Genomic DNA, 72,089 nt, shown 5'->3' on the forward strand with positions numbered 1-72,089 from the left:
TTTTAATGACGTATGTGGTGAAATTCGGTGACAAATGTCGAGCTGTCTGGACTGCCATTCTATGAGGGAGTCCAAAATGGAGGAAGCTGTGTTGCACCATCCATTTTTAACCTCTTTTGGAGTGCGTTATTTTTTCCCCACCTGAGGTAGGCGAAGACTCGCCCCTACCACTGTTGCGGTCCAGCCAATAAATGCTCAAAAAAACAGAAGTAAATTTTAGACATTTTTCCACTATACTGCATACTTGTTACATCATATGTTTAGTGTCAGTTCAAAGGAACAATCCTTATTCTTTTTCAACCAGGAAGGAGTGCAGAAAGGTGAAAATGTCCAAGAAAAGTTCTGCAAGATGCAGAAGAGACACTTTCAGCACAAGACAGCTAGCACACAGCGAAATCGCACATTTAGATTGTGACTTGGTGGTTAGGGGCTTTGCTGTTCTGCTCTGATTGCCTATCTGTGTTTCTGTCATGATTTTCATTCATTCAGTCCAGTTGTTTGTGCATACGTGTTATAACTCTGCTGTCATCTCAGACCTAGCCTTTCCCGCCAGTAGAATCAGCTGAGCTGCTCCTCCTCCCCAGTCACCTGCTCACCTGTTCCCCATTTTGCTCTGCTTCTGATTGCTCAGTGCCAGGTTGCCTGTGTGCCATGTGCCTCAGCTTTCCACCGCTCATTATTTGCCTGTTTTGGTGCTGATCATATTTTGGACATTGGCTAATTTTTTATTTATTTTATTTTGATTTTGCCTCAGCCTGGCCCTTTGTACTTTTTTTTTTTTTTCCTTAGTGAAGACTTTTACATCTGCCTCCTGAGTTGTGCTCTTTGGCCCCTTTTCTATGGACCTTGACATTTTCTATTAAAATCAAGATAAAGTGAATGCCAGGCTGTTTTTTCTGATAATCTTGATATCATGTTCTGGGGTCTGCAACCTTTTAACCATGAGAGCTACAGTACTGAAGAACATGAGAACATGAACTACATGTATATTTAACTTTTTTTTTCTTTTTTTTTCTAATTTTTCTCTTCATTTTTTCCAAACAAAACATGCTCAAAGATGGCAATTACAGCTCGGCATATAAATAACAAGAGGAGAGGTAAACTCCAGCAAAGATGTCTCTTAGTACATAACCAGTGGTTAAAGCGAAGACAGGGTCAGGGTGGGGGATGAGAAGTATTGAGGCTGGCTTGTTTAAGCTCTATTTGCAGCACTGAATGCTGATTCGGGCCAGAATGAAGACAAACATGTACTCTTATTTTTTAACTTTTGTGATGCATGCGTCTACAGGCTGTGATTTGGGAGATTGGAATGCTATATAGAATTGATATCATGAATCTGAATCTTTTTCCCATCATCTTTGGTGTTAAGGCAAGACGTGGAGTATGTTCAGTAGGACGTACATTGTTTCTTGCACAAACATTTCAAAATAAGATACAAAAGCATTTCTATCCAATTAAAGGTTCCATATTTTACACTTTTCCTGCGTTTTATTTGAAGTGATGATCCATAAGAAGATATACTTGTGGTTTCCTCTCTCAGGCTTCTCTCTGGAGCTCCAGCAACAACAGAGATGCTCAGAGCCTCTCTTCTGATTGGCTGACTGTTTTCTGAGTGACTGAATAAAAATATAGCAGATTTCATGTAAACACTCAGAGGCACCAAATTGGGATGGTGGGTCCAGGCGGACGGGGCTTGGGGCAAGACTGAGAGCAGTGACTGCTTTGTTGTGACATAACAAAGTTATAGAAGTCCTGACGGCTGGTTTTAAGGCTCAGTTTCTGAATACAGGCTGTGTGCATTTCTCTGTGGACTGAGCTTTGATACTTTCACAGTATAAATATAGCATCTAGACCTGCTTTATAATCAAAACGGACTCTTACTTTATACATACTTATTAATATGGGACCTTTAAACTTTTCAAGATCTTAGCCAGAATCGACCCTGACTTTTACCCCAAAAACAACATTCAGGTGCATTCCTAATCATTTCCAACCCAAAGGACGGGTTTCCAAGCAATGTGATGGTGAGATGTGTGCAGGGTTGAAAACAAAATTAGAGATTATGGGAGAGCAATATAAGAAGTTGTTTTTGTACCACAAACTGCATAAATTGTAAACGTTAGGGGTAGTGCAGAGTATCCCAAGAAGGAAACACCAACCAGTCACGGTCATGATCCCTGCAGCTGAGAGTTCCCTGTGAGTCAAGCTTTGCCTGTATGAAATCATCTGAGATTATGTATCTAATGCAGGATTTTTATACATGCTGACATAAGTACAACTTTCTGCTCTTGACTTTTTGCAGCAAACAAACTGTACAGATTTTGTTTATGCTAACGTAGCTGCTGCTGTTGTGTATCATCGGAATTCCAGTATTAAAGGGTCCATGACTCACCTGCTCTATACTTTTTATTTCCGCAACAATATGCAGTAGGAAGGCGAGGTTAGAGGAGTCCAGGACTTTGCTCCACAGCCAGCAGACCTAGAATATGTATTGGCACATTAATGGCTACAAGTGGAGTCCAAGATGCATGCTGCATCCAATATATTACTTATACACTAGTTTGGTTATGAGGGTTATATTTCGAGACATAAAGACAGGAAAGGAAAACAATGTGCATGTATTGTAAATGCTTCCACATTCAACCAAACCACATTATACTTGCTCTCCTCTCTTTCTCTCTGTCTGTATCCCTTTAACTTTTGGGTTGAGTATGTATATTGGAACACACACACACACACACACACACACACACACACACACACACACACACACACACACTGGAATTCCATCTAACATGAGCAATGAGGTCTGGGACAAAGAATAGAAAGGTAAGCAGGTGGCAAGTGTGTGAATCAGTATGTGTGTGTGTGTTTGTGTGGGTGTACCAATGAGAATGTTCAGCTGTGTGTGTGTGTGTATGTAGACATGTATGTGTGTGTGCACATATGAGGTGGTAAATTGTAACATGAGTTTTTTTCTCTTCAGAATGGTTGAGGCTGAACAGCAGCTCTCATCAGAGGCTTGTATATGTGGCAGCGTAATGGGGTCACAATGTGCAGGACAGGCAGGGGCTCTATTTTACAAGCTGAGAGATAGAATGTGCAAGGCGAGGCGGTAGCTGGAGCAGGCCACAGAAGGGTCTGAATAATGAATTCTCTTCTCTCCTGTCTGCTTTGCCCCCCCCCCCTTATTCAGCAAACCTTCACTTGGATATTAAAAGATGTCACAGGCCCTGCAGTGTCACACCAGAGCCAATGGTAATGATACAGAGTATAGGAGAGGTGTGCAGAAGTGAAACGGGACAGGCAGATGAAGACTGACAGAATGATATGATAAGCCAAGTGTTTCGGCGAGCGCTTGGCAAACATAGCGAGTTCTGATTTGTGCAATTATGGCAGTTTTTTACCACGCCGGGAATGACAGGGAAGGGGCCTTGTTTGTAGAGGATAACGTGTGGGAAGAGAACTCCTGAGAATAGGTTGGACCTGGGCCTGGGAGAGATGGAAAGCAGCCTGGCGTGTCTACCAGCTGAGTCCACACAATGACAAATTCTGTTCCCCCTTCTTTCAGGTGACAGCCGAGGAGTATTACTAAGCAGATTAGACACAGAAACACTGTTCACCAACCTTGGTATTTACCTGAGACGGGGGGGGGGGCACATAAGCACAAAAATGTGCCTCGCCTACTGCCGTTTATCAGAAAAGTGAAGCACGGCGGATTCAAGTTAGGAGGTGACAGAGCCATGGCAAATGTATTTGTTAAGTGGGCATGAATTAATAATTCCACACAAGCTTCGGAGCATAAAAACAAATTAGGTCTCGAAAACAAACATACAGAGGCACATTATTTTAATTAAAATGTTTGCCTAACGACGATAAGAACATCCACTGGTCTTGTAGCCTGCGGGTTTTTCTATGGAATCTGTCTGAAGAGGAGATATGAACGTTCGCTCGCTCTTGCTGTTTCATCATCCCGTTTCATAAGAACTTAGATAAATGCTGCATGTATGTGTGTAGCAGTGTGTACGTGTGTGAGTGTGTGTAGCAGTGGTAAGGAGGGGCAAGGTGGATGGGGACAAGCAGGAAAGTGACTTTAAGGCTGTGCCACATCATTAGTGTAGCAGCCAAGCTCACTTGGTAGTGCACCGCCGTCATCCTACATTTATTAACTGACACACTGAGACACGAGCAAAGGATTGGCGTGCACAGGACAGACACCACACCTCTTCCCATCATGGTGGTGTTAAGGCGAATGGAGGCAGCACAGTCTGATTACCTATTCAAAGCATCGCCAACTCAACCGATCAGCCGAGACGCTGCAGAGACACGGATGATACGGACATGGTGGCTCGTACACAGTGGTCCTCATTTCAGCTAGCTTGTCTTGTTTGGTCTTTTTTTTTCTTTTTTTTTTTCTTCTTCTTTTGTTTAAATACACCAACAGTCCCTGTAGATGGCGCACGGCCCTGGTATTAGCGCTGCTACTCTTCTTCTTCACTGACAGATCAAATTAAGATGAAATGACAGACGAAAGGCCAAAATGATTCCACGGCGGCACAATGGAAAGGGCTGTTAATGAAAAGTCCCTTGTGTGAAAATGGGGGTTTCACAGGAACCTCAGTGGCAACAAAACCCCGCCATGAATATGCATTGCCTCAGTCAGCCGAGCTTATTTAGCATACTAACGGGAGGACAGCCTTCATTTTGGAGCGGCTGGCTGCGACGCTTGATAAGGGCAAATGTTTTGTGGAAGTTGTAAACCACACCAAGTTTTTTTTTTTTTTTTTTTTTTTTTTTTAAAGATATTGTGAAATGTGGATTTGTTGCTTCATCCATGAACTAATGCGAGGTGAGAGGAAGAGTTTTTCTAAGGACTATATTAACCAGCTATTTAAAACGAGAACTGTAATTAAAAGGATGCCAGCTTTATTAACACATGTAGAGGAGTGGAGTACTTGATTAGTAGAGAGCAGCTGATTTACATTCTTTCTGTGCGTGTGTGTGTGTGTGTGTGTAACCCACCCTTATCTTTTGAATATGACACACTGGAACTATTTTCTCATGGAATGTCGTCAGTAGCTGTCAACAACTCTTACACACACCATTTGCAGTGAGTGCTTGGCCAGAAGTATGTGTTAGTGTGCCGGTAAAAAAAAGTGTTATGGGGTGAAGAGAGATTGTTGTTCACCTTGTTTTCTCTTTCTTAGACTTATCCTGTGTGGAGCTATCTTCTCACTGGGAGACATTTTTGTTTTTTTTTCTCCCAGCATCCCATAACAAGGCAGACGGCATCTGGCACAAAGCAGAACCCCTAACCTAGCTTTCCCTTCATCCACGGCAGGTTTTAATCCATGTGATTCACTGTAAAATCGGATTTGTGGTGATGATTGCAATCTGAGATAAGATAGTGTTGTAATTGTCTCGTGTCAGGGTGGAATGAGGCTGAAAGACACACAAACACAGGCATGCACACTCACAAACCTGAGGAATTAATTACGGCTGTTGCGGTTCTGCATCCTGGTTTTTTCAGGTACCGACCGTTTCGACAGAAGAACCGAACCACAGGTGATTTTACTTGTTAACCAACACTCGAAGGAACATAAACATTAACTTGGCTTGTAAAAAGACTTTACTGCAAAGATCAATAGATGCTAATAAACAACGTTAGCCTCAGTTTTCGAGGGTAGTGATTTACTCCAGCTTTCCAGCCTCCATCAGCACTTTTTTTTTTTTTTGGGGGGGCGGTTGTGAGGTGCAGGACCGAAAACACAAAGGAGTCCGACAGCTACTTTGAGTTCCCTCCTCTCATTAATGTCTAAATTGTATAGCTGATGGGCTGGGGTGTATGTGCGGCTTGGCAGGGCCCAGCTCTCTGGGACTCACCAGCATCACTTGGACAGATGGCAGGAGGAAGCAGCTGTGACAAATGGATATACAGAGGAGCCAGAGAGGTAGCTACAGCCACAGCGCTGTGGCAATGACACCACCTCAAGATGGAGGTTTAGAGGAAAGGAAGGCGAGATGGAAAACAATGGAGCTCCGCCGTGTTACAAACACCACTGGGCAAAAAGCTCCAGTTAATATCCCTGATGTGGAGGAAAACTTGCCTATTTACTCCCATCCCATATCGCTGAGCTTCAATCTCTTGCCTCGCCTTTCTTCCCATTTCATTCTCGTCTTCAGAGGCCCCCCCCCAAACCAATCCCATAACTTTCTTCCATAAGACCTTTAACTAACTTCCTCTGATATCTCCAAGCACCAAAAAAAAAAAAAAAAAAGTCTAGGAAGACTATTTCCTCATCCTGGTTGATGTGCTGTTTGGCAGGAGGGATGCATAAGAATGAGCAGTTAGCAGTGTTTGGAGTCCAACTGGGGGGCCTAGCTTGAGAAATGAGCTGGCATTTGCAGATAGGCAGGCACAGACTGATGGAGTCACTCTGAGGGATTCTGAGGGAAATTTTCATTGCTTTTCTGGGGGGGGGGGTAAATCATGCTGTATGGTAAAGGGGTGAGAGCATTGAGGCACAGTGGGCCGAGGCACGAGGCAGCCATCTGAGCCTGGGACTTCTGCTGAGCACGATATTAACATGTGCCAACATGTCTGCGCTGGCATATGATTTTATTATATGTTGCCCTCACTTTACCTCTGACTTGACTTTGGATCATATCGAGGAGCCTTTTTTTTTCGTGAATTTAACTCAGAGAAAAAAAATGAAACATGCATGCACGAAATTCAGGCATTCTGCTTGATTCAAAGATAAAAATGCATTTGCAGCTATTACTTCTAAACAGAAGGCAAAACAGAATTAAACCATATTTCCTCCATTTTCCCAGCTCCCTTAACAACACGCATCACGTCCTTTATTTATTTATTTATTTTTGTTCCTTTCTCTTTTTTTGGGACCACAGCAGATGTTCCCTACCAAAATATTTGAAGTTCTTTGGGGGCTTTTTAGGACGACAGTGCAAGTTGTTCTGCTTGAAAAACAACTATTTTTAATTAAGCATGTTTTCAAAATGAAGGGGGGGGGGTTAAACAGAAAAGGCTCCAAATGTTTGTCATTGGATATGGCATTAGGGGCTTATGTCAGAGCCAACAGGTTAGCCCCAACTCTCATTAAAAAGGGTCTGTTCAAAGCGAGAGGCGAGAGTGCATGCGCCTGTGTGCCTGTGTGTACGCATTTATGTAGACGCGGATGTGTGTTTTTGTGTTTATGTGCTTGTGTTTGTATGCGCCTGCCTGAGAGAATGGGCTGAATCTCATTTACAGTCCAAGGGGTCACTTATTGACTGAATCAACCCCCCTGACAGGGCCCAGACAGAATGGAAGCTTAACAAGATTACTGTTATATATAGCAGCGGTAATGGGAACCTCTCTGGAGGTTCTGGTGCTGCTGATTTGTGCCCCGCTACCCAGATTTTAGCAGAAACGCCTCACATTCTGCGCACAGCCTCGCTCCACCGGGAAACTCCTGATGCATTACAGCTGCAACGGATCAATCAATCTACCCACTCCCAGCTCTCCTATCTCTCCACCTGCTGCCTGCCAGGACAGTGATTCCTCAGAGGACCGCGCCCGGGGGCTGCACTCTCTGAGTCTGCACTGCCCCATTCATGCCTGTTCACCTCCACCACCAGTTAGGGAAATAACTAGCTGAATGGGGCCACATTCTCCTGTCCCTTCTGTGCTTACATTCAAGGTCTAAATCAAATTGTTCAACAGTTTGCCGCTCTCCAGTGTGCCGCTAGTCACGTCGGGTTAAGGCGAAGGACTGAAAGAGGTGGGAGAAAAGGGAGGTTCGTATTAGAAAATGCGGCACCACCACACTTGTTTTGATTAATGGACCTCTCTCTGCCGGTGAATGACGAATTATCAGAAGGCTGGATGGCTCGTTCATCACTGTCAGCCGAGGCCTGCTCGTGTGGCGTCTCCAGTCCAGGAGCCAGTCGTGCTACCATCTCACCCTTATCGGTCCCACCTGGTCCTGGAGATTATCAGGGAGGAAGGAAAGAGTAGAGGCTCGGGGAGGAGGCGAAAAGGCCCGAGGAAGCGCAGCTGAGAGGTTGAGGTTTTGGTGGCGACGGCTTGGATGCTGCGCTTATCCTGAGATATACTGTATGTTTTCTCAGATAACCCGATTGGGTAATGTCTACAAGAAGGTGCGATCATCCAACGAGCCATTATCACATGACTGAAGTTCATATGGAGGCAGAATAGGGGGGGGTGGGTGCGATAAGAGTCCTCTTGTTGAAGAATTGAATGGCAGATAGTGGAGTTTTGTTTTGTATCTCAGCCCAAGGCTCTGCCTGGTCTCTAATTAAGCAGGTAGAGAGCGCTTTAGCAACGGGAATCTTATCTTTGCTTTTGCCGGGCGACCGAGATAGTGTTCAGAAACATAAACACTAATTAATTACCAAGAGTGTACTTTACTGCGAGAAGGCTTCTGCCGCTGCATGTTGTGATGGGCATTACAGAGATAGAAGCTACACACTTACTCTCACACCATGAAATAAGCAAAACCCTCATTTCCATTTTTACAGTCCATCTCCTTTTTCATATTTGCTCTGTCTCTTTCTGACTCATGCACTCAGTCCCACCTGGACACGGGAGGGGGAGGTAAAGTAGTTGTTTTTCAAGTGAGGTACCGTCCTTTGACACAGACAGCGGACCAAGCTGAGTCGGTGATGGATGGGAAGTGGACAGCTGTCTACAGGCAGGAGGACGGCGGTGGCCACGAGCACCCCGACGGAGACACACCTAATTCCCAGGTCTTATTTTGTCAATAAACAGCAGCCAGTGGCACTCAATTAGAGGGCTTTATTGACTGTGCTGCCTGGCCTGTGTCAGATGTCAGCTGGTGACACAGCGTGATGTCCGACACTGACACTTTCTCTGAGATTACAGAAAATAGAAAAATCAAAAGAAGATTGGAGAGGCAGAGAAAATAAATAAAGGAGGGAAAAGCAGAGTGAGGACTTGGTGGGAAATACAGAAGGGAGAGAAAGACAGGGTGAGATTAGGTGAGATAAAAAGTGGAGACTATAGTCCTCAAAGCATTTCTCTCAAGTGCTCAGGTTATTATGTTTCGTCAGGCCCAGTGAATGGGAGCTTTGGCAAAATGTAAAAATGTAAAAACAAAACAAAAATCAGATGACAAATGGTCGCAGTAATTGGCAGGTTTCACTTTGTTGTCTTTCATGTTTATTCTTGCCACCAGACAAGTCAGGGTAAGAAAAATATCCTCCTCCCCATATCTTTCTTGAGAGTGAACAAATCCTCTAACCAGTGTTTGTTTTCAGTCGTCTCTCCTGCAGTATGTTGTCTTTTGTTTCACTTCAAATGCCACTGCATCATCTGTTTTTTTTTTTTTTTTTTTTTTTTTCTTCCTGCGAGGAGGAAACAAACAGAACCACCAGCTTGGTCGGCTTTCCAAAGTAATTGGTTTAGACTCATTCCTTGAAGTGGTTGCATTTTTTGACACAACAATGTGTTTTTTTTCCCAGTCATCTATTTACAGTGTTTTAAACAATCTGAAAGAAAAATGACTGCAGATTGTTTTTCTACCTGCAGATAAACATACCGGTGGCTCGGGAAACTCAGTCCTGTGAACTCTGAGCAAACAAGAGAACATCAACCCTGTTAGACACACCTATACCAAAAAACTTTTATTACAGTATTGGAAGAATAACAGAGGAATTAGAGCAGTGGGCTGAGGGCTGTGTGAGTAAGCACAGATCTGTAGCATCAGGAGACACCCCTGTCAGAAATACAGCTTATTAAAAAACAGAATGTTGATGAATATTATAAACAAAGGAAAGTGAACCTGAGCCTTTACCCCGTATGGCAACCCTGTTATTTCTTCTTTTTTTTTTTTTTTTTTACAAAAGATAACAGGCTTGTTGCTAATTAGCTTGACATTTCAAGCTTTCGTCCCATAAGAACACGCCATGCATGAGGTAAAGGTTTACTTTAATTTCTGAAATAACTTGAGATTTACTGTGTAAAAGTCATGGTATTTTTTTGACAGAGTACAACAATGTACACATGATAAATCACTGTAACATTTAATACATGCTACGGTGCACTGGGTATGGTATTCTTGTGCTGGAGGACTCCCTGTCCCCAAATTTCATGTCATATAAATTAATAAATTTTAGTAATATGCAACAAATTTCATAATAAAGGTCTTAAAACATGATTTCAACGTGATCAGATAAAAATGTTTAGTTTGATAAAGGTTAAGTTGTGCATATTCAAAAATACATTTTCAGTTCATTAAATCCCCGCACTGTACCAGCTGTTTGACGCACAATTAAGGTTGAACTTTTAGCTTTCAATGGACAGTTGCCCGGTTGCGAATCTCAGATTTATGATCTCACTTTTTGATTATTTATTAATTTATTTATTTTGGTGTAATAACCCCATCAAATATTCCTCAACCAATAGAATGCCATGTGTGGTTTTGACCAGTGAAATTATTGGTGCCACCTTGAATGCTGTAGGTTAAATTTCTTTGATAGTTTTTGGAATGAAAGAGCAGTCGATGTACATGATTTGCTACATTCAGAAGCCATGCACTTATTGATCCTTGTGTCTATTGCTGTGATGTTTTCGATGAGGTATTGACACAGCCTCTCCTCCTCCTGGTTTATGTTGCCATGGAACACTTTTATTAGCCATTAAATGCAAGCTAAAACAGAGCTGCTAACCCTGTTGCCATCTGATATAAATGAAAGTTTATGTTTTTGGCCACAGGTATATCTATAGTCTTGTGATGATCATGGAAAGGAGAAATGTTATGATAGGTATATGTTGCAATTTAAGTGACAATGTGAAAGCACTGCAAATTAAAACCATCATGAGCTTAATCAACTGTGACAGTCTCATCAAGAACTGAACATTATAAAATATACCTCACACTGTATTGTAAAATACGGTTTTATTAGGTTTTATTTTTCCATCAGTGAAGACGATGCCTCATATAATCAAAATATAAAATCCCATTTTTAATAACAGGGTTTCATTAAAGTAACACCTCTATTGTTTTTAATTGTCAGTATTAAACACACATCAATAATCATGAGTGATACGTAAGAGATAAGAAATTATGAGATCTCCCCAGAATAATGGATAATGCAGAGGCGGAGTTACTCCATTTCATCATCCACTCCACTGAATTCATTATTTTTTCATGTCGGGACTCGGGACATTGCACTTCTTCAACTTCTTTTTTTTTTTTTCTTTTTTTTTTGAGTTATATTATTTGATAGTACAGTGAGAGGTAGACAGGAAACTCAGGGAGAGAGAGGGGATGACATTCGAACCCATGGCCGCTGCGGTTAGGACTAGGTCAAAGTGGTCTGTGCTCTACCAGGTGAACCACCGAGGCACAGCCTTCTTCTTCTTCTTTAATAGCCACTTAAGCTAGCCACAGAACTTCAGCCTCATTTGACTAACTTCATAAGTTGTAGTTTTATGATCACCCGCTCAGTTTAGCCATTCAGATTGTGCATTGAGATGTCTACACACTAATACATGAGTATTGTTTTTGAACAGTGATTAAACCGTTTACTGAAACTAGTGTATATTTAAAGAGTCCCAGAAAATTATTTTAAAGGACCCCTGTTAGAAACAATCACTTTCTCTTGTGGTTTAGCCAAGAATTTGTCACTAAATTGAAATATAGTGAGAAACACTATAAGCACAGAAGTACTGCATGTTAAGAGGGCTTAAACTTCTCTGGTTTGGAAAAATTATTGTACAGTCACATGATTGTACAGCATGTATATATGTTATAATGTTACACAGACCTTGATTTTTATAACCCACCCCATTTCTTTCTTTTTTCTTCAACATAATCTCTCAAAAATGGCACAGGTGTTCTTCAGGGAACTCTACAGGGATCCGTTAGCTTCCTTGATATAATTATGATCATTAACACACAGCGTGATGCTAAGATGCAACTACCTAGACACCCCAAACGGTTATGCTATGGATGTCAAAGCTAGGCAATGGTTATTCATCCCAGCAGGTGGCCTCTCAACCTCAGGATGCAGTCTCTGAGTCATCTGTCTGTAACACAGTGGTGAAAGTCTTGCGTTATTTATATATTTGCAGTGTTATGAACTCGGTTTCTGTGATGACATTCCCAGAAAAAAATGCTGTATTAAGTTGCTGCCAAATCTAACATTTCCACCCGCTACACCTTCACATTAAAAGCATTTAACTGGCAAAGCACGAGTTGACTTTTATTATGAAATACATATTAAATATATATTATGAAATCACATATTTAAGCTTAGCACTTACTGCCGTCGTTAATCAAAAACGTATCTCCAAAACGAGACAGTGGCCATTTTTTTGGACAGCGGATAAGTTTGAAATATTGCGGGGAGTAATGGAAGAAGCAGGAGCAGTCACAGTGAGCTGTGAGATGAGGAGCTCCAAGCGACAGGCTCCAACTTCTCAATTAGGTAACTGTCTCCTTTTCACTGTGCCCTGCTGTTGGTGTGTAGCATAAAAGCAGACCATGGTTGCTCCCAGAATGGTAAAAAAAAAAAAACAGATTATTGCCTGACTTCTTTTTTAAAAAGACAATAGTTTATTTTTGCTGACCTGTAGCATTAAACCGCATCTACCATCAGTAGATACAAGTGTCGCCACATACGCTAGGACTCAGTGGCTATTTTTGCAAACTGTTAATGTGCAGTGTGATCTTTAGAACAGTCATCTTCGGCATGAAAACTGTGCACATGACCAGAACAATGAGCTAAAAGAGGCTAAAAAGCTCTAAAGTGGAGAGGACGTGCAGTCGGGTAAAGAGGGACCCTGTTCACATTACACAGAATCGTTTAATCTATTGACATTAAAATATGGATAGTGGAGCTTTAAAAAAAAAAAACCCCAATAACAATACTTGTATGCCTGAATTATGTGTTTCAAAAACCTAACAAAGAAGTTTGTAATGATGCATGCAGGTATGGCTCAAAGTGTTGGAATTCAGCCGGATCTGGAGACTGCCTTGCAACAGAGGACATGCAAATGGGGCTGGATTTTTATAGTGGGGGATAGCTTGTGAAGTTTCATTCATTTTAATGGGAATAAAATTCATTGGCTGAGGTAGTAATTACAGTCACTGGACTTTCTCTGCAAACACTACTGCTCACAGAAGGCTTTAGAGACAATATTTTACTCCCAAATATTGTCACTGCATCTGAGTTAAGATAGAACAAAGCCCTGTGGCTTTCTGGTGTTCTAAACTGGGATCAGTCCAGGCGTACAGGTTGGACTTACATGGGGAGTAATTCTTTGAGAGTATTAGGCAAACAATTTAACCGCGAGCCATGTGCCAAAGTCACAAATGAGCATCCTCTGCAGCCAAGTGGACATTTGCTTGCCAAGCCCAACTAATTATTGGGTAAGTTTGGCCAGCATGTTGAAATGATTTATGATAATGAGAATGAAAATAAACCCGCTACTGTCAAATGGTGGCACAGACCGTGGCATGTCAGTTTAATCTGCCCTTCCTGTAACATGCTGGAGGAGACGGGAGTGGGTATCGGATGATGCTGTGATACTTTGCTTTACCTCTGAAGTTCAGCACCCACTTGGGAGTTTGTCTCTGGAGGCCTTTTAAAAGTTATACAACAGAATGCGACTCATAAGAACCCATGTCTACCCGCTGTTTCCAAGAGTTTCGCCTCATATTCTCGAATAAACCCTCTCCCGGTGCCTGTCTACCATTCACAACATGAGCGTTGGAAGAAGCACTGACAGGATATGTGCTGCATCACCTGTGTCAATTAGACACCAGCCGCAGAGTGATGGAGAAGCAGACACAAGAGAAATGGGAGAAATACCTGCTCTTGACCATTGAACACTGTACCCCAGGAAGAATATCCTGTGTTTTGATAAAGCTAACACAGATCCTAATGAGCGAAATGAAATATTTGCTACAGTGTATGGAAAAGTCACAGTGTGAAACAGAAGTTTCTCAAGTGTATTAAAAGCGCAACTGAGCCTTCAAGCAGGTAACATTGAAATTATTCGATTTCTGGCTGGTAATTTGTAATATATGCATATTATATATAAGCTTGTAATAAGCAGCTGAGTGTCATTTTAACATGGAATAATCATTGTGGCACACAGGAGGAACCAATAGGACAGAAAAAGAAAAGCATGTTTTGAACAGGCTTTATTGCAGTAATTTTTAATTTTGATACTCTTTATTTGTCTTGACAGTTTTTAGCATCATGTGTGTGAAATTTGGACATGTTGTTTTTTCTTGCCATACTTTACTTTTTCATTCCCTGATAGTTGTGAGCAGGCCTCAGCATCTGCTAGCAAGGACCAAAACAGCAGAAATATGACCCTCAGCCGGTAACACTAAAGTTGTGCTAAAGTTTTAGCCGGCTAGCTGTTGGCATGTGTTCTGTAATCATCTCGTTTTAGATGCAGGGCGTGTAAAACCTGCAGCTTGACAGTTAGGACAGGGTTAATCTAAACCTTGCTTTCTATTTCTACAGGTGTTAATATAAGACTTGTGGGTGTGGAGGATTTGAAATTGTTTAAATGTGGTGACCAGCACGTTGTATGTGAAAATATAGTGTGTATGTGTGGCACTGAGGATTTCAGTGTAGTGTGAGTGAAGAGACCAGACTGGGCTTTGTTGATTAGCCCGAATGAAACTTTTAATAAACCCCAGCTATTCTGTCATGCTGGGAACATTGTGTTCGTCAGAGTTACGGTTTCTTTATTGTCATCATTCTACGATTCTTGTTTTAGATGAGACGAGAGTTTGGTCATTTGAATGATGGGCTACTTTTTGCAGTTCAGCACAGAATCTGCTGTTCTCTCACTGTAACAAAAGAAAGGGATGAGAGTACAGGAGATGGGGGGAGAAAATTTTTTATTACCAAATCAAAGCTCTAATAAAAGTTGCAGCACGGAGAGTTGAGCCTCATTCATTCTGAAGGTGCAACATCCCAGAAATCATTTCCAGTGTCCTCCAGTGAGGCTGGTAGTGCACCGAACTGGAACAAAGGAGGCGTGAGAGGGAAACACAGCTCCTGTATTTGGATATGATGGCTCAGGGTCACTAGAGGTAATTTTACATATTCCACCCATTCTTTCATCTTCTATTATCTTTTACCTTGCGTTATGAATGGACTATTAATTATTTGCACATATCTGCCTCTAGCATCTGTGTTGGCGTGGCCTTTGAGTCTAGAAGTATTTTGCTCGGCTGTAACCTTGTGACATAGCCACTTTTCCTGCTGCAGTCCAATTGAAACACAATTGCCATGCTTTTCATTCAGCCAATGTGGCTTGTTTCCACTTCATTGTCAGGATGATGGGTCAAAGCTGTGATGTAGATTAACTGTGCAAATAAATAAGAAAAGGCGAGTGAGCGGGAGCTTGGGTTGGGTTAAATCAATAGGGTCAAATGAGTATGGAAACCAAGGAGAGCGGAAGATAGTGGAGGGAAACAGCAAGACGGAAGTGGAGAGAGCTGCAGGTAATCAAGTGAGCCATCAGCTGCATGTTAAACCCACAGGAAAACTTTCCCTCAAGGAAATGAATGTTCAAGAACACAGTGAGGGCTCATCTACTCTGACTCTGAAGTCTGCATTAAGCGTACCCACTGGCCCTGCACACAAGACCTGAGGGGGAGAAGAAGAAGCTCGGAAGTTGTGGTGTATTGATTCAGCTGCACAAATTATCTTGTTTGTTTCTCTTAAGACCATTTACTTTACTGTAAAGGCACAAAATAACATCACATACGGGAACTTATTAAGTTGGGCTCCTTTTCCAGCAGCAGTGTTTGCTGCCTCGATGCACAACAGCTGCTGATTGAGAAGAAACAAATAGGATATAATTCTACTAGAGGGCTGGGATAGTCATGTCACTCCTAAATTCAAATAGAGTCATTGGAATCCACGGAAATTGCATGAAATAAAGATGAAATGCAAAACAGATGCAATTCCCCATCTTTTCTTGCAAAGCTCCGGTCGTTTCCCTCTCCATGTCTCTCACTTCTGGGCGTCATGTTAAAGCTTCAAACAGGCAAACGAACTGCATTGAAAACCAGCAAAGCAAGAAGGGTGTCATTTCTGCAAAGTTCAGAGCAGTGGCATAAATTCAATTGAGGTGAAATTCTGTTTGTGGCCTAAAAACAATGAGATGAGGGTCTATTAAGTGAAAATGGGGAAACAGTGAGAGTGGAAAAGCTCTTCCAATTGCATTAGGACCGGATCTGCGAGAGCTAGTGCAATAATGGCAAGGGATGCCGGGTCAGATTACAACAGAATGGTAAAGGGTTTAGTGGACAAGGGAGACCCAGAGAGAGCTAGGCAGACTGACTGAGAGGCTAAACAAAAATTATGAAAGATATTGGAAGTACAGAAAATGGAGTGAATGGGAAATAGAGGAAGAAACAAAGGAGGTTAGGGAGGTTTTGCGCATTTGAGCATAACAGTCAACACAGTCAGAGGATGTGCAGAACTTCCCAGATTAGTGGCCTAATGGTTTAATGTGAATAATATATTGCTGCAACGTGTCTGGTTCCTGTCTCTTCACCCATGTTTCCTGTCTACATCTCCTCTGAAAAATATCTAATAGCGGCTGTGAACCACTGCTGAAGGCTAACCTTTCTACTAACCAAGTTGTTTTGGTTAGCTAAACTTAACCATATTAACCATACTCAAACACTTGACACAATGTATTTTTTGTAGTTTTTTTTGTAATTTTTAGTTTTAGCTTTTAAAAACTTTAAGTTGATGTTAATTAGCATGCAATTTGCAATGAGTCGGGGGTTGGTCACAGGTGACCACACCCAACTAATTGAATCCAGCATCAAGGATGTGTTTTAAAGCAGTTATTTGTGAGTTCTGCTATTGCTACATGGCTAGCATTAACAGCTGTTTACTCACAGTCTTGGCAAGAGCTTCAGATATCGGTGCGTTTACAAGACAAGAGGTTAAAATGCATCCTCTGAGCAGCGCTATTTCTTCAGGGCGGACTTAACGCGACAGTGACTAGGTATCAGAAAGTGACGAGGAGCTGGCGGATTAGCATGCTAAAGATGTGATAGCGATAAAAGCACAACACAAGAGTTGGTTTCCACCACTGGAGACAGCTCTTAAGTTTGATGCTGAACTTGCAACGTTTCTTCCAGACTCGACTTAGCTCCTCTAAGGTGCAACAAATTCGAAACTTTAACCCAGAGAGGCAGGTGAACACAGCTTGCTAGCCTGGTATTAAGTTAAGTTAGTCTTTAAGCCAGGAGAAAGGGAATGAAGTTCTTCGCTAGGGATAACAGTTCTGTCAGATTGAGGAAATGTGATATATAACAGCAAAAGATCCAAAGAAAATGTTATCTCAAGGTTAACATACTTCAGTAAAATATATTTATTAAATATTCAAGCTATTGACAGGCAGAGAAAGTTAGAGGCAGCTGCTTAGTAATCCAAGGAGACTGCAGTCTCATTAAGCTGTTCTGTACAGAGGACCTTGAAAGCACAAAATGGCTCCAACAATAAGGTGAATCAGCCTCAGCAACGCATCCCCCTAGGATGACTCCGGCTTCACAGTAGCATCCTGATGTCTGGCCTCGCTGCCTGACTGTCTGCTCCCCTGACCATCCCTGACAGTGCAAGTATCCGAGTGCCACTCACTCAGTGTCCCTCTGTCTGCTGGGGCGCGACACGCTCATCGATACGTGGAAAGATACACTCTGTAACGGAGGGAGATACTGATTTAATCAAGGCGTTCGATAGTCACCTCACCTGCCAAATGACATTTGATTGAGGACATTAAATGGCAATAACAGAGTGCCACAGTGTGAAGATAAACTCCCAGGTTGCCATTTTCAAAGTGCCATCTTCATCTCCTAGGAGTTGTAGCGATGAAAAAACAATGCTCTAGCTTTGTTGTTGATCTTGAGAACGAAAATATTTCCATAGAGCAAGTACAAAGGAAAAAGAATAATGATCCATGCTTGTATGCATTGCTTTCTTAAAACATCTCATCCTCACAGTTACTGCTTTGGGAGTTGGTTGTTTTTGACATATCCAATTGTCCTTCAGGAAAACAATCTTTGTAATTAGACTGTCATTGCAATTAATTGCAATGTTTACCATCACCGCTTATAGAGAATATTCTTTCAAGGTTGTTGGTATTTAGTTTCTGTTCTTTGTGGTAGAAAAGTTTCCAAATGAGAAAAAAATATTTCCGGCCTGTCTACTGTACTTGTTCCACCTTGCCCACCAGGGCCTTAATCCGCCTCAAGGATCCAAACTTATTCTGTTCTCTCAACAACATTGATTCTCCCCCTTTCCTATTTCGCAACAACTTCCTCTAACGCAGGATGTTGTTTTCTAGGCGGCGACTATTATAGGTTGTTTGCTGCCGACCCGTGGGGTTGTGTGGTCTCTCATACTCCCAGCTCTTATCCAAAGTGATTCCGACAGGCACATTAAAATGCAAATTCTTGCCTGTGCACTCCTTGCCATTTTGTCACTTCCTTTCTCCTTGTGTGGCATGTTGAGGGGAAAGGAATTAGAGCGCTGGCCCTGGGGTTGAATATTCAAATGGCCACCTGATTTCCCAACAGAGCAGCAGCAGCCAGGTTTCCATTTACATAGTTCCCTTTCCCCATTTACTGCCCATCGACGCCGACTGACTCGACCACAACTACCCACTAGGCTGCTCGTGCAACTTTCAACTCTTTACTTTGTGACGAACATTTAAACTGAAAACTACCCATTTACATCAACTGCACTGCGCTTCTTGAAAGAGACGCATTCACAAAACTTCAGACAGCTAAAAGGGCATAAAGTCAACAACAGAATAATGCTGTGGAAAATAGCTGCTCATTATCACAACCGTGTCTATGTGCTTGCTGGTCTAGGTCACTGCTTTCAAGCTGCACTGGAGTGGTTACTGGGGTTTGATTGGCCAATTAAGTATAAGTCATATATGATTCTGAATATGAGCACAATAGGATAACATGGGTAATCAAGCCTATAATGAACTGGAGCTGGCTGTCGCCCCGTTGCATGCTGGGAGAAAGATTCCAACTGGCTGAACCTCCCTCCCTCTAGAGAAAAAAAATATAAAAACTTATTGCTGATGTCTCATTATCTCATTGATTTGTATTTGGTACAGTAAGCATGAGAACAACACAAGCGATAGTATTTAAGAAACAGTATGCCAACATTCAGTGGTCATTTAACTGTGGCACTCTACTGCCACTATGGAAGGTGTAAGTAAAGGCAGAGGCACTCTAGTTTAGCAGGTAGGGGACATACTCAGAAATTTGATGATAAGAAGCTTACAAAAATAATGTCTCCACAGTAAGCCCGTCTTCATTAAACCTGTCTCTGTCAATGACTGCCCTCTCCTCTTGCGTGCCCGAGCTGAATGGCTAATTACCTGGATAAGGTGCACGGGGAGCAGTCGACCACGGCAGCCACCTGTCGGCTGGAGCACCTCCAAATGACAAACGCCCGCGGGGCTGTGCTGCCCAAGTTGAGTCTGTTTTCCACTCTGTCGCCTTGCACCGCACCTCAGCATGGCAGAATCAACCTGGGGAGCAACTGTTGTCTTTACTAATTTACCCAAAATAGCTGCCTGCCTCAGGCTCTTCCATGCTGCCAGTGCTGGTGAAGAGCATCTGTTTTGAACTGCAGGGGCAAGCGTAATCACACTGCGTGGTGGCTCTGGGCATTAGCCGGGCTCCCAGCTAATAATACTGCACGTCTGACTGTTCCTGACACATACCACTTTCTGAAAAGACCCCACAAAACACATGGCGGTACAAGAAAGAAAAAAAAAAGTCTGAGTGAACAAAATCTGTTTTTATTAACTGCTGCCATTCAGAAAAAACCCTTATAACCTCACTTTCTGTGGCACAGGTATTCGTGGTCCTCCTTAAGTAATGATGTGATAGAAGTATTGATTGACCAGAGGTCACGGAATATGAAACATTTTCCAAAGCTCTGAATTAAACTTTAGTTGGAGTACAACTGGTCTAATAGAAATAAACTGTTATGTTATATGCCTCAACCTTTCTAGAGTTTCTTCCATCAAGCAGAAGAAACTCTACAAAGGTTGAGAAGAGCATCTGAGACATAGAACAGGGAGTAAATAAAACCATCTGGAGCAACTGTTTGGGTTGATGTGTGACTGCAGCAAATCAATATCATTCTTGAGTTTGTGTGTGGTGTTGACTTTGCGTGTGGAGCATGATTCAAATTCAATAATTAGCGTCCACAGAGAAATATGTCTCTTTCAGTTTTCAACTGAAAGCACTCCTGTGCCCTCACTTCTAAAAGCAGGACTATGGAGTTGTCCAAGGATATTCTTGTTGAAATCTTTACAGCTTAAAAGCCTGCTACAGGCTCAGTGTACTTGGTCAAGTGTCATGTCTGCAGTCAAGCGGCAGGATATTCCCTTCTCTACTTAAATAACCTGATACAAGCACGGCATGGCATTTTAGTGGGGGAAAAAGGTCATTTGTGGAGGGTATTGCGCTGAAAATGTGTTTTGGTCAGTTAAGAGAAAAAAAAGGTTTTAAAATCTGTCTCTTGAAAGTAGTATAAAGTTACCAAAGTACATCTTTATTGTTTTGTAATAAAACCTAATTGTATAATGTGGGGTAGCTCTCAGATGAAACGTAACAGTGCCGAAACAAAATTACCCCACCATTATGTCTAAAGCGCACACGGATCATTTCAGTCTGGATGGGACGAGGGAAAACATCAGCACTTTAGAGAGAGAGAGAGGGAGAATTGTTTGGAAATCCTTTATTAAGTGTTTAAGTGTAAACATGCGCACACATGTCGAATGTAATGGCCTGTGCCTTTGAGACCCTCACCTCATTGGTTAATGCACACACACGCGCGCGTGTGGATACAGTCTACTATGCATCCAGCTGAGAGGCCATTGCGAAGAGACAGTGGAGGGATTTTTTGGAAGCAGGTTGTTGGTTGGGGGAGTGCTGCTTAATGTGGCATCTGTCGCACAACAGTGTGTTCCAGCTGGAACAGAGGACTCTAGGCCACTGGGGCCTGGTGTAAAATATACTGTGGAGAAGGTCACTTTCCGCGGCTCCACTGAACCAGGCCACGATCCAGATTGTAGCGAGAGCTGGCTTCCAGCAATGTGCCTGCAAACACAAATAACAAACATAGGAAGTCTCCGCAGGGAATAATCTACACCAGGCAGTGAGAGAAGTGATACCATGTGTGACAAAGATGTTTATGAAGACATAAAAACACACTGGCAGGTGATGTATAGTGTGCAATCTTTGTCAGACTGAGGTGAGGAATGTTTTAAGGTGTGTTTAGACACACAAATTTGAGAAGTCAGCAGACCATATCATAGTAGGAAAAGCACAGCTGTAAATAACAACATTAAGTGATGGATTCATTCCATTTAGATGTGTCAGTTCAAGGGTCCAGGTGTTGTGCATGCTCACACACTAGTCTGACTTACTGGAATCATTAAAGGTCCTATATTGCATAAAGTAAAATTTCCATGTGTTGTTTGATTATAAAGCAGGTCTAGGTTCTACATCAATACTGTGAAAGCATCAAAGCAGAGAAGTCCACAGAGTAATGGACAGCTTGTGTTCAGAATCTGAGCCGTAAAACAAGCCGTCAGGACTTCGGTAACTTTGTGATGTCACAACAAAGCAGTCACTGCTCTTAGCCATGCCCCAGCCAGCCTCTCTTCTAATTAGCTCACTGATCTGTTGTTACTAGATCATGATCAAATTTGCAATAGGAAGTGGGAATTGAAGTAACAAAATAAATTGTCACACAAACACAGACACATTGCACACATACAAAGTCAGTGCGTGTATTGGTAGCCAGCTACAGCTAACGTCTGCCAGGTCAGTAAAGCAGCTGTTTTGCCAAAGACAGACTGCAAAAACACTGAATTGGGCAAATTCACATAAATAATTTGAAGTGAACATGCACTTCACGTTCAATCTGAACATACCTGGATTCACAGGTTTTAAAAAGCTTTGTGTCACAGGCTGTCATGCCCGTCTGCGACTTCAACACACACTGCATGTTTCTCCGGGATTCGGTCAGATAGCACTCCCTTAGTTATCCTCATGGGGTGGAGTGGGGGGGTGGGGGATGGGGAGGGTCAAAACTATTTTTTTTATCTGTTATCAAGCAGGTTGCATCTTCAAAGTTATTTTAATGATCTCACAGTTGTCTACTTTCTGCTCCAAATGATAAAATGTTTGCCTGGGGGCAAAACTATGGAATTCCCTTGCAAAAATATTATGAGATCCTGCTAAAGTATATCTTTTTTTTTTTGCTCCCATCAAATTTCCTCAAAGCGTTTCCTCAGTGCTGGATGGCTCTGCCGCAGCTTGTGATAGTAGTGTGGTCGCGGAGAACAGCAGAGCCTGCAGAAATGTTGGATTTAAACTTCTGGTTTAAAAGCAGCCAGTATTTTGTCATTCCGGGCAGACAGACAGCAGACACTGTGGGCTCCGAAAAATACCTTTGAAGATGGAAAACATTGATGGAAAACAGGTTTGATAAAAAAAAAAAATCTTCATGTTTGTGTAGAAAAAGCTACTGTATGTGACTAATTCACAAAGTAAGTTATGGACTTGTACATTAGTTGGGCTACAACATAGGTTAGTGGGGCAACCTTTAACCCATATGGTTTTATTAGCATTTGAAAGTAAAAGGATTATATGATTGCTATCATCACAAGGATCAGGCACATAACAACTCAGAACCAGAGAATTAATTGCTCAAAGGTAATTTCCTTCGTATCCCCAGAAATGCCCAGAGGCTGCCATTTAATCTGTCTCCACCAGTGATTTTATCACTGAAGCACATTCTGACTTTGTCTGTGTTTTGGCAGAATACGAATACCTCCTGATCGCTCATATTCAATTCAACCTCCCAATTGGATTAATTTGCTTGTTATTACCTCCACGCTTCTGACCTCAGTTGTGAACAAATTTGTGAGAAGCTTGAAATGTGACTGCTAATGGGATATCTAATCTTCCATTATTAATACTGAATGTGCTGAATGCAAAACATTTGTCTCAGCTACCTTGCTACTTTTGGGTATGTATGTCTCTGTGTATATGTTTAGGTGGGTTTTATATACATATGTATATATACCGCTTTCCCAGAAATGGACTTTTAGAGCCATACATATGGTTTCTCGTATCTCAGTTGTTGCCCTGCTTTATGTTATTCAATCATAAAGTCCTTGGTAGATATTAACTATTAGATAACAACTGAATTGTTATGGAAAAGGAGGCAAGGAAGAGGAAGACAGCTCCATGTTGAATACATTTTATTGTGTCTCTTTTTATCAACAGAAAATGTCCATCTTTTCCAACCGCCCATCTTCTAAACTACTTATCCTGTTCAGGGTCATGGAAAAAAAAAAAACATATTAGAGGAAAAAAAGCATATAGTGTACGTATATTCTAAATAATCCGACACAATCAAAAACTCATTTCAGGTTTCTTGCAATCAAAGAGATAAACTCTCAAAAGGAGAGGTACACTTATCTATGCTAATTATTACTGACTTGAGTTCATTGCATTTAATTGGCTCTATTACACCATAAATGCTCAGAAGTCTCCATTTCTTTTGGCTAAACACCACAAAGAAGTTATTCATTCAGATACTTTTGAATTTGAGTTTCAAAGTCCATCTTGTCCTTGTACCCAATAGACATTTTCTCTGACCTGTTCTGGAGCTTTCAATGGTATCACATGATCTTCCACATCAGAAGCAGTTTGCCCAGTTGAACTACCGTATTACTATGAGCAAGCGCACCTGTGGCGCACACTGTATTACGCCGCAGATCAGCTGTTCGAATCCGAGAGAGCTAAGTGGAGGTGTGCTTGTGTGTAGGAATACAGTCGTTCAATGGTTGCTAAAATGTAGTTCCAAAGGAAAGGGCTGTTTGACGGCATGATAAATAACCCAAACTGCCTCTTTAAGGTAAGATAATTTTTGACTTCACAAATTATTTTATATTGTATTTTAAGAGAGTTACCTCATTTAAAATCCTTTTAAAAATGCTCACAACTTAGTTTATTGTGTATTGCTGTCATCAAAACATTAAAGCTTATCACATATTTGATATAAGGTTACTTCTTTCATGGTTAGTTTTTTTTTTTTAGTTTCAAAGTTCTGCAATCAAAATAGTTCCTAAATTGTAGATAATAATAAAAATATGTTTAAAGAATCTGAAACTCTTCTGGTAATTGCTGGAATGCTTTTAGTGTGTCATGACATCAACTTTAATGGTCAATAATGGTTCCACTTGTTTGGGGTATATTTATTTTTAGCCTTGAGGTTACATGATACCACTTTATTGCCGTGCCACAAGGCTCACAATACCTAGTAACAAATGATGCCTCTGAAGAAGCAATAACCTTGGTTGCGTTTATAACTATTCCCGAATGATATCTTTCCTTCAACAGAACGCAAGGGAAATGGGAAAGAGCTTACAAACTCCTTTATCTTTTCTGGATGATTTTCTCACATCACAAATACCAAAGAGAAACCATCCTGCACTCAAAATTATACAAAACAACCTGCATTTACTATTACATTTTTTTTATTTTTTTTTATCCATGTCTGCTATGAAGTAGAAGATCAATAAACAGCCAAAACACTCTGGACTGAGTAAATATTGCTATTCTTTTTTTAAATGATTGGTTGCATAAAAATTGAGCATCACAAGCAAACAAATTTAAAAAGAAGCAACGAAACTTACAAAAAGGCAGCATTTAGTATGTTGTTTTGCTGTGAGCCTCTGAAGCTGAATTTAATCAGATTTCAGCTCAAGTGGAATTCCTCTTTAATTCAAAGACTGTTGGACCCACACACACAAACACACACACACGCGCTTTTGATGGGAATCACTGATTTTACTTGGCAATTTCAACCGGAGCAGCGGGGCCTCCATATCAAAAGGACAAGTGATCTTGGAGGAGGATCACGGTGTAACTACCATGTTGGTGCAATCTAAATCAAGGGCGCTGGATTCAAGTGGGGGGCCCACAAACCGTGTGTGTGTGTGTGTGTGTGTGTGTGTCCGTGTGTCCGTGTGTCCGTGTGGCAGTAGATGACTGGATGATGAGATCTCTTTAAAAAAGAAGAAAGGTTGCTGGAGCACATCAACGTGTCCTCTCTCATAAAGAAGATAGAAAAGTCACGTCATGTGCTTAGCAACGAACTCACGACAGAAATAGCTCTGTTTACTTCCTAACTGCTTGTATGAAAAAAGGATGTAAGTTGTTTTCATGTGCATGAGCATTTATATACTGGGCTCGTTTGTAATTGAGTTGGTTTTGCCCTAATTGGCTCGTAATTACCCAGTTATCTTTCAAAAGGCCTGCCTTTATTTCATATAGGATATTATATTATTATACTGTATGTATAATAATATGTTTTATATTATGTTGATATATATTACAATACAGTTCTATAGCCTATTACAGTAATTGACAACACAATATTGATTTGAAAAATGTACTTTAGCGTAATGGCATTGCTTCTCAAAGGCTTAACTGTTTTAGTTAACTCATCTCCCTTCAGATTTTGCTGAGGTAAACCTTCCTTTGCTCACTGGCAAAGCAGAAGGGTTTTGGAGGTCCAGGCCATCAGTCAAGTTTGTGTGGATGTGGATGTGGAGGAAGAGAGAGTGATTCAGGCGTTAGATTCAGACATTGTTGAGCGAAGGAGGGTTTTCAACCAACGGAGGCTGGAGAGTTCGACTCAGCTGTTGCGCCTGACATGAGCATAGTCAAATACAGTCGAAGAAGCCTGTCGACTTCACTAAAGAGAGATCGAGGGCCTTGTCTCTGTACTGCTAGCATGACAACAACTGTGGCCACCTTCATCACCCGACTGATGGGTCTTTCTGCCGAACTGTTGTGTACCTGCAAAACTGCTGGAAGCATTGACAGCTGTGTGGACAGCTGTTCCACGTCAACATCGCCTCTGTGCATTGTCGACCAGATTTTGGGGGATGTGTCGGTCAAACCTGTGTGTCAGCTCAGAGGTGAGCAGGTCGACTGCCTGAAAGAACTGGCTGCTCTGCTGGATTTTCCCCACTGATGAGGTGCGTCCCCATCATCATAACAGCCTGGAGTCAGTGAGCGTTCTTTGGGCATCTTCAAAGATGCTGTGGACCGCAGATTTGTTCATCTGGAGCATCTGCATAGCTGATTGAACTGTCTCTGGTGAGACACCTGTGGAGTGGGGCACCCACCTCTTCCACAGAGGAAAACCGTTTGAGAGACACCTCTAATCCAATGAAAATACTGATATGTGTCATCAGTGCCTGCAGCCTTGGTGCTTCTGTGTTTCCACCCATTCTGATTATTTCATCCACGATGTTGTAGACAGCTCTGAAACGATCAAACAAGGATTTTATTGCACGGGTTCTGGCAGTCCATTGAGAGGGGCAGAGTGGTTTCAGGCTACTAATTTTAAAGAGTTGGTATGGTGAGTTATTATTTCATGTACAGTATATCGTGACCTAAACTGAAGGCACCACTCACAGTGTTGCACTTTGAAGCTGTGATTGGTGCAGTGCATTGTTGCTGCTTTTGGATTCATGTCTTTCAATACATTTAGCCACACCTGACATTTGTCCTTGTCAAACAGAGGTCATTGTACGTTTGCCCTCTCTTGTCACCAATGTCAAGATCGCATCTAAGTAATTTGTCCTGCATTCATATGAAGTCTTCATAGACAGTATATTCAGTTGATACCCATCATACAGACTGAGAACACGGCACAATTGTGAGTTGCATCCACAGTAATGACACAATGCATTGCATTACTTTTTATTTCAGTTAAAGGACCAGTAAGGGACCCCTCATGTATAAGTTCATTGATTGTCTTGTGCAATACATATTTCCCAGTCAGCATTTAGCTTTTCAGAGTGTTTTTTTTTTTTTTTTTTGGAGGAGCTTTCGAAAATTGCTCTCCTTATCCATATTCCCCCTGATTGCGAGCCCTCGTCAGGTTGGAAACTGCACACAGTGTAGTTGCTCCATCATTCTTTCCGTTTTGCTTCTCTCATGCTCAATATGCTCGTGTTTGACAAGCTGAATATTGACTGCTATTTGAACCAAGCACACTTTCTGCTAAAGTGGGTTTTTTCATTGGCTGTCCAGGAGGCTCAACCACTTTTTAAAAATTTTATTTTACCAGTTATTAATTCTGGACAGCTAATTTCAGCTACACTAACAGCTCAAATAGAACAATGTAACAAACACTCTTTATGCATTTGATTGATGTGACAATATCTTCTGTGATTGGATAAAAATTTGAATATACCTATCTTTTAATATATCTTTAATATATATATATATCTAGCTGTTTCATGTTTACCAGCTTTATTTTACCTAATGTCTTATAGTGGACAGGGATGATTGAAACATGATCCGATCTGTGATCCGTGACATAATAAGAATGTGGGGGTGGGGGGGCAGTGGACTCTTGTCCCCTCTAGCACCTTTGATGTAAATGCCTTATTTATTTACACAGTGTTTATAAGCCATGGTCTGCTTTTGGATGCATCCTGTAGGCTTTCAAAGGCACTAAATTCTGCAACCAGATGAGAGGCTTGTTGACTTATCCCAGACGACACTGACTGAATACAGAAAGTACCTGGATTTGTTTATATTGTTCCAAAATGTCAGAACAAATATTTTGTAGTACAGTCCCAATTCAAGTGTTGTCTTTGTAGCACACAGAACACAATGACTAAAAGACATCACAATTTTTCTGCTGCCAGTCAGTTTCATTACGACTGACTTGCAGAAAAAAAACTGCAATCCGCTGCCATCAATAAGAGCCATCTAATTTTAAGAACAAAGACAGACTGACAACAAGAAAACAGGTAAGTTTTTCTTTTTTTTTCTTTTCCTACGGGAGAAAATGTCTGTTGCCATAATTTAGGAAGCTCTCTGGGACGTTGTTGTTCTTTTACTTTGTCTCCTTAGGAGGAAGATTGAAGAAAACACATCGTGTTGACTCGAATTAGCCTTCACTTTACGTCGCCTGTTCTAATGGTAGTTAATTATGCTGACAAAGTAAGTGCTGTAAAGGCTTTCAGCCAAAAGAATTTCAGGAAAACAGAAGAGTGAACATTGAATTCTCTTTCCACATCCCTTGGGTGAGAAACAAAGCTTGGCGTTAAAGTTGGTCTTGGCTGAGAAAATGCAGTGAAAGCATCCCCGGCTAATCCTGGGGAGAACCATTGTGACGCTAATGATACGCCGTGTGTATTTGTTCTGTCTGGTCCTACTGACCCTGACTCGCTCTTATCAGGCTTTAAGGAAGCTGAGGATTACATCAGCTTTGTTTGTTTGCTGGAAGGGGAGAATGCAAGGCACAGAGACCTTGTTCTTGGAGGGAAGCACACAAGGGCATCTTTCAGAGCTGCCTGACAAACAGACAGAAGACTACTCTACTCTCCTCTCCCTTAAGAACATAGATTTTTCATCACCTGTCCACTTTGTTGCTGTATCCATCCTAAAGCAATGCAGTACATTAGTGTCTACGTGTCGAATTTGTGTACATTATTGAAGAGCATCTAACACAATAGTCTGCGCATGTTGTATTGCATCATTCTTCTGTGAAACTGGGTACACCAGGCTGTGTTTCATTTTTAGGTAACATGGCTTAATCTCATTTGATGGTGCTAAACTGGCCTAATCTGCTTTAATATGTCAGTGCTATTTTTTTACTCAGGTGGGGTTAGCACCATTATGATTTTTACACTTAATTATTTCTTATGCAGCAAGAAGTGGAGTTTGTTTTGAACCACTGACTCAATTTAACTGATATGAAATACTGCAAAGCTGGGATAAAGTTTCAGAATACAACAGTCTATGTAACATGAAAGTGTTTAGTTACAGAGAAAAAGAAGTATGGTACAAACAAAAACATATTAATGCAAGATCATAAAGCTAGAGGTAATACATCCATAGAATACACAAGAATTATGGAAAGAAATACTCAAACAAAACTATGAGAAGATTTTCAGATGAAAGTCATTTTTAATAAGTGATTTTCAAGGCTGTGTTGACATTAGTTCTATTCAGCTCCAGATATTTTATTTAGTGTCAGCTATTTAGAGTTCTGTGCCACTCTCGTTTTACAAAGCCATAACCTGTTGCGCACCTGCAAAGCTTAGTACCTGAACCAACCCTTCACCGACAATCTGCTAGTCAGTTCAAGACCCTGTATAACCCATTGACGGAATCATTCATTAGTTTATTAATTTTTTCTGTCCAAAGTTAGAGGAGAAGATTGATACCGCTCTCAATTGTGTCCATAAATATAACACGATGACCAAGATAGGTTAGCTTAAAGCTGGGAGCAGGGGGAAATTAGCATGGCTCTGTATAAGGGGAAAAACAAATCTGCCTAAAAGCACCTCTAAATCTTACTACCTGGTTTGTTTATTCTGTCCAAAAACCAAAAGTTTAAAAAGAAGTGGTGGATTTATCAGGGTTATATATGTGCCTGACCAGGAAATAATTTGGAAGCCAGGGAAATAGTTGGCACACTGTTTTTAAGATGGATTATGTGTCAGTCTTAGCTAACCATCTCCTTTGCTTCATATTTAACGGGCAAATGTGAAAGTGGTATTGCGCTGAATGCCACAAAACAAATACATGTTTTGAGGTGAAAGGCAAACTTTTTCTTTAATATAGGGGTTGCCAACTTTCTGAAATGGAAATAGGGAACGAGGAGGGTACTTTTTTTCCGGTTTGTTGTCTTTAGGCAGAGAATAGGTTAGCTGGCTCATTCGTAGGTTAGGAGTTCATAACTGGGCAGTAAACCAACAAAATCAAGTATACCATAACCCTTTAAGCTTTAAACTAGTTGCCAGCGACCAGGTGGGTTTTAAGAGGCTCAGCCCTCAGTTGTATTTTTTTGCTTTCTGTTTAAGCTTCATGTAGGAAAAACAGCAAAAACAACATTATATTGCCGACAAACATTGTTCCTGAGTCAGAAATGTATTCTCTGTTTGGGTAGTGGAACATAACATGACAATCAGGCTGAGGGAGAACAGGAGGTCTCCTTCGTTCCTTTCCTTCTCATACAAATCACCCTGTTTTAATATTTATCTCCCTTGGCAACCGTACCTTAATGTAACACTGTACCTGTACCTACAATCAAACAAGCGCACCTGGCTGCCCTCATAGGTAGTATAGGCAAATGGTAGGGGTGCCAGAGTACTGTACGGGTGCATAATGGCCCATAGGAAATAAGTGAATGTGGATGATGTTCACTTGTGTTTCTGCCTGCTCAGACCAACTGCTTGGCAGAGACACACACAGACCTCTTTGAAAGTGTGCATACAGTGACACAGTGCAAAAGACTGCACAGGCATTATATTCTTTTTTTCCTTTCGCCCCTCTTTATTTTCCCAAGGCTGGACAGTGTCTAATTGATTTTTACCTGTCGTGGTAAATTACAGGTAAAAATACAGTAAAAGTTTTGCCAGGGTTGCTGCCAGTTATTTGCGTTGCCAATAACCAGTTAGTGCTACCACACTTACACTAGACACCTCTTTTGCTTGGGACTATAATCAGTCCTGACACAAGTTGAGTCACTTCCATCCACAATCTCTCTAAGTGTGTATCACAGGCATGTTTGAAATGCATCAGAGCTTCCCATCCATCTGAGTTTTAAGATGTCTCCATGGAGATGATTGACGACAGTAAAAGGCCGCTCAGGAGAGAGGCCCCAGGTGAACAGATGAGATCACAAATCTCATCTCTTTCTCTGTCTCATTCTCTGTCTCTGTCACAGTCTCTCTCTCATCTCTCCCTCTCTGTCTCCCTCTCTCACTTTCTCTCTGCAACATACACAAACAGGTGCAACACTCACAGTGCCTATCCAAACATTTTCATCACTTTTTTTTCCACTCCTTTCATCTTCTTGGTAGTAGTAAAAGGTGTACAGAAAAATGTTCAATGGAAAAAAGAAAGAGGAAGAAGTCCCAGACAGAGCCTGAGCTACTCTTCAAGGTTCCTGTGAAGATGTGAAATGAGACTCTGCAGGAGGAATTTGGAGTCTGGATATCTTTAAAAGGACTGTCATCAGGGTTTAGATTAAGGGGGGCTTGAGGGGGTCTGTCCTCCCTGATTAGACTTGGACCCCTGAAAAAGAGGTAAAAATAACGCACTGAGGGGGTTGAAAAATTATATTCTTCTTACCTGTTATTATAAACATGAAAATATATTTCCCAAATCGTGCCTGAAAGAAACTTGTAATATGATTTCAGACACCCCTAGAGTGGACCGTACCATTTCTTAACCTTGTCGGTAGGCTAGTTAAACATTTTGTCTAACTTCCTGACTCGTGACCTCCTGTGCATCACGCATGCAAATTGACACATTAGGTAAATGTAAGTAACAGTAACTATCTAGTCTGTTTAATACAGTTTAATACACTGTTTCTGAATTCGGTTGTGTCAAGAAGCTACGGATAAACACTAATGTTAGCTAGTTTCTAACTTTTGCCTAATGTTACAGTTTAGCTGTAATGTCATATATTCTTTAATTTTAGCAAACACTGGTGCTCAGTCATGACCATTGAGAGAATGGAGGGTTAGTTTTTGTAGAGATGCATTGACATCAATATAGTTTGTCATTTAATTTTAATGGTCTTTTGTGTGGTTGTGGTGGTTTTTAGTCTTAACCTTTTTGATAATAGCTTCTATAACAAACACCCTTTGTTTTCACTCAGGAATTCAGGAGTTTTACCTGGTTGGGTAATTGAACAATATTAAAATCCATGTGTGCTGAAGGCTAAGTAATTGTATTAGCAGTGGTGGAAAGTAATCACACACATTTACTCTTAGTACTGAGTGTTTCCATTTTATGCTACTTTATACTTCCACTACACTAGCTACACTTCAGAAGGAAATATTGTACTTTTTACTGCAGCAACTGTATTTGACAGCTTTGGTGAAACAAGATACAGTGAGGACTGTAACACTAAAGTTCACTGAAGCATGTGACTGCACTGTACTGCGTTGTCTTTTGCCCCATAGAAAAAGTTGACAGAGTATAATTGGCTCTCATGTTGGGATAGTGCACATAGATACCACAGCTATAATATAAAATAACCATAAAATGACCTTTTATGTCCTCTAATCTTCTGAGCCTAGTCAATAATTTCTGAATGATTCAGTATTTCTTAACTGTGGAAACAGATGCTAATGTGGGCTTTCATGGGAAGGTGAACGAGGAAACAGTCCAATAACTTTGCTTTGGTTGCTGTATGTGCAGTTGTGGCGAGTGTACACACCAAAAGACAGAAGAATAGCCACAGGCTGAATTCAAGGCCACTTTCACCATCAACCTCGAGGAATTTCAGCAATTTAGCATTTCTAAAACATTTCAGAATCTTGTTACTGAACAATGGCCAGAAGCTATGAAGAACCTTGATTCTGCTATCATGTCCCTCTGTCAGGTCATTTCATTAGTATGATGACCCATCGATTTAGCGTTTATGCAACAAATTGTATTGAGGCTGGCTGTGGGCCAAGTCAATCACAGGCAGGGCCGGCTGTGCATCTTGGCAAAAGGAGGTGATTAAACTGACTTGGGAGATGAGCAAGGAGAATTCCTGTTTCCCCAACCTGACAAACAGGATAGGACCTGCTAGCACCACACCTGACTGGGTTTCCTCTATTCTTACCTTGTCGCCCTCAGGGTTGGGAGGAGGCAGGTGGGTGCGCTTCGCCCAGGTTTTGGCACAGTTACCCATACGAGGTACGTGTCGGAGAAATGTGGATGTTCAGTGCGGCAGCAACAGATGGACTTGGCAACATGGGTGAGGATTGGAGTGTGTTCACGCTGAATCACTATCAGGACAGGAATAGTTTGAAATCCTGCTCAACCTGAATGTGAGTTTGCTCTTGTTGAAGCAGATTTGGCTGTCTATCAACACAGCCCATGTTCCCCCACCTGTAGACACACATTACAGTAATATGCCTGCAAAGACCAGATTCTCTGCTTAACATTCACACCATGGTTTCTCTTGGCAAGACTACCTGATTTGCATATGATGTGTTAATTTTTCTCTGTTTGACCTTCGACCTGCAGCAGTTTGAGAGATTGAACTGAACAGTGCAGGGGCGAGAATGCAATGTTACTGAGTAACGTGTTGCAGTAATGTGATTACTTTTTTCATAAACAGGTAATGCCCGTTCCTTTACCTGCATTATTACTTTGATATTTATGATAATGTGGGTCAGCTTTTTTGCCGTCTTAGTAGGGGATGCATGGGAGGGTGTATAACAATTTCATCTTTCATGTGCCCATATTAGCTTAGCGTGGGGGTTGACGGTGTGGGAAGTAAAATCCCAGCAAAATCTTATTTACATCCTGTATCACCTGGGTTTTGGATCAGAGGGTTGAGGGTTGTGTGAATTCCACAACCTCAGTGTCAGAAACTGCATTTTTCTAATGCTGCATGCAAGCCGAAGGTCACCTTTTTGTTTTCATTTTGCGATGTGTGCGTTGTCACGTTGGTTTTTTTTTTGTTTTGTTTTTTTAAATACACCTTTTATACAACACGTCCTGTGATGGTCATTACAAATAAAGGAGATATTAGCCGATATGTTAGATATAATTTATTCAAAACCCTTACACTTTGATGAATGTTTAACCTTTCCACCAACATGTTGTCTGTCACTGCATGTGGTGACAATGGCAGGTAGCCACAGACATGTTTCACCCGTCTCAGTTCTGCTTCAACAACAAGCCTCAAAAAAAAAAAAAAGAAAAAAGATTGCCGTTTGTCCCCATTCATCTCACACGCTGCTCCCACTTTAGCATATTGGCATTTCTGAGGTGCTTTGCGGTAATTGTCAGCCACATGGCGGCTCCTCGTTTGTTTCACTGACATTTTGCCTTTGGTTGATTGTGTATTTAACGGGGGAAGGAAAGCAAAATTAATTGGAGAGAAGCCCTAATCTGTCTGCTTGAAATGTCACCCCTGTATTGTGATGCCTACACTGACACAGTGGCACATAAGAGGCAGCGACAGAGCGGAGAGAGAATTAGAGGAATCTAGAGGAACAGAGAAAGAGAGAAGAAATGATAAAACAAGATGAAAAGCATTAAGTTGTGGAAAATGATGTGTTTATATCTTCTGATAACAGAGGTTGTTTTTTTTGTTTACACCGCATGTCTGTTTATTTTCCTACTAATATTAATTTGTCCAGAATCTGAAATCGGACATCATAATCAGAATAAGGAAAGATAAAAATCGCATAAAAACTGGAATAGTCATCCCTGCCTTTTCAGACCGCCTTAATCTCACCTGTCCACTAGTCACCACTGCTGAGTTCGCTGCTACTATATGCCCACTGCCTGACCTAGTTACAGTACCTGCATACACAGCTGATCTTTTAGCCTTGGTGTATAAACAGTAGTGGACTGTTGATACTCTCAGATCAGCCTTTGTGCTGCAGTTTTGCTCTCAGCTACTCTTGTTGACGACCCTGTTGGGTTTGTCTTCACATCGAGTGCAAGCCCGACTTTAGACCTGGTAAAGAAACACCATATACTTTTACATCATTTAAGCACAGAAAAACAAAATGTTGACCACTACACATGGACCAAAGTTGAGGTTTCAAAGTCAGTTAAAGAAGTGGCTCCCTTATCCTCATGTAATAGAGGACAATTTATGCATTGAGAAATGCATGATCTTGCATATTGCGTGTCTGAGATCGCAGTCGTGATTTGAGCAGCGTATTAAAAGTTAAGTGCAGGCACAAAATCTCTCTTCCCATCATGTACTTCCCCACGATGGCTTGACCTCTGCTGTCCACCCACGCACTGTCTCACATGTGAGACATGTACTTGTGTAAAACGCTCGACACCTTAGACCCATGGCTGTCGCTCATATGTGGGGGGTGACCAAATGTCCTTTTTAAATTGAGCAGTCCAGATTCTCATGCACTCGTCCCCGCTCAGTGTATCATGCATCAGGGTCCTTTTTAAAAGGCTCACAAGAGTCATTTAAGGTGTTATTTACTTGTGACGTGACATTAAGAGAATGAAATGCATTCTTTGTTGTCGCGAGTTCGCTGAATAACTTTTTCTAGATGACCTCAGACGAATGTGTTGATGAGGATGTCGTACAGTTGCATCATGCTTGTCAAAGCATTTTAATTAATCACAAGTCTCTATTATTAGAGGCATTGAACTGAATACACCTTTTGTCCTTGTTACTGAGTCGTCACTGAAAGCTTTGTTTAAAGTTTTCCATGACTTCAGATGAGTTCTACTTTTTCTGGTCATTTTAAGAGAGGGTGGGGGTTACACCGGAAGTACTCTTTCACACACACTCAAGTCCACATAGTTTTTATTATTATCATGATGTAACACTTATTTTACATTACTTAAAACCTCTCAACTATAAATACACAACATCCAAATACTGTGTCATTTTGATCATTCAGAAGCGATCAGTCTCATAAACCTTCAAAGTATCCAAACAAACCTCTTACAAAGACGTACTGATTAAAGTCACATTCATTCTTGCATTCATTCATACTAATGCGTAACTGTTCTTTTTTTTTTTAATAATGAATATTCCCTTTCTAGTTAGTTTTATGGAAACAGTTGAATTTAGTTCATGTTGAATAACTTGTGGACAGCGAGCTTACAAAACTCAAAGTGAGTATTTTTCATCTCAGATTAGAAGAGAGCCACACGGCATGGCTCACACAGCGTGCTGGAGGATACTGAGAATCAACGAAGCTGTGAAAAGTTGGTCCTGATGTCCAAGGTTATGTTCTGAAATTTAAAAAATAATCATCATAAAATAATCATGAAAGTAATTAAAAGATAGATTAACACTTGAAAAATACTGATACTACTTCAACTATTTGTACATTTGAATTGCTTTTTATAAGGATGATTCCAATTGAAAAATATTAACTCCACTATGGCAGAATTTAAATTTGCAGCGCATATACACATAAAAAAAAAAAAAAAGAACACTAAATTTCGGGCTTATACATTAGTCTTTGCACAGATTGATACACTTCTAAGCAGGAAATTATTTTCCCTTCTTTCTGCCATCAGAACAGCCAGTGATCATAGCCAAACAGGTGTAAGGTGCTTTGCTGTTTCTTTGCTTGAGACTTACAGACAAACATGCGGATGCACATGCCGCACCAGGCGACGACACTAGAGATCTGGAGCGCCCTGCCGCACTCCGGGCTCATGAGACAGTCCCTCGTCCGCAAGCAGCACTTGGGACAGCTGCTCTCCGAGCTTTTACTCTCTGTCTCGCTGTATCTCTGGGGCTGAGTTTGCCGTGTGTCCTGGTGCTTTTCGTCCCACTCCTCACTCTCACCTCTACCCATTTTTTTTTTGTTTTGTTTTGTTTTAGTACAGGTGCAATTGTTTGAGGACAGATGGATTGGATCTGTGAAGAAAATGGCAAGAATGTAATAGTGTGTTTGTATGTATATATATATGTGTGTGTGTGTGTGTGTGTGTGTGTGTACCACAGCTTCACTACAGCTGAATTTTCACAGGGAATAATATGAGCTGCAGTTTGTGCCCACGCTCTCAGGCTCCCACAATACAGGCTTTGTTTACAATAACAATGTCATTATGTCCAATGTCATAATGCTGTGATTTTGTTTTGTTTGGTGAGACTTGGCAGCCCTCGCTATATCAGTGAATGCTGTGATTCAACCTTTGTTCGTTGCACTTACTAGGGTGTGTTTTGTTATCACATCTATCTTACTTTGGTTTTAGGAATGTTTGCAGCTACCCAGGTAACATTCCTGCCACAAACACTTCCTTAAAAACACTTAGGTCCTTTTTTTTTTCTTTTTTTTTTTTTTAAATAATCTTAACAAACATACAGCAACCATGTAAATGAATCACTTCTATCAGAGAGGACACTGCAGCCTTGAGTTAGTCTATTCATTTAGTTTGCCTATCTATGTCTATTTATTAGTCCTTTTAAACAACAGAACTCTTCAGTTTCAGTAAAGAAAAATCTTTTTCCACAATTGTGAATCATTAACACTGCGGCCCAAACTTGAGTCCCTTTATGAAGACTTTATTGAGTGAAGTCACATTGATTTGACAGATTAACAATTCTTCCACACTGATGATCATTTCTCCTGCCAGGAGCTGAGCTCCCCCCCCCCCTTCCTCTGTTTTAACTGTCAGATACAATTGCTCCCCACAGACATTATCAGATATTAAGTGATAACCCTGATGGTGATATAACATCTTATCTGTGCCATCCGGTGGCTCCCCATTTATTACCACTGACAGTAAATTAGATTGCTGGCATCTGGGGGGTATACTGGCATTCTGAGTGCACCTTTCCATCTCATTCTGCTTTCAGAACTCCATTGGTTTTCAATCATAAGTAATGAAATTCCATCACCCTCCTCTGCTATGAAAGTATCTTGGAAAGGAAGTGAGAGAAGGCCATTAAGAGTAGAGAAAACGAGTAATGGTCTTACCCTTTGCTTTCAGGAGTTGCGCCTTTGTCAGTTTGTATCTCCTCTCCTTTTTTTTGTAGAGTTCAGTAAACACACACCTTTGCACCTCCTCACGCACTGTTATGGGTGGTGTTGTTGTCGGTGTTAAATGTCCCGGCTCACATGAACAGAGCGGGTGTGACTTCAGGTTTTACAGGTTTGACCAAGAGGACTGACTGCCCATGACGTGAACGGTTTCACTTACAAGAAACAACCCATTTCATTTTGTGCTGAGTCTTAAAGGTGCAATCAGTTACCTGGGAGTAAACAAGACGCTCAACCTGCCAATAACATTCGATAAATGCTAAACTCTAGTCACTCCCAAAAAACAGACAGATATTTTACTGTAATACACAGAACAGAGAGCAACTCAATCTGCGTCAATAATGATGCTGTTTAATGTTTTTTTTTACGTTTGGAAACACATACATTTCTAATTATGGTTATTATTAAAACTATTATTATTCATAAATACATCAAAATCTTCAAATGTTAAAGTGATTATACTTCAAAAATGGCCAATAGATAAATAGATAGATAGATAGATAGATAGATAGATAGATAGATAGACTTTCATTTTGTGGAATTGCAGCATTTCATTTGCATAATCTCTCCAATTAATTCATCTCCACACAGTAATAATGTCTTTTAATAGCCAATAACTAATACATTTCATCTCAGCTGCGTGTGACAGAATATATTGCACAAATGTGTTTCTCAGTGCTGCTGTGGAAATGCAATCAAGTTTTAATAAATAATTACACAGAATAATTAATAGATTAGACAGCACATTTCATTACATCATGAACAATGATGAATCGAGAAAAGCAATTTAGGGTAGCAATTAAAGCACAAACAATTTGAATATATTCAAAGAATTGCATTCAATTAACAAACGGAATTACTTACCGAGCCATTCATCATGAGTGTAAAATGCACAGTAATTCATTAATTTTGTCTAAACAGTACATTTGAAATGGTGAACAGGAAGAGAGGGAAACAGAGGAATGTGTGTGTGTGTGCGTGTGTGCGTGTGTGTGTGCGTGTGTGAGGGGGATACAATAAGAAATGTCCAGGAGGTTTTTTCTTTATTATGCATGATTCTGTAATAATCAGATGCAAAAGAATGGTGAATCTTCCATCCAAGGACATACAATTGTTGCACTTGAGAGTAAAACTGTGCTGTGGGGAATGGTAGCAGTCAAGGAAGAAAATTTCAGTAATATTAAAACACCATGAGGTGAGAATCCTAAGCTCTGAGGAAACTTAAATTTCAGTTATCAGTTATTTTCTGGCATCTCTCTCGAGGAGGTTCAGGCATTAACTTCATAGCATTGCCACTTCTCGTCGATAGTTGTAATCCCAAAATGGATTTTGCAATAATTTTCTCCACCAATCACCACAGTTTTGAATATAGACTGCCACTTTTACAAGCAAGAGTCAATTAAAAACAGACTTCTCTCCAAATGATCACTTTAAAAGTTATCTCAATGGCATACTCTAATTTCATATTTAAAACTAACCATAGAGCTGCACCACACATCATTGTCACTTATACATAAGCTGTTTCCCGATTCAGAGGCCACAGCCTTCAGAGACTGCATTTGAAGGCCTTCTTTCCCTGGGCAGTGAAGGCTCCAACGGGTGGATTCTTTGTGGCCCAACCTATCCCAAGATTCATTGTGTCCCGGTAATTAAAATAATATGGCAGCAAACAACACCCACAGAGAGCCAGAGGGTTACACAGTATAAGTTTTTGTTAAAAATATCAAGGTTGCTAGGCGACAGGAGTTGCGCTTTGTGATGTAATGCTGAAGGGACGTCAAGCGGAAATCCTCTGTAGACCAGACCATCTCATTTTGGTTCGGCCTTCATAGTCTATGATGGCAACCAAGGCCAAGCCTTCATAGACTGCGTCCTCCCGAAGGATGCATCCCCTGAATTGGGACACAGCTAAAGACTCAAGTTAGAGCAAAGACAGTTACCAATCCAGCTCGGCTTGGCTAGCTATCTGTACAAGCTAACTGCTACAGCAAGGAATGTGCAGGAAGACTTTGCCGGCATTAATCATATTTTTGATTAATGTGGGGAATAGTTTTCATGTCAGCCAAAAGAAAATTAGAAGTCAGAAACATTATTTGACTGCCCCCAGGCTGTTTCAAGGTAAGAATCTCTAATGCTAACAAGGTCAAAAGAAGATGCAGCAACCCTACTGAGTCTGCATTAGTCTGGGTAGCACATGTGTATCCATACCACTTGGTTAACTCAGTGCTGTATGTGGCAGCAGGGTGCAATATGACATTTGCATTTTCACTTCCTCCACTTTTTTTTCTTTTGTCTGTTCAGTTGCTCTATTACCCAAGCAGGAAGTATTTCCCAGTATCTGGCAGAAACATGACAAGCAGTCCATCCTATCAGATCACAAGTCCATGCAGCCACCACAATCCCAAGATGCACTCTCTCAGCTGTTATTGTTCTACACATAATGTTTTGGAATCGCTCAAACAACACCTCTCAAACCAACTATTTTCAAGGCTGTAGAAGTGCATCTCCAGCCAGCCCTGGAAGAAAATGTTGAACTGTGATCTGATGTTAAAGATGTAGATGAAGGAAGAATATGCTGCTCTTGACAGTCCATTATTCTGGCTGATGGTGCACCTGTCACCTTCATTCTTTGCACAATGAACACTGCACGAGATGACAGGAAACCCTGCCTTGAATCTGGTTTGCAGTCCTCCAAAAAAGTCTTAACTTTACACTTCAGTGTGACTGGTTTTCATCTGCACTTGTCTGTCAAAGTGTCAGAAATGCATGTTGGCCTCTGCTATGGTGTTTTCCTTGGCGGGATCGGGCAGTGAACGTATCCAGGAAGACCCACATACCTGCCTGTCCTATGGTGGTTGACTCTAAGATCATTGTAACTGATATCAGGTGAACCTGAGCTTCTTCTTTTTTTTTTTTTAAATTACAATAAAATGCTGTGACAGCAACGCCTGTAATACCTGACAGTGTGCTGCTTGTGATGTGATGGATTGTCAACAGTTTTACCCAGTGGTGACCTAATTTAACAGCTATATAAAAACATTGAGTTACTACTAACTCATAATTTTTTCATGCTAAAATGAAACACCCTAACCCTAACCCAACTCCTTAAGTAAAATTCTATAAAGAAAATGGTGCTTAAGTCACATGTTGCAAAGCTGTAAATTTAGTTGTCACTCCAACAGTTAAGTGTATTTGTGTTCGGTGAATTTAACCTTTTGCCACCTTCTCCTTGATCACGCCTTGAAAACATGAAATGTTTGACATTTAATTTCACTATATCAGTACTTTTATATGTAATCATACTAAGTACACTAATTACTGTTTCTTTAAATAGATGTTTGCAATAAGTGGAGAAAAAAATATCCTGCTTCCCTCAATACTACATAATACAATGCCTGTACACATACAATACAAAGCAATTAAGTGTGATTTGCTATAGCAGAGCATATTCTTAATTGTTTATCGTCAATTTATTGTCATGCTAGAAACAATTCAGCAGAGAGCAACCGTAACTGCCACGCTACTTCAGAACCTCAGCTTAATTGAAGAAATTGTTATTTTCTTAGGTTATTGCTTTTTCCGTGTGGAAATGTATTTTGGTTCTTTCCACTGCTCTTGTGTTTTATTAAACCGAAAGTGATCAAGAAATTAAACAGAGGGGAAATTTATTGCTCTTCAGCGTTTCGTTTTGGGATTTTTGGCCTTGCAAGGATTAGCCTCTTTCGCCTATGTTTTTTCCTAATGGTGCCATTCTGTCTCTCCTCTTTCTGCTCGCTCGCCATGTCTCTCCTCCAGTGTTTCTCTCCAGCTTCACTGCTCATATACCATTGTACATCATAGCGCTCCTACAGTCGCATCCTGCATTCTCTGCTCGCCCTATAATTATGTTTTTACATTATTGTTTGTCTGTATTTTCTTTCATACTCACATTCATCTATACATGTACTGCAGATTCTGTGCCACATGTTAACAAAGCGCAGATGGGAGCGCTGAGTGTTGAATAGCTGTCAAACATGCAGATGTGACCTTGATCATCCCTGAGGGGAAGAGGCGGTCATAAATCCGACTATAATGCCATGGCAACTCTATAAATTCTCCTGCAACACAGATGTGAAATACAGCCGAGACATTTGATGGGATATGACCGATAACTGTGACTCTTATAGTCGACATTGCACTACAGGTGACGCTGTAGATAATGTTAACGTAAAACTGAATGATAAACTGTGTTGCTAGTTGTCAGATTCGTGTGCTGTGGGAATCATAAGAATGCATTAGAGTGATATTAATTACACAGTGGGAAAGGTCAATTCCTACCCACTTTAACAAAGGCAAAATAAAATGTAAAATATGTTGAACGGAATCACATAAAAAGCAATAATAATATCTGATTTAATCTGCCAATGGTGCAGTCACTTTTGAGGTTTGGTACAGATTTAGCTCATACTTTTTGAGAGTGGTTTGGAAATAAGAAAGAGTCATGCAGTCTTCTTCTTGTCCTTGTGCACCAGCTAATACAAGAAAGTAACAGCCCGACTAGGAAGCACATGCTCAGCTGATATTTGCAGCCCGAGGTTAGAAGTGAGTTTGACCACATATGAAACGCACCATTTAGCGCGTGTTTGCCATTCCTCCCTCCACTCAGCATGAAGATAATTGGATATAAAACATCAGTGAAAAGTCATAGCTCTTCTCCTCCTGCCCCTGCAGGCCCTCAAAGGCCCAATTCACACATTAAAACATAATTAAACATCATCAGTGGCACGTTAAATGTGGCGGACAGGAGGGGGAGAATGTTCTGTAGTCTGTCTTATAATTCATTTGGATGCAATTGTCATAGACCTCAACCCCTGCCGGACGACCAGTTTGTTTCTGCTGTGTCAAATCCCAACTCTCAATTTTTTGGAGTTTATTTTATTGTACTAATATATGATCAAATTAAATGGCCGGCTGAAGTCAAACAGACACTTGCAATAACATAATGAAAAACCCTAAACCCCACCATGTCGATCCACATAAAGGGGACATTCGAGAGGCTGCAATTACTTTGATAGCAACCATTTTTCTTCTCCCTCTTCTCGGCGACGCACATCACGCTCTTTTCCCCCTGAAGAAAGCCTATAGATTAAAGGAGCCGAGGCAGCAGTGACGAAATGATAACATTTTCTCAACAACGAAGCAGAAGTTATGAGAGCTGGGCTGAGAGCTTTTCCTCATCTGTGGGGCAAAGTGTTATGTCGTAGAGCCCAGGTTCCTTCTTCTATTTCCTCTGAAAATGGAAGTGAAAAATACAGTTGTTGGAGCTTTTTTTTTTTTTTTATTAGCACTTATGCACGATGGGCAGGTTGAGAGTGCATACCTGGTTATACACATCTTTTCAATGTTAACATGGCAACTCAGAACAATGTTGTGTCAAGGTTTTTTTTTTTTTAAAAAAACAAAGTTCCGCCGGTAGTTGTGTGTTCACCACGGCCTTTCAAATAGTATTAGCTCAGCAAGACCTACAGGTGGGAAGACAAAATGCAAAAGGATAAAAGGAGAAAAATGTCTACTTAAACTGCCCTCTTGAATTAGTAGCAAGGAAAATAATGTGAGTATTTGCCATTGTGTTTCACAAAATGTTGGCTGGAAACCTGGTCAGTGTCCACAGCCAGGAGCACAAACCTAGCTCTTCGAGTCTGAAGTGACTCAAGTTAAACAATGTTTTGCAGAAATTAAAAACTTGGAGAAAAAAAAAATACTAGACATATAATATGTAGAATTCTGTTTTCAGACTCAGGGGATCTATACAGTGAATGCAAAAACTGTGCTTTGGGTCAATATCCCAATATTCATTTCATATTTATGGGCTGATGATTTCTACATACTGTTGGATTTTTTTTTTTTAAGGCTGGGATGAAGCATCAATATATAGAGATGAAAGGCCTCATACCAGATCAGCTTATTAGGTTATTGGGTTTTGCAGCTGGAGAGGGAGAAAACGGTAGATGGGTAAGTGTGTGAGCATGTGAGTCGTGTAGCAGGTGTAAAAGCATGAATTATAGCGGTAGTGAAGGGTGCAGCATAAACCTGGCCACTCTAACTTTTTTTAATTTGGATTGGCAAGTCAACTGCCAGGATGGTGATATTTTATCCTCAAGTCGTTTTCTGAGTATCCTGCTCTGTGGCAGAGTGGCTCTCCATCATGTTTGTCAGAGGGAACTTTATTGGAGAACACTGAGACCGGATTGGATGGCGGGCACACATTGATGTGTATGGAAGAGGGGTGTGCATGGGAGAGGCTGGTATTGGTGGAGTGGAGTCATATATATTGAATTTACATCTTGAGTTTCTTTGTCGCTAACAAGCTGTGCCCTCAGCTGGCTAATGTATTTAAATCCATTTCTTTAGCAGAGAGTTTTTTTACAGAGCTGCTGTGCGTCGATTAGGCTTAAGTCCTCTAAAAAATAATGTTACTGAACTGTTATTACATCTTACTTTAAAGTCATAAAATGTAATTTTTCCACATTAAAATGTCTCAAAATGACTAGACCTATGATATATATATTTTTGAGTTGCGTATTTACATTATCCCAAATGTTTCCAGCAATTCTCAAACATCTAGAAATTTGTGAAATATCTTCTGTGTGCATGTGTCGGCCTCGTGGTTGCCTGCCAGAAACTCAAAATTTGTATCCAGTTTTAATCCACATTTTTAAGATCCACTTTTTAAACCTTGGTCGTTTTCAACTTTCTATTTTAATCAGATGAAGGATTTTTTTAGGCATTGCCCATCTGGATCTGGTCTGGAAGTTATCAGTGAAAAAAGCCAAGCAATTGTGAGGCAGCTCAGTTCCCAGCCGCTGGAGACATCCTGTGCACATTGCAGTGTCGCGAATCACTGATTTTTAAAGTGAAACTGCTTTATTCACTGTTTCTACCGGTTTTAATCCCCTGGTCAGTTTTTTTATGGTTAGGATAATTTGGCTGCTGGTAAAAACCTGCTAAACGTCTGCTTCATAAGTTATCAGAGAAGCAATCAAAACAAAGGTTACCAGCAATCTCAGCTCCCAACCCTTCCCTGTTGTCTCGTGTCTGCCTTAATGGTACGCGCTCTACCAGGTGTGCTGCTGGGGCACGCCGAATTACTGACTTTAAATGTGAAGCTGCTTTATTCAGTCCTTTTAACCCTTATAATCACTGGGTCTGTTTGATTTCCTGTACGACTGACACTGAACCGTAATCCAGACCGGGAGAAGCTTACGGTCATGACATCACCCAACTTTTGTCATTGTTTTGATTGAGAGACCCCTAGTGGCGGAAGTTACATATGCTCTGTTCAACAGTGAAATACTGAATGGCCACAGTATACGAATGAAATGTGTCTTTGTCTCTGGAGGTCTACAAATCCTCTAGCAAAAATGACTCACTTAAATGTACTTAATCAGATAAGCTGAATTTCCAAAATGGACACGTAACACATTGTTTTTAATGAACAATGTGAGCCATGTCAAAAAGCCATTCATGAGAGTGGCTAATGTTCCTTTCGGGTGTACTTGTTTAACATACAATTGCTCACTAACACTGTTGTCAAAAGACCCGCCATGTTGGACAAAAACAGCGTTTGAAGGACCATATAAACAACAATTACATTGTGCTGTCGTGCTGCAAACAACTTTCAACTGCTGTATTTCATGAAAAAGGATCCTGGAGTGCATTCGAATAATTTCAGTTTTTTGTGTCAGTCCCGAATTTGTTCAAGGACCCCCCACCCCGTGACTGAAATATAGTGCTTATGAATCCTCAAGGTAATGGAAAAGATGCTCTGCTGACAGCGAGCAGAGACCCAGGGTCATGTTTTTCCTTGCACACATAAATCTTGGCCTCCTCTTGCCCCCTGCCTGCCCTTCTCATACATCTGTAGCACGAGATGTCTTTTGGCTATCTTGACCGATTGAGAGGTGTGATTTATATCCACCGGCCGGTACTATTGCAGAAAATTCAATTAAACGCAGGAACATAAATAAAAGATGAATGAATAAGCGCCTCACCTCTCTGGATCGCTCTTTCCCACAGGCCTTTGTCCACATGAGAATATATTAAATGCATTTCTGTAAAAAGATTGTTTTCATGCAAACGATGAGTCACCCTGATATGTTAATTATATCAGCAGATTAGTACATCGGTGCGTAACCGAGGTAAAAAGGACATATTAAGGATTCACTCTTGCAGTAAAGCAATTACTGAGAGAGGCGGCGACAAGAAAAGACAGGGGGAGATCTAATGTCTATACTTGAGAGGAAAACAGTGGAGATGCGAGCTGTATTTGTCTTCAACAACAGGACACAGTCTCTCCTCCGTGGCAGTGGAAGGGGGTCATTAGTTTTTCATAGTGTGGCGAAGAGGACAAGAGAATACCATCACTGGAAAAGAGTAAGATTAATGACAAACTACAAATCTGATGCAATAGCAAAGAACAACCCACAAGTGAGACAAATCTGAAAGAGGAAAAAAAAAAAAAAAATCTCCCCTCTACCACTGGCACTCTCCTCTACATAAAGTGACTTTTGAGATTTGATACTTAAACCTTGAAAGATCTGTTCCCTGCTCCCAATTTAGACCTGACCTTTCCAAGCAGCCAGCTAGTCTATACCTCCACACATGAAAATAGGATCAACTCAGGGAAAGGACGCAAGTCTCCATGTGTTCACCGCACAGGCTGGTTTTGCGGGGACCAGCGTGCACTTTCAACAGTATTGACATTGCTGGTTGTTTTACTGCTTCATTTGCTGAGACCACTGAGGTATTTATAGGCTTTTCCTCATCCAAATGCGCCGCATGTAAATGAAGCTTCATCATAAATAATCCACTGGAAAAAAAAAAAAAAAAATGCACGCCTATAATTGGAAACAGGTACAAAATACTTGTTTCCTGCCTTCATAATGTGCCAGCGAGTCTATTTTCTGTCCTGCAGTGTTAGGGCTGCTTTGCTTCCAGCGGGGATCATTAATATATGACTCCCCTGTTTCAGATGCCCTTGCTCTACAAGGAGTTCTAAATCTGAGCAAGTGGTTAGGAGGACACTCATCTTAGCTTTGCAGGGCCGAGCCTGTCTTCCTATTTAAGTAGGAACTAATTTATGCCCGGTGATAAAAAATACATAAAATAAAAGCAAGGAGTAGCCCGGGGCAAGAAGTGGCAATAAGAGGTGTGAGCCCTCAACGACAATAATTCTGAGTGATTTATAGCTCGGTGACATGACAGAGGAGGAAATGCTTCAGCAGCACGTCAGTCAAATGCACTCCTGTCATCATGAACAGAAAACACAACTCACACCTCAGAAAACTATCCTCATATTTCTTTGTTTTTATTAGTTATTTATATTTCATGCTTCTTTTTGGTGCACTTAGAACACTGCAAGATCAACCCACTTCCTTTGTCTACTGGCAAATAGATTTGTCTTAGTATATGTGCACAATATATATGTGTGTATACAGAAACAGAAACTCAATTCCAGAGACTTTTTTCTTACTACTTTTTTCATTTGTTAAGAAATGTCTTTTTTGTTAATAAATCATTCTCACATCCCATCTATATAATGGAGTACGGTAAAACACATGGCACATTTGCATGATTGGAAGCGCTTCCCATGCTCTGCAGTTGAAAAATTATCAGGTTGTCGGGTCACACCTGTCTTGGCTGAAAATGACCAAAATAAATAAATAATAAATTCACAATCATTAACATGTTACAGGGCTGGTCAGTCTCTTTCTGCATTATAATGATGCCAGGCACGCTTGAAGCTCCAACATCTCCAGCATATGAAAAGTGAGGGAACATCTGCATGCACAGCCAACATTAGCCATCAGGTGCTGGTTGGTCACAGGAACATCTTATACGCACAGTATGTAACCTCTGGGGGTGCTGGGGGTCTGTCAATCAAAACAATAAAAAAAAAAAAGACAGTGTTAGATGATGTCGTGAAGTAGCGTCACGACCATTGTTTGGATTGCTTCAGTGTCAGTCGTTCAGGAGGTTTTTTACCAGGAGCTGAATTATCAGCAGAGGTGTCTTCCTCTCCAGAACACACAGACCCGGTGATTGTAACTGGTAAAAACATCCAATAATACAATACAATAAAGCAGTTTCACATTAAAAGCCAGTGTTTAATTGACGCTGTACGGTGGATACGGGATATAAGGGAAGGGCTGGGAGCTGAGACTGCTGCTAACCATTGTTTCAACTTATGATCCACACGTTCAGGAGGTTTTAACCGGCAGCCGAATAATCCGCAGAGATGTAACAACATTAATAAATGGACCTATAACTGTTAGAAACACTTAAAAAAGCAGTTCCACAATAAAAACTTCTCTGAGTGGCTGGCAGCTCAGCAGTATTATGAAAAAGTCAATTTTGAGCTTCTGGCAAGCAATCACTAAACACATGACCGATTATCACCTTCTGCGTTTTGTCATTTTTGTGTTTCAGCATTTTTTCAAAAGGTAAAGATGTTTAAAAAAGACATGACAATAATATAACACAATATGGCATACATAAAAAAATTTCATAAAGAATGTCAGGGGATTAATAACTCGTATATTAATAACAGCTAATTTAGAACAAAGTTTTCAACAACATGTGTCAGGTTGAAAATATTAGCTATGAAAATGTGTTAGCATCTATTTATTCAAAGTATTGTTGAATTTAATCACCATATTTTCAGATGACAGTGCCCAAGGGTTGCTCTTGCTCACCCCCAGCTGGCCGAGTCTCTCTCTCTCTCACATACTCACACATATTCACACATATTCACACATATTCACACAAAAGAATATGCGGAGAGGGACAGCAGACTCAAAAAAGACATACAAGCACGTGGATGCACGTGCACAGAATGTACACAGGCGTGCACACGTGCACGGACACAGCCAGACATGTCTGATGCAAAGGTGAGGAAATGAAGGCTGTCTCCGTGTGGGGTGCTGATAGAGGCGCCATTCTCTGCTTTACTCCCTCTGCTCCATATCCATAGCATCTGCTCTGCCCTCATTAATCAAGGGAGTGGTGGGCAGGGGGCTGCCACTTGAAATAAAGCTTGATCATCACATGGAGTGCTGTGGACCACATCCTGGCATTTAGCTAAACTGTTTTTGTCGTGTGTCTTACCCATCCTCCCTCAAGGCTACGATGCTTGTTAGTTTTCCTCATACGCTGTGTCACATAGCCTGCTCACATAGACATGGGCTCAATGCCATCTGTTGGGGGATGTCACCCTGTGACCTAGTGCAAAACATGAAGGCTGTTAACCCCCTGCCCATATGTGGCATTTAACTGGGGCTAGACAAAGCAGCCACCTCCAGATACAGTATCCCGAGAGAGTCTGTGACTTTCTTACAAAACGTGAGTGATGCGAAAGACACTGCCGCCGCACACTGATGTATTCCCTCAGCAGCCCGGCTGTGTGTGCTACATTTTGCTGTTCGTAATTTCAGAGGAGAATGAAATTTCCTTTGAGACACTCTCTGCCATCTCATCTTTTCAAATAAGAGCCTCGCCATGTTGTGTTGTATGGTTGGCCGGAGGCTACAGAGGCTCATCACAGACTTGCTTGTGTGGACATATGTCAGCAAAGACACAAGGACGTGCGGGAAGGGGGGTCTCCCTGCCTCGATCCATACGGCCGTAGAAGGAAAAAGTCCTTTTCACCGTAGATATATGAAAGCTATATTTTCATTTGACTTTATATAAGTTTGAATTTATAAAAGTTAGAGTTTTAAAAACGCCTTCAGTGTAACAGGATCACTCTATCAAATATGGCTCCTGACAAAAGAAATCTGGATCCAAACACCCACATAAGTACATTTATTTGTTTATTAAGTCTGTCTGTGACTTTGCTGTAAAAAGCAAAGCCCAAACTTCTGGAAAAAAAACAAATTTAATTTCTGAGAGCCTCATCATAGTCCATAATGTGCGAGATACCTTTTGGGTCATTCAGAGGGACATGGCGACACCTCACTGAGACCCTCCATCATCGAGCGTGTCAGAGTCCTGTCACAGGCATGACAGAATATAGCCGAGAAACCATCTGTATTCAATGATGACAGCTAATGACAAATGCCCATCACCGAGGAGCTACAACCTGATTAGTGTCGAAGCTTAAGAGGCTTTGGAAGGATGTGGAAGAAAGCCTCATCACCAACAATGGAAGTGGCCTAGTAATTGATAGCAAATGACTGCTGTGCTTGAAGCCCCAGAGACTGTCATAATGATGTGTGTTTCAAAGGCCAAATAACATCCCTATGATGAAAGTGCATCTCGCCATGTGTTATCATTATAGACAGACTGCAGTCATCTCCACTGGCCCTGGCTTTTGAGTGACTCCGAGACTGAAGGGATGGTTCTGGAGGGTTTATACTCTGACCTTCATAATCAGAACTAATTTAATCATTTCCACCTTCACCACTTGAATATCAAATAATCCATGTTTCACTGCACTCAGCTTCTACCGAGTACCTCCAAGGTACGGGCAAGGTAGCCAATAAACAGCTTGGATACAGGAAATTATTTTTACTGTGTTAAACTTTCTTAAGCCAGGAATGATTTGTTTATCTCAATTGTATGTGCAAAGTTTCTATTTTCCCTCAAGGGCCCAAACAATCCAGTCCTACATATTGATTAGCATATGCCTTTTAGGTCTCTGAACAATTGTTAAAAATTCAGCCCTGCCTTTTTAATGGAAATCAGGGGTGAAGCATGTATAATCTATACACATGCTTTGAATGATTTATTAACAATTATTCTAGTATGAAACCAATTTGTTTCATTAAATGCATTTGTTTATTTATTGAGCTGTTGGGATGAGGTTAAAAATTAATAGGCAAATAATTGCCAACAAAGGCGAGGCTTCATGCGAGCTGCTCGCTGAAATATTGCTTTACAAAGTGATCCTGAGCGACCACCAGCACAGCCTTAATATGCTCAGCGAAAAAATTCTCCCAGCAGCCTTTATTAAAAAGCCCTCACATGACTAATGGAGGACATCATACGTACTCCATAACTGATGGTTAATTCATGCACTGTGATATTAGACATACAAAAACAGAAGGTTTGTCATTGAGCGCTAAATTGTGTATTTTTGACTTTTTTTATTCTTCAAGATATTTTCTCAATTTCCTACCCTAATATTTTAAAGTTGTAGTGTATGTGTGTGTACGCGTGTGAATAAACATAAATAATAAAAAAAAAGAAATAGAGATACGTAGCTATACTGTGTGTTGAGCATACACTATATAAAGGTGGTAATATATTTTAGTATGCTATACGTAAATACACTGTACATTAGTGCAAGGTGGTGGATATATTTAGATCTGCACAAACCTTGAAAGATAATGAACTGATAACAGATGTGATACATTTATTATAAGTAATAAATACATGAATAAAGAAAGAAAAAGTCCAGGTGAGCAGGATGTCCTGTCACATGGAAAACCTGTTCTGTCAGAGGAGTCCTCTCCCTGGACACAGAGGAGGATCATTGTACAGAGTGATGGCAGCTGGCAGGAATGACTTCCTGTTGCAGCATCCTCCTCTCCACAACCAACCTCTAGAGCTCCAGAGAAGTCTCCAACACAGAGCCAGCCTTCCTTAACCAGGTTGTTAAGGAAGGCTGTGATGCTGCTGCTGCTGCCCCAGCAAACTGCAGCAGAGAATATTGCACTTGCCACAACAAGACAGGCAACAGATCTGCATCATCTTGGAGAACAGTTGTGTTGTTGAGGTGGACTCTTAAGTTATTCCATTGCATCTTCACTCTCCTTCAGCCTTACTTTCAGTTCCCCTCGCACACTCTTCTCTGTGTCCCCATCACTGATAGCTCTCTTCTTCCTGTTAAGCAAACCTCTCAGGTCTCTGCTGATCCAGGGGGAGGCGTCGCGCTGTCCTGGTGGGGACAGACTCCGTTATGCAGTCTGTCATGGAGTTGATGTCGTCTCCGTGGAGGCTCACACGCAGAGCACACTGCAGTCTGTGGCCTTAAAAACAATCCTGCAGAGTCTCATTAGCTTCCTGTGACCACCCCTTTTACATTTCTTGTGGTCGCAGGCTGCCGCTGGATGATGGGTGTGTAGGTGGAAGTGAGATGTGCCAGGCTGTGGTCTGATCTGCTGAGCGGGCGAAGGGAGGTGGAAGTGTATGTGTGTGCATGTAGTAAATCCAAAGTTTTATTTTGTCTGGTGGGATGAAGTAATAAAAAGTTGGTGGTTAAAGTTTCCTGAGATGACCATGAAAACATTTGGGTGTTTGTGGACAACAAAGCTCCCCTAACTTTAACCCAAACCATTACCTTTCCCTAAACCTAACCAAGTTGTTTTAGTGCGTAAAACTGAAACAAAGCGTAACCATGGCGCTGCCACATGATAAGATGTATTTATTCTTCAACAGTGATAACCAAGTGTAACCAGAACTTGTGCATCAGATCAGAAAACGCTACTATCTGTTCTTCTAGAGGCAGTGGACAAACCACTACACAATGAAGGAGAGTATGCAGTTTATTACATACAGTACTGTATGAATGTAGTATGTTGTATAGAACTGGAACAAAGCCCAAGTTTCAATTCTTCCTCCATTGCGCAGCGACACACAAAGCCAATAGTTGAGGGATGTATTGGGGAGAGGAAAAGGTAGATGAGAGCTCTCTGTCTTAATTCAATTTCAATTTCAATTCACTATGCTTTACTGGCATGAGCGTCAGGTGAACAATATTGCCAAAGTGGCAAGGATAATACAATTCAGTAATGAGATGAGAAAAAATGAGAGAATGTACAAAAGTTGAACAAAATGAAATAAATAAATAAGTAGATAGAACAAGAAAATGGCAACAACAAAAAAAAAAACAGTATACATGTTTTTTTGTGTGTGTGTTACATTTGCATAATAAGCTATGTCATCATAATTATTTTTCTCATTCAGTGATGTTTTAATTGTAGCGTTAAGCCATATTTAAGGATTTACTCTCGTTGAAATGGGGCACCAGTCCTCTAGGAGGACAACAATGAATTACTTCATTGCCAAATTTATCAATCTCATATCGGAAGCCATGACTTCTCGATTCAATGGATCTCCAGTCTCTACGTCAAAAGAATACAACAGGACAACAACTGGGTGTAAATAAAAGAGTTTATTTAACTAAACTACTATCTACAGAGTAAATGCAAGGTGTAATAATCATAAAGATGAAAATAATAAGAAAATGAGCAGTGTGATGAGTTGGCAATGGTGGGAGAGAATATGTTATGGCTATACACTATGACTATACAGCTAATGATACTACATCTACGAATTAGGTTTGATGATTAAATATTGCTATATTTCGACATCAACCCAGTCATGAGCAGAGTGTTAAGACCGGCCTACTGTGAGTTGCGCTGTAGCTGAAGACCGCTGTAGCTGAAAAAAGGAAAACTTGATGATGATTAAAAGTTACAAAATTACTCTGAGGCACTTCTGTTGCTTTGGTTCAGTTGGTCTTGACTTGGCTTATAAAAATAAAAGATCGTGCATGTAGACAAAAATCATGTTACTTGTAGCTTGTGGCAAAGAAAATTAAACGACGCGGAAAGTGCAAAAATTACTAAGAGCCATGAGTTTGTGGCGAGCAGCTTAGAGCTAAGAGTTTACATGGCTACAGAGCCGGGCTTTGAGCCGGGACTCTGAGCTTTGAGCAAAGTTCTCAACTTCTAGTTTCTGCATCGTTTCTCGCTTCTCGCATCTTCTTGTCTGTGAACTCTGATTTAGGCTTAGGCCTGGCTTAGAATAAATTTAGAATAGGCTTCTGAACAGGCTTCTGAACCGGCTTCGTTTCAGCTTTTTTTGGCAATGTGTGAATTGTTCACGACTGTTTTATCCCCTGGGGGCTGGCGCATGTTTCAGGGGCGTCACCCATCTTCTCCTGTGTTTCCACTTGGAGAAGAGAGTAATTTTCCACTGAACTTTGGGATAATTTAAATCTAGAGTTTACTTATAAACTTGCACATCCTTCTTCCACCATGACCACAAAACATTAAATGAAATAACATAAAATTACTTGCACTAATAATAGCAGAGAGGAGTAATAGGAGTGTTGATTTCATATTACATCCTTCAAACCTGGAATTAATTATGATACAAGTGGTTAATTGATCAAACAACAATATAAACATTTCCAGAAGCTAATGGTCTATACATATGGATTACACAGCAGCTCTTCGACTGTAATAATAATAATATGCACATTCTGGATGTCATGTAGTGTGTTACCTTGTGTGAAGGATGCTGACAGTATGGTCACATGAAGGACATTGTCTTAAAATCTACATGTTACATTTCAAACATTCAATGGGATAGAAGTTTGGGGTTAAACTATTGCATAGGAAAATCTCATGAGTTAGGGAACAGTTAGATATTTAATTTTACATTCATCCTTTGATCTGTGTCTGTGAAGAGAGTTCTGCTGGTCACTACCCAGGACTGGAATGTGGTTTGTAGTTTATGACTCTTATTTAGAGAGGGACAGAGGAAGGGAGGTTGGTGTGTGTGTGTGTGCGTGTGTGTGTTCATGCATGGCACAGACAGAGTAGGATTCACACCTTAGTGTTAATCAGTCCTTTTGTTGTTACTTGTCCTATACAAGAAACAATCAAATATCAATAGACAAAGTCTTATTGTTACAAACTGGAGATTTTGCCTATATTCTCCAGTTGTCTGGTGTCCATTGGTTGATCCTCTGGAGCTGACCCTTTGATCTTTGGTCTGGTTCTGTGTCGTTCGGCCATGCTAACAGCATGGTCTGTTTGTGGAAGAGGGGTCCTTTGTCTCTGTTTCCTATCAATCTGATAGTTTGATGGTGGAAAGAGTCGCAAAGTGTCAATTGTGGGTCCGTAACTCTGCATGTCCTTATAATGAACTTCCTTAATGGCTTTTGACTGATGCCAGGCCACGTATGTACGCTACATAATTATATCCCTCAGTTTGTGACATGCAGTTACATATTGTGCAGCTAAGTTTGCTGCTCCTGTCGAATCTGTTGTTCTTCACTGTCGTTTGGCTCTGTGAAGTTTGGGATTAACAAATCAAACTTCTCTAAGTATTCCGCTCAGATTATATTATATTTGTCACATTTGAAGAGGAAGTGCATCTCCTCTCATCCTCCTCTTTCCCCTGGTGGCAGCCGGAACTTGTCGTGATGTCCTTTCTCTACGGTTGGCCTGAGGTCACTGAGTCTGTATCTGGTCAGGATCCCTCTCTGACAATTAAGAGATACTGTGCCAGTTTAAATTCATGGTTTAGGGCCAGATAGGAATTAGGTTTGTTCTGAGTTTTGGTTTGATTCCTCCAATGTTCCAGATCTTTTGTTAATTTAATCATTTTGTTTGCTCTGATTAGTGGTTGGAAAGCAATGCTGGGCTGAGGTTAAACAGTATTGGGTGTTGTTTGATCAGTAAATCTCAGGAACAGCTGACAGAATGGACACTTTCAAGGGTTCAGTTCCTGGGTTTGCAGAGCCTGAAATAGTGTGTCTTGGGTGGCTAAGTGGGTCTACTAATCAGGAGGCTGGTGGTTCAGTTCCGGGCTCTTCCAGTCTGCAAGCAGAAGTGTCCTTGGGTAAGATCCTTAACCTCAAATTGCCTCTTATGACTGCTCCATCAATGTATGGATGCCATGTCTGTATGTGAGTGAATGGGTGAATGTGGCAACTATTGTAAAGCTCTTTGAGTGGTGTCTAAGACAAGAAAAGCACTGTGTAAGTACAGTCCATTTACCGTTCTTGGGAGCTGAATTTGCGATGTAATGTAAATGTAAGTGTTCTATTTTTATTGTTAAAGTCAGTGGGTTCTAATTCTGCCTTGAATGCAGTGGTGGGTGTTTTTCTTTGGGTGTTTAATATGGACATAGAATTCAGCATGCAGGGTGTCTTTGAGATGCTTGTCCCAACTAGTGTAGCTCTGATGACTGAGTCGATTTTAATAGGTAATTTGTATGTCTATATTGTACAATTTCTATTTGCATAGAATGCTCTACGTGCTTTTTCTTTCAGTGAATTCACTGCAAGACCGAAATTACCTAAGGCAGGGCCCCTGGTAATAATGAAATAAGTTGTCATCAGCATTGACCAGAATTTTAACTTAACCCTTTATTCTTAAGGGTTAAGCCAGAGGTTCCACGTTGCAGTACTGCTAGGTAATTAATGTAGATGTTATATAGAATAGGTGACAAGCTGTTGCCTTGAAAGACATTGACTGAAGAGATCTGGCGTTTGTTGTCAATTTTTACTCCACATTTATTACTGACATTGATTGACTTAATTATGTCATAAACTTCACCCCCTACACCAATTTGTACTATTTTATAATATAATCCCTCCTGGCAAATAGCTTCAAAAGCCTTTGTAAAATCAATAAAACATGCATCCTGCCCTTGTTTTTTTTTCTGTGTGCATGATGATTAATTAGAGTGTGGAGAGTGTAGACGTGGTCAGTAGTGGTGTGATTTGGTAAAACGCCAATTTGCCCTTTACTCAGAGCATTGTGTTCCATAAGGAAGGCCGGCATCCAGGCATCCATAATGCTGCAAAAAACCTTCCACAGGTTACTGCTTACATAAATGCCTCGATAACTGTTAGGGTCTAATTTATCTCCACTCTTATGTACTGGGGAAACAAGCCACTGGTGCTAGATCTCAGGAAAGCAGTCCAACTGAAGAACGAGTTTGAACAACTGGAGCATGGCCTGTCTCAGCTCAAGGCTACTTTGTTTCAGCATCTGTCCTCATGCTGTTAGGTTCATGGGCTTCACCAGATTGGAGTTTTTATGCTTTTCTCATGAATTCTTCTAATTGTGTTGGATTGTAATTTTTTCTTGAATTTGTTTCTGTTCATGACTAAGTTTGTTAGGTCAAATTTGCTCATAACATTTTTTCAAAATGATCTTTCCAAATGTTTTGGTTCGCGTTTCTTTTTTTATATATATATTTTTTTGGGCTTTTATGCCTTTATTGGACAGGATAGTAGAGAGAGACAGGAAATGGGGAGGCAGAGAGAGGGGGAATGACATGCAGTAAAGGCGGTCCGATGCGGGACTCGAACCGGGGCCAACTACAGCGAGGACTGTAGCATCTACACATGGGGCACCTGCTTAGACCACTACACCACACGATGCCCCTGGATCATGTTTCTGACAATGATATTGTTTCTTCTTATGTCTTGTTATCTGTTTGCATTCTCTGTTTCCACATGATTTTGTCTCTGCTCTGTGTTTTGTGCTGTCTGATATTTTTGCGGTCCTTGTCAAGCCACTCTTCCTTATTTACTTTATGTAATGTACAGGGCTCCGGCTCTGTTACTGTCTTGTGTAGATATGGCTTTAAATATACATTTAACTGGCAGTGATCTGATAGTGGGGTCCGTTGTCTGACAGCAAATGCACAAATGAGGGAGGGGTCCATGTCAGTGATGGCGTAGTCGTCTACACTAGTCCCCAAGAGCTGAACAATATTTGAAACTCCCCTGAGATTTCCATTTCATCCTGCCATTGAGCATATACAGACCTAAGGCGTGACACAGATGCGCCAGCTCTTTCTCCATTTTGTTCCTAACGTAGTCTTGATTGTGTCTGGTGCTGGTGGTGGCGGCGGTGGTGCAGAGGAGTAGAGAGGGCTGTCCAAAGACGTGGCTTTTGCCAGCAGGATCCACTACAACAGGCTCTCATCCTCTTCTGACATTTAAATCTCCTACAAACAGGATGGGACTGGGTCTCCTACTGTTGGGTTGTTTTTGTGTAGATGTTCGTTGTAATATGGCGTGTAGATCGCACATGTACAGATCATTATCACATATGCCAAGACCCCTCAAGTTAAGCCTGGGTTTTAGGGATAGGGTATGGGTTAGTTAGACATTCAGCTGTGATGGTTCAGGTAGGGTTAAGGGTAGAGGAATGCATTATGTCAATGTCAGGCCCCCACAAATATAAAATAATAAGAGTGTGTGTGTGTGTGTGTGTCTCAAACATATTTAAATCATTTCTTTTAGATTCATGGTGACCTTTAAGTCTTTTGAAAGAGCCACTTTCTTTTTAAAGAGAGTAAAGGGGTGGAGACTTTTAGAAAAATACATTTTAATGATAGTTTTTGTTTTAATCTTTATTATGAGCTTGTAGGTGCTGCATTTATGTGGAAGGCCAATGTCTTATCATCAAAGGTCTTATTTAATAACATTTTTTATTTTGTAAATTTTATATATTACCCTCCTGACCTGGAAAAGACACAAATAGAGAATGATTACACCATGTTCTGACAACGCTGGGACTTCTATTGACATCCAGGTTTTAAATGTTATTGCAAAGATGTTCCACGGCTGCATGAAAACAGGAAGTCACTGCTGCAATCTTACTAATAACGATTTAAATCTCACTTAGTGGTACTCGGATATAAAATGAACTGTTATTTGCAGACATGGTGAGATAGCAAAGCTGGCAAAGGGCCTGGCTAACAAGTCTTGTGTTGCTTTGTTTTTATGCAGCTGGGCTATGTGGGTTTGTGTGCATACATATATACTGTATATATATATATGTGTGTGTGTGTGTGTGTGTGTGTGTGTGTGTCCTTTCCCTGGTGAACTGAGGTGTAAACGCAAAGTGCAAATTGGATGTTGTGCAGGCTTATCTGGGAAATAATTGAATTCACTTACAGTAGCAGGTGACATTAACATATCCACATGAAGTAGAATCATGACAATGAAAACATCTCTCTGTACTCTTGCATGTCCAGCACAGACTTTGTTTGCCTCAAGACAATATCACTTTATGTCTTTATTTTTCAAGTTCATTGCAGCACAGTGAGATATTTTGTTGATTCTCCTAAGTAGTCCACTGTGCCCTGATATTTCCCCCTTTCTGTTTTGACCACTGGACAGAATCATTTGGGCTCTGTGACTTTCACAGAACCTGGCACAGATTTTAGATTGAAGTCATGCTCAGCTGGTCCCGTCTCTTACCGAATGTCATTGTTGTCATCAGCGGCTCCGAGGATTCTCCAGTCAAAGGACCTAAATGCCAAATATTTTCAGATGTCCTCGCATCATTCCGGTTTTATGTTACAAGGGGTGCTGCAATAAAACACATCTTAACATTATGTTTCACCCCCATATAAGTCATTTTTACTAAATGGCAGATTAGGGAAATTATACCAGAAATTATGATTGCCTATTATTGATTGGAAATTTACCATCTGAAACAGGTGTGAGCTAAAGCTAAATCTAAGCCAAGGTCAGCTTGAGTGTTGAGTCTCCAAGTTTATGAAACTCTCAAAGATAACTGCATTACTGAATTATTGTGAAAGTGTTAAAATAATGTAATTTACTAATGCACATAACCCCTAACAAAGGAGCTAATTGTTAAAAGTTTTGCTATTGCTGCATCGCCAGTGTTAGCATTAACAGCTGTTTACTACTTTACCAGTTTTGGCAAGAGCTTCAGCCATCGTTGCATTTACAATACAAGAGCAATGCCACTTTTTCATGGCAGACTGTACGCTACAGTGACTTGTGACAGTGACTTCAGTACAAGAAAAGAAATGATAGAAACAGAAGCAAAACAAGAGGGTTGCTTTCCTGGAGACGGCTCTTTGTGATTAAAGGAATGATGTTTGATGCTGAACTCACAATGTTTCTACTTGACTGGTAAGTAAACAGCTGTTAATTCTAACGTTGGCCAACTTACAAATAGCTCCTTTAACTCTATATTAATGAGATAACAAACAAGCCATAAACTTAATTACACAATACTCAACAATGGGCCGGTAATAATTTGCATAAAGAGGGGTTTTGGAGGTTTAATTCAAACTGTGCAGCACACCTGATTTAACTTCATTAGTATTTACCAGAGGTGAGGAAGCTGCAGGATTCCTGATAGACACAGGCTTCCAGTGCAGCACTATGATGGATAGAGCAGCTGATGCATTGTTCCCAACAAAAGCTACTTCACTTGTCATCACTCTGTTGTGGAGCCAGGTGTGGCATGATAATCCATTTAGTATAATTTTTTTTTTTTCTAAGGCAGAGTGGTGAAATGATTGAAGCATGTTTGTCGTGCTCTTAACACAAAAGGTGGACTCATGCCCACATCTGCTTTCCGCCACAATTATTCAAATGGTTCCACCAGTTCACTGCTATTAATGAATGCAGTCTTTCAACAGGCTGTTTATGTCATTCTGGATTCACTACAGTATTAACTAAACCACTATCTTCAAGCATAGCTATTGGATCTTTGTTAAAAAGGGTAGCTTTTATTTCAGCTACTTTCAGCTACTTATGTTTTTTATGACTATGGATAGAGCGAGAGTAATTGCTTAAACCATTAAAGTAATAAAAGGGTGATTTGGTAAATTAGGATCATCTTTATTTCTCTTTCACCATCTGTCTGACAGAAGTCTGCGTCTGTGTGTGCATAATTAATAGGCTGGAGGAACAGGTCACAGGTAAGGACAGGAAAGGGAGGCAGGTGGCACCCAACTTTAACCTGACGACACGACATTATGCAAAAGCGCATCAATGAATTTCATTCTTAAAATTTATTGTCACTCCATACCGCCGCTCATCCCTCCATTTCCTTCCTATCCTCCAATCCCCCCCCCTTTTTTTTCTTTTATCAACAAAATTGAGAGCTGCTTCTCAGAGCAAGAAATAAGAAGTCGGTCTCACTCCACTGGCCGAAGTAATAGAGAAATGACTGGAGCAACAGGCAAAGGTTATTTACAGCTTTTATTTATTTATTTGTTTAGACGTTATCTTGTGCCAAGGCTGAGGAAGGGGAGAAAAGCAATATTCATTTTTTTAATGGGGCTGCCCTCCACAGATAATGTCCCAGTGTTATTTCCTTTCTCCTGGGTTTCTCATGCAACAAAGTGTGCCGGGAATGCAAAGCGCCGCTCTTGTTCTTTCAACCAGACAAAAAGGAAACTATACTTTCTGAGAAACTAAACTATTATATACAAGGAACTGCATCTTCCAGTTTAACGGATTATTTAATTATGTGGATCACTACTGGTTGGATATATTCAGCACTACCTTAATGCTTAAATTTTTCTTTGCTTTGTGATATCTTGATATAGGATGAGGTCATTTTGTACAATTCTATAGGCTTTGGAAATGTCTTTCCGACCAATTAGTATAAAATATCTCATGTCACATGTGAAAATTGCTATTGTTTAGTAGTGTTCCTCCTTTCTTTATCCAGCTCTGCCTAAACTAATTTCATGCATAACCTCAAACCCCTAGAAACTGTTTTTACACATGGTGTTGTGGAATCACTCATTAAGGCAAACTGCTGCAGTACTTTAAAGGTGCTATGTAAGTTTTTCTTTTTCTCTTCTCAGCTGCTGATGTGGTTTCTTGCCATAGGTGGGAGGTAGTGATGGTGGTGGTGATAATGGTCACTTGCGGAGAGCGTCTGCCATCGTTGTTTAGAATACATCCTCTGGGTAGAACTACTTCTTCATTGTCTCATGCTGAAATGGAAGCAGACTGGCCGCAACAGTGACTCACTTGCTAAGTAGCATTATGCCAGAGGACGGGCCAGGGCTATAGCTGGGTAGCATGCTAACTTTAGTACAAGAAAAGCAGTGATCGAAGAAAAACAGGAGTCAACAAGGAATGAAGTTTGATGTTGAACTTGTTTCTTCTAGACTTACAACTAAACAGCTGTTAATGTTAGCGTAATGGCAAAAACTTATATGTAGCACCTTTTTAAAATCGCTGACTTGCTGTAAACTGAAAAAAGTGCCACTAGAAATGACATTGTTTCCTTTTAATGAGCTGCGTTGGAACTGCCCTTCCAAGTCCCTTGTGGAAACATGTTGTCAAAGCTAGATGGACTGAATAATGCCAGGTTTATTCAGCATGCAGGCCGTACCCAGCAAACGCATCCACTCATCAGACTCCCTTTAGCACTGCCTTTCATTCATTTTCCCCCGTTTCTTTTTGATCTGCTTTTTTTTGTTTCACTTGTTTTCTCATACATTTGGCATGTCTGTGTTTTATTCATGCTCTGTTTTGATCTCTGATGCTCTGTCCTTTTCAATTTCATCTCCTACCATCCATTCACGTCTGTAGAAAAGTAAAATAGTGAAAGAGACAATACAAACTGTTTAGATTGAAAAAGTGCTTAATAATAATAATAATAATAATAATAATAATAATGAATAAATAACAATAATACTAATATTACAGGGATCCAGGCACCAGCACATGCACTGAACTTGATGAAAAGGTAAAAAACAATACTAAAATGGATGGACATTATGAAACTAAAAAGAAAGGAAATACAACTGAAATAGAAAGAATGGAAATAATGAACCAGATGGAAATAATGAGCCAGAAATGATGTATGTATATGTATATATGTATATATATATATATATATATACATACACACACACACACACACACACACACACACACACACACACAGACAATTCCCAGCTCTCGTCCACATTGTGGCTTGTAGTGGAAAGTGCTTTGAGTGGTCCATAAGACTAGAAAAGCGCTATATAAGTGCAGACCCTTTTATAGATAGGTTTAAAAAAAAAAAAAAAAAAAGAATAAATTGAAACAGCTTTTTTACATCTGCATTTCCCTTAGAGTTTCCACATACGCCATGCTGCATGGTAAAAGTGTTGACCAGGGCACAACTAATCTCTATGTAAATTAGAAAATTCCATCAGAAAATAGTTAGATCAGTCCTGAAATATACAGTAGAACATTCAATCTTGGAAGATTTCTCTTCATAGATTCAATTGATTATGTACAAACTCCCAATTTCTTTCTTTTTCTTCTTTGGCTTCCATTTTAAATTTTAGTTGTTGTGTTTGTGGCCTCTTGAGTGTCAGTGTTGTGATGAATGATGTAGAGCTGCAGTGAACGTTACTGGGCATTTTTTATGCCAGCGGGCTTTCAGTGCATCTTTCTTCCAGCAGCATTTAGAGAACTGGGCTTGTGACCTGAGGGATGATGAGGGGACCAACAGGATAAAAGGCCCAGAAAATTGAAAGAGAAGCGACTACCTCTCACTCATTAATACTGCTGAGTTGCCCACGCTCTCAGTTAAACGTATAAGAAATAGAAATAGAAAAATAAAACTGACACCAATAACCAGGCTCGTCCGTTCTAGGATGTTTAGGCACAATGGGACTAGATAAGAACAAGTACCTACAACATGACATTTGTAGGGAAATGAAAGGTGGCATCTCTGATGTTCAGACATGGTCATGATCAATACACTCAATCCAGATTTCAGTGCTGACTTGACAGCACTGGAATCTACTATTTATCTCCTGACATATATGAATGATTTCAACTTCAAACATGTGAGTCTTATTCAATTTTTGGTGTTTGGTAAGATGCAAGGCATTTTAATCTACACGGAAAAGCTCCCATAGTTCCCTACCTTCAGAGGAAAGATGAAACAAGCAGATGAAAGACACAAACAGACGAAAAGAGAGTGAACAATTACATGCCCCCCGTTAATCTACTGAAACTTAGAAAAAGAGGAAGGTTTTTGAAACTACACTGGCTGAACAGGCTTAGCCTCGCACCTCATACAGACGGCTAATGATTTGTTTGAAAGCCAGCTCACTGCTCCTGGGTGGGAGGCATGAATAGAAAACAGTGAAGCAAACAAGCCCAGCCAGGTGTGCACGCTGCTACAGGCGGTGAGATGGGAACAGAGCCGCAGAGCCAGCCAGCCAGCATGGCATTCAGAAAGGTGTGAGAGGTGCCCTTCTCTGCCTCTAATGCATCCGGGGGTGCGTGATTGATTTTTTGCGCAGGAGCGGGTGTCTTAATGTCCTAATGCATTGCTCTGTCACAGAGGGCTGCTTTGGCAAGCTGCCCTTTTCACAGACTGATCTGCCGCTCGATTGGATGAGACCAAGGTAAATAAATAAAGAGGGAGGCCGAGACAGGAGGGCTGGAGGAGGAGAGGGATGGGCAACAAGCATGATTACACCACCAGATCAACATAAACATGTACACATGCACACACACACACACACACACACACACACACACGCACACACACATACATAACGCTCCTATAAAACATACTCCGAAACAGTTGTCACACACACACACGAGATTATTTCACAACTATGTTTGTTGTTTCTTTACTGGATATTGATTTGACAAGCTAAAGCCCAGTTCATTTCAGGCCACAGGCTGCTGCTGCTGTTCTGTTCCAAGATAACACTAAAATCAATAAATTGTATGACAGCATTTTCATGTGCTTTTATTTTGGTGAAAACAGGCCCCAGCGGTTTATACTGATGTTCATATGCATCCGTTGGGCTACAGTAAATAGCATTCATTCAGAGCCAATGCTGTAGATGTTTATATAGTGCAGAGAAGAGGAGGGAGCTGGGGCCACTGGGGCAATGGTGATATAAGTGTTTGCTTTAAATGCGATTGGAAGCTTCACTTCCCCTCTGCGGTGGCCAGTGTTGACATTTCATCTTCGACTTGTAACTCACATGCAATCTCTCAATTTTATTCATATTCTGTTTGGTCAGTCTCAGACTGGTTCTAAATGTGACAATTTGTAACCCCTAAGGAAAGAGGAATAACAGTATATTCCACAGAATACTTCAAAAATGAAAATTTTTTTGGTAACTCCAATTAAAACTGTTTGTAGTGAGGTATTTGAATTATCCAGAGTAACCAGGGCTTGTTTCAAGAGAAAGACAATGCTGTTTTATGTTTTATTTTTATGTATTGCATCACGTCTTTGAGCACTACAAATTAAATTCCATTCAACTTAATTATATTGGGGTTGCAGCAAAAATCTCTGGGCAAATAAAACAGATACTATCTTCAGGGCTGGATCAAGTAAAAAATCTTTAGTTAATTCGTTTTTTGGGCAAATTGGTTGAGCTGACCCTTTTAAGACCTTTTTGGGCGATCTCCAAATAAAGCTTTGTGCTTTTAATCATCTTTATCCAACCTTAACCTTAACTGAGGAGTTTTAGTTGCCAAAACATATTATGAACTAATTCTAGCTGCCCTGAACAAATATTGTGAGAATAAACAACTGAGAAATATCAGCAGGGAACATTTTAAAGTGCTGTCTGATATAGTGAATAAAAGCACAATCCACACAGTGGTATGTTTTGCGTGGAATAAACTCACTATCCAACAGCAGAAAAAAGTGGATGAAGCTTGCACAGCTATCTCTCTCATTATTCAGCTCTTGCTTACTGTAATGTGACTACACTATTAAAATAAATGAGCACCACTCAAGACTTACTGTTTATGGGCTTTCATTAACAGCTTTTACTCCCATGGCATCTAATGAGGAATTATAGTAAGAAAAAAGTATCAGTCATATACAAGTGGGCAAATTGTTCATTATTGCCCCCTTTGGTCTGATCGATGTCGGCTATGTCAGACAAAAAGATGACACTTTTCATAAATATGCCATAGCTGCAAGTTTTTACTGTACATAGTTTGACTTTCACCAGAGGTTCTCAATACACCCCCCCCCCCCCCCCCCCCCCCCCCATATCGAAGAGGATCATATCAGCAATAACAAAGCAATAATATGCATGAAAAGGTTACGATATATAACACGCCTGCAGACTGCAGAATCTGGCATCCTTATGCTGGCAGCCAAGTCCTGCAAGTGCCAATTTCTGTCTCGAGAGAAATAACTCTTCAAGAAGAGCATTTTTGTTGCCAAAAAAATTGTAATTTGCGGCTTCAATGGAGTGTTGTAATGACCAGAGGTGGAGCAGGGTGGGGGGAAAAAATATAAAGACTTGGGAATTAGCCTGGATCAAAGGAGTCTTTGTGCATCCCTTTGTCCCTCCCACCTCACAGATAAACAATAAATATAAGCAATAATTGGTTTGGATTATGTGTGTGCACAGACGCAGACAGATACACACCGATACACGCCGATGCAGAACAGCAGGATCGTGTTGAATGCCTGATGGGGTAAAACAGACACTGGCTCAATTTGTAGCCACATTGCTCGACTCTGCCCTGCCCCTGTGCCCTCTCACTGTAAACTCTGCTGTGCTCATGGTAACTATAGTCAGGAGGTTTTTATTCTATAGCAAACAACATGCTCACTTCACTGCTCCCACTGGCACTGGAGGAAAACCAATATAACATTTGAGTGCAAATGGCAAACTCTCACCACAGGAAATGTAAACTGCAGGGCGCTGGGTCCTCACTGCTGTGATGCTGAAGTGAGCACTGAACTCTCAACCCACAATCATGGCACCCTCCCGGCCCCTCTGCTCACTTTGTCTTTCTTTTTTTCTTTCTTTTTTTTTTTCTTTTTCTTCTCTCAGTGCAGCAACAGCCGGCTGAACTCAGTGGGTCAGGTAAAAAGGGTTTGCTTGTTTGTATTGCTCCTCAAAACTCCAGAGAGGAGCTATAGTGTGCCTTCTACTTGCACGCTGCAGTGGCTTCCTTTAGGTGCCAGCGTGACTGTAGCTTCACACCAAAGTGTTCATAAGTGCTGCCTCTGTACTGCAATGGATGGGAAGAATATGCTGACGAGAAGCACTGCGTCTCTGCGAATGCATGCATTTGTGGCTTAGAGCAGGGGGAAAGTGATTTACTCCTCCCTCATGCTTCAAACACATTACAGACCCTGTCTTTTCTTTGTCAGTAAGTGCCAAAGAAAAGCCTTACCAATTTTGCAATGACAAGTGCCAGTGGTTATGCAGCATCCCCAAGATCTGTAGCCTGACATTAATGCCTTTTATATAGGGCTTATAGTGCACTCCATAGCCCTCTCATCCTCACTGTGCTAGAAGAAGGGTCGAACAGGTTACTTTCAAGATGAAAACATCAGCCAGTTCACATTATCGGCCCATTTGAAAGTAAACAGAATTTACTGGCAAGCCCACATTTAGCAATCTGCTCTCTGTCAGCTGTTTCTACACAGCACCAGAGTATAAGCTACACTACAGTCTGTTCTATTTACAGACTCACACTTATTTATAGTAAATTGTGTTGGAAACAAAAAATGTTATATTCCCTGTTCACATACAATTTATGTACAGTGTGTGTACATTGTTTCAAATGTTTTTACGCTAAATGTTACAAGGTTAGAATTAATGGTAAATGTAGAGGATTATATTGAACACAATCACATCAATTTAATCCTGTCGCTTGTAATCCATTTATGTTAATTGGCTTCTAAACGCAGGTCCTATTTTAATTAAGAGGTAATGACAGTGGTTTCTAATCCTTGTCATATTGTACTTTCAAATACTGCTTTATAATTTCTTTTGACCTCTGCCAGATGGATGCAGTTGAACTCGTCATAGATGCAACATTTTGTTTTTATCTTAGATAAAAGAAACAAAATGAAATACGTGCTAAGTGTGCTAATGTCCAATTAGAGATGTTATTATGACTATATGTGAATGGTGCAGGGCTGTACTGTTTCACTAGAGGGCCCCTGGTCTAAAACGTGCAGTGGACCCCTATAGAGCCCCAGCCTCCTCTTTTTTTACCCTACTATTGTGCATATATATTATATGTATAAATCACAAATGAATTTACTGAGATGAACCATGTAATAACAATATACTGTAAATATCACAAAGAATTTTAACAAGAATAGGAAAGGCCTTAAAGGAGCTACTGAAGGTTTTCTATGCCACCGCACTTGGTTTTTGGGTGGTGGTGATTGTCACTTGACAAGAGCTCGGCCATCAGTCTTTATAATACAAGGGGTTATAACACGCCCTCTGAGCAGCGCTACGTCTTCACGGCAGATTGGAGGCTACAGTGAGTCACTATCGGAAAGTGACGAGACAGGCCGTTACTAGCTGGTTAGCGTGCTTCAGCAGAGGAATGTGATAGAATTAACTAGAGTCCACTGCTGGAGACAGCTCTGGATGAGTAAAAGAATAAATTTGATGCTGAACTCACAATGTTTCTTTTAGACTGGTAAGTAAAAAACTGTTAATGCTAACGCTGGCTTTCCATCTTTCCCTCCAGAGAGGGTAATAATGATGGTGTTGCCTTCATACTACTATTTGGCTAAAGTGGTTCATACATTTATCAATGAAAAGAGTAAGGCCTGCAACTGACTATCCTAGTTGATTATCATCAGCTCTTTGTCCAATGTTGCATATTTGAATAAAGTTTGGAGTCAGTGTGTAGATGCTACTATTAGAATCTATGCTGATCTCCAATAGCCTAGCACCTACATGTGATGTGCAGGTGCATATTAATCATTCAGTATTAACAATCAAATATGACATCAGTTAAATCACTATAGTCTAATTGTCACATAGTGAACCTGGAGCCTTTGCGTCCCCCGTGAGTCTGGGGAGTTGACTGCTTTTCACATCTGTCTCTTGGTATAGCAGCCGCCACTCCAGGGAAAGGCTAGTAAGGCCTGGCTCACAGTCAGCGTATCCGTTCAAACCAGAAGTGTTGGATGGGGATCAGGTCGGGGGCTCTGTGTAGTTTTCCCTCACCATACTTTGAAGGAAGCATGTCTTTATGCACTGTGGCATCGCCATGCTGAAACAGGAAAAGCCTCATACTTTTGACTGGAGTGCGTGTGCACAAACTGTTGACCAAGGCTTGTGCTCTATCAGCTGAGCCCGACAGCCCTGAGCCATGTCAGCTTTGGTTGTACTGTTGTTGTTGAGATCTTGCTGATAAGTGAGTCGTGAACCAGTGGAATTACAAAGGACTGTGGGAAGCAATCTTCAGTCCCCCCGGCTATCATAGAAACAACACTGTTTGCCGCTTCTACGCTTCTATGCAGTGGTCGCCTGGTTGAAGTGGTAATGGCCAAAAATGGAGGTCAGATCACAAAGGGTCATTATCTGCAGAGGCACATTAGATGATGATCTCTGCAGCTGTTCTTTGTGGGTCACTGCAGACGGCTGTTAAAATTGTCAGTCAGAGAGAAATAATTCAGCTCCTCCCTGCAGTTAGGGCTCATCTACAATATGAACACCCACACACTAGTAAATGTCATCACACTGGATGAATGCACAAACCAAAATACAGACCAAAAACAAATCCCCACCAGTAAAACCGCCATGACAATGATGTCCACTCCTCTGGTGCACATACAAGACATTTTAACATTTTTGACTTTAAGTGTTAAGTTCTTGTTGAATGCCAGCTCCCTGCTCATCTGAATTTCTCATAATGGCAAGAAGAACCCCGGCAAGCTCAAATGGGAAAAGAAAGGGTGAGTAGGAAGAAACTATAGGGAGTGCATAATCACTAGCAAGACACTGTATCTGTTTCTACATCTTCATCAGGCCAGCCACTAATTAAGACTAATTAGTAGGCACTGGGGAAACAGGCAGGCTCAAAAAACTTAATTAATGTGAGGACCCATGATGTCTGCGCATAACAACTTCCTCAGCACCTGCTTAGCACGAGACAGCACATTAACCTACCGCTGCTCGCAGGTCTCCAGACAGTCCGCAGACTTCCAGCAGAATCTTAAACTAGCTGTTGCAACCTTTGATTAGCAGTGAGATCCGAGCTGCTCGTGCCACAGCCAAATTGATTAGTTGATAAATTGTTCCAGCTCCATCCGCAGCCTTGCTCTATTCGTAATAATGACCCCAGTCATTAGGAGCGAAAACACTTCTGAAGCGTGCAGTCATGTATCAAAGGGATTATCAAAGAAACCTTTTTTAGAAATATTGCTGCGATTGCAGTGTATGAAAAACATTTTCCTTGCTGTGGTTGTCTCTTGTTTTTGGCTTTGTTCACCAGCATGATGAATAAATAGATTATGGAGGTGTCAGCAGAAAAGTATGTTTAGTAAAAAAGGGGAAAAGGGAAAAACAGGGTACTTGAGATAACTTGAGGGTAACTTGTTAAACTAATTCTGACCTATCCCTTCAGTATGAATCAATATAAATTACATTCCAATTTCTGCATTTCTGTCATTTTCAGCAATCAACTGCTACTGAAATGTGTCCTTTGTAATGTCTTTAAAGGTCCCATTTTTTGCACTTTGCCTCTCTTCTGATTGGCTGTCTGTTTTCTGAGCGATCAAATAAAAATATAAGAGATTTCAGGGAAACACTCGGAGAAACCAAATCCTGCAAGGTTGGATTGTGGGTCTGGGTGGGGTGGGCTGGGTATGGGCACGGCAGAGGGCGGTGACTGCTTTGTTGTGACATCACAAAGTCAAAGAAGTCTTTTGTCGTTTTAAGGCTCAGTTTCTGAATACAGGCTGTGTGCATTTCTCCATGGACTGAGCGCTTTGATACTTTAACTATTAATGTAGAACCTAGACCTGCTTTATAGTCAAAAAGGATGCGGAAATCTCACTTTATACAATATGTGACTGTAAAGACAAAAATTCATCATAAAGCAACATAGTTAAGCCCACAGCTAGCACTGTCTAATAGATATTTTGTAATAGTGGTCAGTCAGCAGTAAAAATGCTAACAGATTAGCTCTCTGTTGGTAATACTAGTTTCCTTGGCTTTTCCTGGTCAACTCTTGCTGTGTGATCCATCAAGTCTCTAGTGCTGAAATAGCACTTTCTTTACATAGGCTACTGATAAAAGTTCTGTCAATATAACATTTAAAAAATGTTATTAACTTTTTCGTCATTTCTCAAATGTGGAGTTGTGGGGTCTTGCTGGTGTCAAGTGAGGGGAAAGGCGAGCCTCTGGGTGAGTTGAGTGATGCAGGGGGAGCCAAGGTCAGGGAGAGGAGTATGAATTGACAGCATTGATGTTCCTCCCACTGTGTTATCTGGGCCTGACAGACTGCCGAGTCACAGGGAGGCAGCCCTCCTTTCAGCTCATTTAGGAAGATATTACACCAAGCCATGTCGAGAGGGCACCTGCTGAGCCAACCTTCCTCTGACACTAACAGGAGGAAAAAATAATAAAAAAAAACATCTATGGACCTCTCGCCCAGAGAGAGCACAGTACAGTATCACGAGGAAGGGATCGAAAATGTTGTACATTTTTATCAAGATACAAAAAAAATGTGTGTCAGGGAGCTAAAAATGAATCACAGCGATTACAAAATGCGAGGGCACAAATAAAGCCCCTCATTTACATTGAGAACTGTGAGAAGTCCCACCTGCTCATTGAAAGGCTTAAGATTTAAAAGAGTTATTCAATATATTGGGAAATGTGCTTATTCATGTTCTTACTGCAAGTTAGATGAGGAAGATTGATACCACTTTTATGTTTGCTAAATATGAAACAGCCAGTAGTCGTTAAGCTTAGCTGAGCAGCAAGAAGGAAATGGGCGGGAACAGATAACCTGGCCCTGTTCACAGGTAAAATGATCAGCCTGCCAAAGCTCGGTAATTCACATGTCTAGTTTGTTTAATCAATACAAAACACTATTTGATCAAAACAAAACACTGTTTGAGCTTCAGTCTGACCCAGACTCAGACGAGGAGTCTGTTGTGCACCAAAATCGGCAACTAGCAGACATATCAGAATGGTGCTTTGTTAGCTCGTTAATAACAATGGCTGACACAGTGTTAGCGGCTGTACTAATACAAACTCTCGCTTTCTGTAGGGACAAGGTTTTGGGTTTATTCTGACCCCGTCCCAGCAAGTTGACAGTACTTTTTTTTTTAAGGCTTTTTATGCCTTTATTTGACAGGACAGTAGAGAGACAGGAAATGGGGAGGCAGAGAGGGGGAATGACATGCAGTAAGGGCCGTCCGATGCGGGACTCGAACTGGAGCCGACTGCAGCAAAGACTGTAGCCTCTACACGTGGGGCGCCTGCGTAGACCACTACGCCACACGAGGCCCCTCAGGACTGTAATTCTTAGGTGGAAATGGGCAGTCATGGTGTTTACTGCTTATTTCGCTCATGATATGTCTTGTTTTATATAAGAAACATCATGTGAACATGTTAAAGTTAAAAACTTGACTTTCATAGGAGGGGGTCTTTAAAAATTATCATTTTTGGATTGGCTAGGTGATTTATGCTAAGCTAAGCATCTCCACAGTGATGTCAACCATCTCATCTAAACTCTCTGCAAAGAATTGAATAATTATATTTCCCAATATTCCTTTAACTAAATCAGTTCATATATTGCCTCAAAAGGCACTCATTTCTGTTTGAATGCAGTGCGCGCGTGCAATTAATGTCATCCATTACCCTTGTGAACTATGAACAGGTAAACCGCTGCCTTAAAAAAAAAAGTCTTTAAAAATGTACTTGTCCTCCAGCAGATATATAAAATCAGTTTGTGTGAGGATGTTTTAAATTGGTGCTCGGACAATGTTGCTCCAGCCACACATTAACTCTTTATCTTTATGAGGTTAGTCTCATCTGGACAGTTTTTTGACATTTTTATTCTTCTGCTTCAGGAAGATAAAAATCTGCTTATAAAAAAAGCTGCTTTCTAATTTAATTTTGTGCTAAAACATAAAAAAAATAGTATTTGAGAAAAGGATGAAACTCAACTCAGCAGGAA

The 72,089-nt window shown here is 40.8% G+C and overlaps 1 long non-coding RNA gene across 1 annotated transcript; it reads right to left on the reverse strand.

Annotated features, from left to right (window-relative positions):
- Window positions 1-35,407: 35,407 nt before the first annotated feature.
- On the reverse strand, window positions 35,408-37,708 carry LOC111673510 (uncharacterized). The gene is made up of 3 exons (XR_002762096.2): window positions 37,559-37,708; window positions 36,214-36,495; window positions 35,408-35,858 (listed from the first exon to the last, which is right to left on the reverse strand). It is a non-coding gene; the product is annotated as an uncharacterized LOC111673510 (long non-coding RNA).
- Between the last annotated feature and the right edge of the window lie 34,381 nt (window positions 37,709-72,089).

This window comes from Seriola lalandi, unplaced genomic scaffold (assembly GCF_002814215.2).
Source record: "Seriola lalandi dorsalis isolate HSWRI2012SDOR001 ecotype SW California unplaced genomic scaffold, Sedor1 jcf7180002054920, whole genome shotgun sequence".
NCBI classification, from domain to species: domain Eukaryota; kingdom Metazoa; phylum Chordata; class Actinopteri; order Carangiformes; family Carangidae; genus Seriola; species Seriola lalandi.